This window comes from Argentina silus (genome assembly GCF_951799395.1).
Source record: "Argentina silus genome assembly, chromosome: 12".
In the NCBI taxonomy this organism is placed as follows: Eukaryota; Metazoa; Chordata; class Actinopteri; order Argentiniformes; family Argentinidae; genus Argentina; species Argentina silus.
In genome coordinates this window covers 5,082,611-5,154,699 of record NC_139666.1, presented here as the reverse complement: position 1 = coordinate 5,154,699, position 72,089 = coordinate 5,082,611, and the positions used below count along the sequence as shown (strand labels likewise).

At 43.4% G+C, this 72,089-nt stretch overlaps 2 protein-coding genes across 2 annotated transcripts; both read left to right on the top strand.

Annotated features, from left to right (window-relative positions):
* Window positions 1-18,889: 18,889 nt before the first annotated feature.
* On the top strand, window positions 18,890-45,534 carry ube2e3 (ubiquitin-conjugating enzyme E2E 3). Its single transcript, XM_083681744.1, has 6 exons — window positions 18,890-18,987; window positions 20,146-20,355; window positions 21,976-22,026; window positions 41,712-41,844; window positions 44,186-44,333; window positions 44,810-45,534. The coding sequence occupies exons 2-6, from the start codon at window positions 20,153-20,155 to the stop codon at window positions 44,905-44,907; spliced, it is 633 nt and encodes a 210-aa protein (XP_083537870.1). The 5' UTR covers window positions 18,890-18,987; window positions 20,146-20,152; the 3' UTR covers window positions 44,908-45,534.
* A 6,998-nt stretch (window positions 45,535-52,532) lies between these two features.
* On the top strand, window positions 52,533-55,936 carry LOC310813137 (uncharacterized protein). Its single transcript, XM_083681998.1, has 5 exons — window positions 52,533-52,840; window positions 53,319-53,477; window positions 54,245-54,362; window positions 54,489-54,636; window positions 55,038-55,936. Exons 1-5 carry the CDS (start codon window positions 52,682-52,684, stop codon window positions 55,228-55,230), a joined length of 777 nt encoding a protein of 258 aa, XP_083538124.1. The 5' UTR covers window positions 52,533-52,681; the 3' UTR covers window positions 55,231-55,936.
* Window positions 55,937-72,089: the final 16,153 nt, after the last annotated feature.

Genomic DNA, 72,089 nt, shown 5'->3' with positions numbered 1-72,089 from the left:
CAATTTCAGTGGTCGTCTGGCATTGTTGTTCTGATGTTTTGTTAATTTGTGTCTTGTCGGAGGAAGGTTATTTTCTTGTGGGTTTCCCAAACTCGCTTGCTTTGTTGTGCCTGGTGCCTTACTCCATGTTCTTTATTCCACGTTTTACACTGATTTGATCAGGTAGCCTAGTAAAGCACACTGTGGAATAAGGACAGGGTACTTCCATTTATTTTACCTAGAGAAGAAATATAAGAAGGCTATTTAAATAATACTCAATAAAATATGTGTTGATGATTGCGCGGTAGAGGAAGTCGACAACCAGTGGAACAGAAAAATGACTCACTACTAGACTTGCAGTGAATAGTGACGAGATGCCCACGCAGAACCTTGTCCTCCTGTTGCTTTAGGAATAGACAACCAACAAACATGCCAAACTACTATTGTGGGCCTATCTGGTCCCGTTATTTTAGGCTGCTATGACTCAGCCTTTGTCGAACTACAAACCCCTGCCTCAGTTGCTAGGCACATTAGACCAAGGCCCTGTTACTTTTGAATCTTCTCTTCCAATTCCAGTACTCCAGAATCCCAACTCCATATGCCAGTTACTTTTCTTCTTCAGTTCCAGTCCTTCTGACTCAAACTCTCTGTTATTTCAGAATCAACTTCTTCTTCTGGAAATTCCCTCACTGGGTGGCTCACCATTTATAAGACAATAAAGGACAGCAATAACTTCTGGATTTAAGGAATCCTTTACTTGCATATCAGGCAGCGGAGAAAGTCCATGCTCTGGGTCCAGCCGTGTGGTCTGAACCGAGAACTGAGTTTTCCAGCAGCTCTTTTAGTCTTTTAGGCATTTGATATATCACCCAGTCTAAAGCGGTGTACAAATCATGGACTATTATCTCCATGTCATTGAGTACCAACCTGTATGTTAATTGGTTTGATAGTTCAGGTGTGGTGAAAACCAGCTCTAAATGGTTGGCTGGTTTCTAAACTGTCTAAATCTTACAGCATTTAAAATTATTTCAAGTACTATTTGAACTAACCGTAACCCAGGTCTGCTGACACAGGTTCTGTGTGATAGTGATATCCAGTGCAGTAAACACTGAGACAAATTGGCTTGGTGTGCAAACTCTCCAGGCAGGTTTATGGGAACTCCCTGAAGGATGATGGGGAGTAATTGGGTGGCTGTGAAGGCTGAACAAAATGCTTACATTCATCTGGGTCCCACAGATGGATTCTATAAAAGGCTTTATAGGGGGAGACGGGGGTCCTACACACACACACACACACACACACACACACACACACACACATACACACACACACAGGCATTTGAACACGCACGCACGCACGCATACACACACACACACACACACACACACACACACACACACACACACACACACACACACACACACACACACACACACACACACACACACACACACACACACGCCCACACTTAAACATGACCCACATTTTTCAGCCCTGTAGTACCTCTACACTGCTCTGTTGTTCTCTGACATCAGGCAGCCACATTGAGGATGTAACAGCTCCAGCTGCCCAGCGACTAGAGGAAGCCATGTGAAGATGCACCAGGTATGCAAATACAGCCACGGTTGATGGGACCATTTCCGTACATTCAAAAACAATGAGGTACAGTTCAGTTTCCTTGAGGGTGGACAAATAATCATCACTAAATTGGCTACACTGCTACACACACACACACAGCCCACAGTCAGCCACACTAGTGCTACAACACTACAAAGCTGACACACTGTGAACACACACACACACACACACACACACACACACACACACACACACACACACACACACACACACACACAGCCCACAGTCAGCCACACTAGTGCTACAACACTACAAAGCTGACACACTGTGAACACACACACACACACACACACACACACACACACACACACACACACACACGCACCCGCATGCAGTATTGGATTTTAAATACAGCCTTGTATTGGTGTGGCTGACTGCACTAGACTGTTTAGATGTCAAGACCTAGTGGGTCATAGGCACCAACATCCTCATTACCTAAATCATCATAATTAAAAGAGAGAGGGAGAGAAAGAGGGAAAGAAAGAGAGAGAGAGAAAGAGAGAGGGAGGGAGAGAGGGAGAGAAAGAGGGAGAGAAAGAGAGGGAGAGAAAGAGAGAGGGAGGGAGAGAGAGAGAGAAAGAGAGAGGGAGGGAGAGAGGGAGAGAAAGAGGGAGAGAAAGAGAGAGAAAGAGAGAGGGAGGGAGAGAGGGAGAGAAAGAGAGAGAGAAAGAGAGGGAGAGAAAGAGAGAGGGAGGGAGAGAGGGAGAGAAAGAGAGAGAGAGAGAAAGAGAGAGGGAGGGAGAGAGGGAGAGAAAGAGAGAGGGAGAGAGAGAGGGAGAAAGAGAGGGAGAGAAAGGGAGGGAGAGAAAGAGAGAGGGAGAGAAAGAGAGAGAGAAAGAGAGGGAGAGAAAGAGAGAGAGAGACAGCGAGAGCGAGGGGAGTAGGACAGTCACTATTGGCTCAAAGCCAGTCTGCTCTCCACCCCATCCCTGCATCCCTCTCTAGATGCCTGCTGATGTTCACAATAACTTTCCCTCTCTTTGCTTTACTACAGTATGAGGGATTCCCTATTGGTCAGTTGACTGATTGATTTTTTATTTATTTATTGAAGTGTAATTGAAGCCTTTGATAGTGTCCAGCCAATACGGGCTTATAAGAGAGTAAAACAGTCTGTTCATCCTATTTTTCTTTTTCTTTTACATTGTTTTGATGATGAGGCCTTTATTTTTCTCCTGACAGCATTTCAGTTTGCAGCCTTTATTGGGGTGCAGTTTGTAGGCTGTGTGTGGAGATATATGTTTGGGCCAAGGGCACCTATCATCTGTGTCTCCTCCTGATAGATATTTCTGTCTGCAGAATCCTGACCAGTAATCCACCTCTTCACAGGGAAGCATTTTACTTCCATTATACACACTCACACGCACACACCACACCCACACCCACACCCACACCCACACCCACACCCACACACACACACACACACACACACACACACACACACACACACACACACACACACACGTATAATTTGCATGTGTCATTCACTGATTTACAAAATATGGAATATTTCATCTGCTACCGACTGTAGAGTAAGTAAGAAAATTCCTGTGGGGGGAAATCTTCTTTATTTGATTTCTTTACACTTAAGTAAAACAAATGCGTAGGAGGTACCTTCATACTAATAAATTACAAAGGATTGATGATAAATAACCCAATTCCTGAGCCTCGCTAGGAGAAAAACATCTCCATCAACGGTACTGGGCTAGTTTGTTTGCACCCCAGGAGAAATATCGGTTCTACACCATCTAATATCGCCACTGCTGGTGGTCACATTTGTTCCAGTTTGAGTTATCCCTTTATAATGGCTGATTGAGACGTTGAGCAGACGCCTGTGTGTGTGTGTGTGTGCGTGTGTGTGTGTGTGTGTGTGTGTGTGTGTGTGTGTGTGTGGCCGGGGATGTAGTCGTTGGCAACAGCTGGGTGACACACAGCCTGGAGAGTCTGGCAATCTTACATCATTATTACAACAGGTCAGTGAGAAGGCCCCCACAGCCAGATCCCATAGTCAGTAAATATAGCTCTCTCTCTCAGCCGTCTCTGGCCTGTATGCTGGTCTAAGTTATCTCTGTGGGTGATAAGGGTAATTCATTCAGGTAATTAGCTGTAATTAGCTGCATCTTTCAGGTCTTCTTTTATGCGGAGCGTATCTTGAGCCACAATCAAAGGTTATTCATTCAATATTCCTACAATTCACAACCTCATACTCCATGGCCTGGTGCAATGTGCAATGGTAGGAAGTGCAATGCTGTTCTTGCGCTTATCATGTGAACGCCGCTTAAGAAGTGCAGGCCAGGGCTTAACACCTACCCCCCCCACCACCCATCCCCCCCCCCACCCCAGGGGGCAGGAAGAGTTGTCCCTGAGTGCAATCTGAGAAGCGCCCGGGCTCTGTCAGTTTTCCTGTGCCGTGTATTTTTAGAGTGCATTTAGGTCCAGCAAGCTCAATCATGTATGTGGGAGTGCAGTGAGACAGGCATCATTTCCTGCCCTCTCATGTCTCTCTGCCCGCTAGCAGCCAGCTAGCGCTGTTCAGCCACCTTTCAGACCTCGACAGCTAAATTGCTGTTTCTAAAGCTCCATTTTTATTTTTTTTATGTTACTCCACAGATCTAAATTTCAAAGCTGCACACCGGAGATGACTGGTTGATTTAGAGGTTCCAGGTGTTGTGTTCTGCCGAAACATTACTTTTAATAGAGAGAGATGTAAATTCAGTGGGTTATAAAAGGTCAATCTGCAGGTTATGCACTCTAATAAAATAAAAGGGTTTTGTTGGTAGAAAGTCGTTGAGAACCGTCGTTGAGAACACCCCACAATTGTAGTAGAAAACAGATGCTTACGGGGAATCCACATTGAGGTGAGTGACACAGCTACATTTTAACATTTTCCAAATACTTTGAGCGTCGAGTCTGCCTAGAGTGCCAGACGATCAGGGTTTGCACTTTTGGGACTTTTCTATTGGTCCAACTGTGCCAGGTGTCTCCCGGCAATAAGCCCTGTACAGGAGCCCCGGACCAGCCCTCCGACTGACGGGTTGGATCCTCAGCCTAAAGGGTCTTACCCTAATAGGATTCCTAAAGATATATGTTTTAGGCTAGTGGCGAATAGATTCACCCTGCTGTTAACCGTCTACTTCCTACAGTTTCCCCTGCTTCAGCTTTCAACTATCCTCCATAAGTGACCCTCAACGGAACAAGGCTCAGGAAAGCCCCTATAGTTAACGACAGCGCTATTCTAATATGAGTGCCAGTTGGTGTGGTTACAGGATTTAGTTTATAAATGAGTACAATTCATCCAATGGAGATATTCAGAATGAGGCTAGAATAACCATTTAGATCCTATGATGTTATACGGGCAGTAAATCTATCATTTTACCATTAATAAGGAGAATAATACAACTTTTGGTGACTGATTACTGGTGACTAAAATTACTGGTGACTAAAATTCTAGCAAGAACTAAAAAGGTTATTTGTCTTTAAATACAGGTTTGTACTTTATTTAAGCTTTAAGTGTTACAGCATAGCAAGGCAATAATGCATTAGAAGTAATTTAAGAATTATAAGAGAACAAGAGAAATTAAAAGTTCTAAATTAAATAAAAGAAATCAAAAACTTACCCTGTCTGTCCCTATATTAGGGCCTGTATTAGTCTAAATTTAGAGAGGCTCTGTCCAGCAACAGCATTTGCAACCATCGAATACTCTCGGTTCCTCCATCAACCCAGCTGATCTCTCTGGAGCAGCACCGAGCCCTCAGCCGAGGGACTTCAACGACCCACAATTCCCAATACAAGTAAAGCAGTCACTCAAGCTCTAGCAAGCCTTTTAACAAAGACCCAACAACTAACAGTTATGGACCATGCGGGGTCACCTCTCTCTTACGCTGGTGTGTGGGGGTGACCTTATCCTGATATTGCCCTGGCGGGGTCACCTCACCTTCCTCACCTTCCTCATGCTGGTATTGCCTGGCGGGGTCACCTCACCTTCCTCATGCTGGTATTGCCTGGCGGGGTCACCTCACCTTCCTCACGCTGGTATTGCCTGGCGGGGTCACCTCACCTTCCTCATGCTGGTATTGCCTGGCGGGGTCACCTCACCTTCCTCACGCTGGTATTGCCTGGCGGGGTCACCTCACCTTCCTCATGCTGGTATTGCCTGGCGGGGTCACCTCACCTTCCTCATGCTGGTATTGCCTGGCGGGGTCACCTCACCTTCCTCACGCTGGTGTTGCCTGGGATCCGTCCAAAGACGTCTCCTCCGTACTGGTGTAGTTTTCCCCTGGGGTGGTGTTGTCTCCCCCCTGTCATCATCTCTCCTATATCCTATCCCACTCCGGGACGACGATGAGGACCACCCAGGTGGTAGAGCAGGTCGAGGGAGGTCCAGATTTTCAACACAGGCTAGCTCAATCAAGCACGGCCAGCCTATTTGAGAGGATTCCAAATGACTGGATTACCCAGATCTGCATAACAGACATAATTCATCATTGTAGATACAGGATGTGACTCGACAGTACAACGACAGAAAGGGCACTGCTTGTCCAATGATAATCAATTTGCCCTGAGGGGCCCCACCTAGACTAGCTGTGTATCATTCTGTCATTGACTGACAATGACTTATGCACCATGACCCCGTCTCTCTATTTACACAGTGACTAATGTGTGAGTGGCTCATTACAAATGCGTTGCGGTGCCCTGAGGTACACACACTGTGTACGATATAATTAGATTGTAATAACAGAGGAGTGTCCCATTGACACACATTTAATTGTCACATAGTCAATGGACCAGAGGGTATTGGGTTGTCAGTTGGTATGTCCTTCATCAGTCCTTCATTCTGCTGTCAATAAAACCAGCCATGTCTCCCTTGCGCTTGAGTCTGGTGAAGCAGTAATGGTCGCTTCTCACACAGAAAACGCCTTGTCAGTGGCATAGGATCAAATCCATCCCTCTCCACTTTCTGATCTTGCCATTTCGTAACTATCTGTTCCCTCTTCTCACTTCCTTCCTGTCAAATACATATTAATCTTCATTTATAAGTGCGTCCCCACTCTCCTTAAAAAAGCAAAACAAAAAGCTGTATTTATCTCCTTCAGACCCTGCAAGCCAGCCACACACGCAACAGTTTGCAAATGATGAAAAGTCTATATTACTTGTATTATGAATTACCTCGATTCGGTTCCTCTATCAACCCAGCTGATTTCTCTGGAGCAGCACCGAGCCCTCAGCCGAGGGACTTCAATGACCCACGCTTCCCAATACAAGTAAAGCAGTCACTCAACCTCTCGCAAGCCTTTTAACAAAGACCCAACAACTGACAGTCATGGACACTGCCAACTACTGATAGAGCGAGGACTAAGACTCAAGGTAGCTTAGGAGGGAATCTAATTCGATACCATCAGCCTTGAGTCTTCCTTACTGTCAAATACATATTAATCTTCATTTATAAGTGCGTTCCCACTCTCCTTAAAAAAAAGAACAAAAAGCCGTATTTATCTCCTTCAGACCCTGCAAGCCTAGCCACACCGTCAGTTTGCAAATGATGAAGAGTCTATATTACTGTATTATGAATCACCTCCATTTGTTCAACTCAGTTGGGTTTTCTGGGAAGGTTGTAATGGCTAAATCATGTATTCTCCATTTTGCACAATTCTACTTGATACTCTGAGATTCTATTTACATCTTGCATTAAAATGCATCCCCTATATCTGTCTTCTGTGTCTGCATTGTGATTTTCCTTAAATGTCTAAAGTACCTGGACAGTATCTGGATACAGTGCACATGTTTTTTTTCAGTTTTTTATTTTTTGTCCCTTCCCTCCCCTAATTGGAGGACATGAAAAGAAAATAACAACCACAATTCTACATACTGTACAGCTATTTACATGGTAAGGTACGTATAATGCTTACATACATACATATATACATGCATACAGACACTTATAATTTCCCATCACTGCCTGTATTAGGTTCCAAGTGAATCAGCCAATCAACTATCCATTCCATCTAATTCCAACCTTCTGATGTCCACAGGTCAACCCACCTTTCCCAATTGTACTATTTCCCCTCGCAATACATCCCTGTATTCTACTATGATATTTCACAAGCACGCATGTCAATGCAAGATGCAGATGGAGTCAGAGACAGGTTGTATCACATCGATTTACAGCTTTGGCTTCAATGATCTCCTGATTAACAGCTGATTAGTTAATCAAACATTGCAATACACAATGCAGTGCCATGATCATAAAAGCTTTAACCTAGTAAGGTTCTAGAATGTCCTCCCCCTGCACTGCATGTGCTGGCTCCCTAGGGAACTCCATAGACCCCCTTCTCCCTTTATCATACAGCGCATATGCAGACGCCCCAGGGGCTCCATCCATCAATGTATGAGGAACCAAGGTCAGCTCCTACACCAGTGTAACAAATTGGTGGTTAGATTGAACAGAATTTTGGTTGAAGTACATCATAGTATATACACATACATCATAGCCTGAGCCTGAGGGAGGAATACATACAAACCATTATACATGTTTTTGCAGGTATGAAGGTCTACTGAATTTGTGAATCTGTCAGTAGTCGCCCCGCTATTTTGCGGCTACGTCATATCACAGTCTACCTTTAAAAACAATGAGAAGAGTGAGAAAAATAAATCCAGAATTAACTGCTGTATTAACCATTTGTGGAAGGCAAATCATTTTGTATAACTATAATTGCATGTATTAATCATTTTTGCATAACTATAGTTTATAGTATATATCAAAGAACACAATGCAGAGTAATATGTATGTACAACAAAGGTTAGTCATTCATGTGTGGCTGGGTGCTGTGGGGAGAGATGCAGGGGACCCCCTGGGTACCCCCAGTTAAGTCATGGGATCGGAATGTTGAGAAACTGGAAGATAGTCCAAGAAAGAGGCTTATATGGCCTGGCCACACTATGGAATGGAATGTATAGGAAACTTTCTCTCCTATAAGGTACTGCGCCCATTACTCTGGTTATCTCTGAGAGAGAGAGAGAGACACTATTGTACTCCTGCAAGCTTGTATTAAAACTTACTATTAATCATTGTTATTGGATTTGTATGTGTCTTCATTCACTGAATTATAGAGTTCGATGCCCAACCCAAAATGTATTAGGAAGAAAAGTGTATTTTCATCCACATTACATTCTTCAGAGCATTTGAAGGCTATTCATAGATAACTTTTTAATGCGCTTGAATAAACTATCGCGGTGTTTCATTCCCAGCAGTATAATATTATACGTATTTGTCTTCATTGGCTGAGTCAGAGGGGATCCCCTGTAGAGCTGTAACTCACTGACTGACAGTGTGTATTGGGCCCCTCACTGCTGCTTTCCTTTATGAAACACTAGGCTACTTAGCCATTCCGCCTGATCTGTTTTATCTCAGCAGAGCTTTAATAGCTGGCAGAAATCACGGAATTAGAATGAGTAGAACGTCATTCTAATTCTATGGTAGAACTACATGCCAGGGCCAGGCTGTCTCAAGTGTGGAGCTATGAGTGTATTTTGATTTCTTTATTTGATAATCAAGAAACACATGAATCACACGACATTAACACTCTCATGATGAGGTAGCCCTGTCTGAGACATTTAAACTCAACTTATTCAGCCCAATCCACAACTGGGAGACTTGACTGGAGGAGATATGACCAGGAGACAGCCGACCAGCAACTAACCAAGATTTATGTTAATGCTTTATTTACAGTTTTTGTATGGACTTGAAGTACTTTTGAGCATTAAATCAGCTTTATTTAGGGCTGTCACATGATACAAAAATAATTAATTGAGTTAATTGCACGGTTTGCTGAGATCAATCACAAAGTAATTGCAATTTTGGTTGTGTCACATTTAGGCCTAATTAAAGGGAGAAAAAAAACTCTACATAATAGAAAAAAACCCTCTGCATTGGGTTATAGATCAGATAAAGGGGAGAAAACTCTGCATCAGATGTTTTATTATTATCTTCTTAATAATAATAAATAATAAATAAAACAATATCCATGGTATTCAACATGACAAGCTACAGTACTATATACAATGGGGATTGTATATAGCATGCATGGATCTTCTCAGCTGAGAATAAGTCGTGTTTCTGATTGAACTGCTGTACTACAGGCACTTGACTGTCAAATCTCTTCAGCCTATGACAAGAACTATAGGCCTACATTAAAATATAAAAAAGAAAAAGGGTGGCCGAGATGACAAGCTAACCACGCTGGGTACAGACAATTAAGGGCACGCAACACAAATGCTGCAGCAAGACTACTGCCCTTTGAGCATCTACTGCCCTTTGAGCATCTGCCCTGCCCTGCGGGTCTGTTTCCCTCTGAGGCAGCCTCACCGATTTAATGGTCGATTTGAACAAGGCCCTGTGCAGACCCTGCCCCATCTCTGCTTGTTCTGGGTGTTAGCTCGCCTACTTTTGGTGCTCTCACTGACCCCCACACATTTCCCACTCCTGGTGATGTTACAACATCATGAGTAGAATTGTGGAAAATTCAACCAGAAGATAAGCCAAACCAAGACTTGGCACACTTCTGACATTGTTGATTTGGATTTGGAGAAGCTGCAGAAGCAGAAGGTATGGATAACGGTGAGAAGTGCTCTGCCAGCACGCTATAGGCTACATCCATTCCTTCCATTGTCGGACCTACCACCTATATCACATCAGTAGAAATACAGCACTGTAAACTAATTGAGCATGCATAGATATATCCTCAATTCAAAAGTGAAAATCCTCAATACAATAGAACGAAAACGGATGCAGCAATGTCACCTAAAATCAGCTGCCTTTGTGTGCTCTGTAATCCCTCCTCTCAGTGCCCGAGGCTGCAGCACAAGGAACTGGAAGTAATAGCCCTAGACACTCCAAAGACAAACAGCACCCTCCGTTCTCAGCCACGGTCCTCTCTCTCTTTCGTTCTCTCTCTCTTTTCTTCACACACTCACACACTCACACACTCACACACACACACACACACACACACACACACACACACACACACACACACACACACACACACACACAATCTCTCTCCCTTTCTCTCTCATACTCAAAACCATTATGGCATAAATTAGAGAAACATGAAGATTTACTGCTATGATCATTGTCTCAAGCAGTCTTCTCATTAAGATGTGGTGTGTTATGAACAATCCCTGTAGGTACAGACTTCTGTATAAATCTGTGATCAAGGTGTCTCTGTTTCAGCCGAGAGCCAGCCAGACTGTAATCTGTCATAATCACCCTCTTCCAGAGTCTTTTGTTCAAGATGACTGGGAAGTCATTCCCTCACATGGTCATTCAGAGACAAAGCATGCAGCGACTTGTGTGTATTTTGGGATATTCACATTACACACCATAGTTAAACACCATTGACTGTGGCCCTCCTGTACGCTAAGGTTGTGGGTTCGATTCCTTCTTGCTCCATATACTGTATACTCACTGTGCTGGAAGGGCACCTTGGATAAAAAAAAGTGTCTGCTAAAAAGCATATAGGCCACATAGGCATAGCAATATATTCATCAACTTCCAAAAGAGGCACTATGATGCACTACTTGTATGAGGGACTATGTGGGACGTTCAGGGGCTGCTCCTATGAGGAACTGTGAAACCCCATTTAATCAATATAGGAACATAGCCTTTACCGTTGGTATAAATGGGTCTTCCTGGGTCGTTTGACCCTGGAATGCTACCAGCAGTGTTTGTATATAAAGGGGTATGGCTCCTCTGAGGGAGTGCTCATACAGGACAGAGTCTAATGGAATGTGAATGTGTCAGTTCTGGTCCTCCTGGAGCAGCCTGTGTCTGTGTGTGTGGTCTTGAATCACTTCTTTACACTTTACACCTCAGCTCCAGTCATGAAATGATTCTAAAGTGCCGGTTATCTTTTGTATAGTCACACATTTCACTGATCTCTGTAATGTAATATAATACATGCCATTTGGCCGACACTTTTATCCAAAGCGACTTACGTTGCAGTGAGTGCATTACATTTCAGTATATACGGTCCCAGCAGGAATCAAACCCACAACCTAAGCGTTGTTACCGCCATGCTCTACCAACTGAGCCACAGAGGACCACCTCTGTGCTCAAGCACGAGCAAATCACATGACACCATCCGATGTTAACTTAAACATACATTGTTTTTCTTTTGCTCAAGTTGATCACAACACCATAATAATGACTGTAACGTGCTGTGGAATGTGTATCAGAAGTGGTTAAAAAAAAGGTTCAGGATGTCCACTTGATTCACTTCAATAATGTTTAAATGCTAGCGCATCAAGTTGCCATCCTAAACCTTTTTTTCCACCACTTCTGATACACATACTATAGTCATTTTGATGTTAGCTCATATTTGCTTGATAAAAAGAAGCAGTTCCTGAGTGGATGGTATAAGATGAATATACTGAATTTGCATTGAGATTGGCGATGATTGTTAAAAATTGCTTCTCTCCAGGGCCTGGAATCCCACTCATTTCAGCAGCAATAATTAATGAGCAGTATTAATGCAGCACATTTCAATTTCAACACTATGCAAACTGCACCATGGTAATCATACTTGCAGAGGACAGTGGAGCACATTGAGGGAAGGAGGGAAGGAGAGAAGTCGGGGGACAGAGAAATACAGAGAGAAGAGGAGGGAAGGGAAGGGGGGGGGGGGGCAGAGAAAGACAGAGTGAGAATAGGAGAGAAGGTAAGGACAGAGAGAGAGAAAGAGAGAGAGAGAGAGAGAGAGAGAGAGAGAGAAATAGGAGGGAAGGCCCTTTACTGTATATTAATCTAGGTCAGCAGAGAGCAGACTGGAGCAAAAACAAAATCCTGTTCAATAAATCAACAGCGGTCAAGACAGAGATGGTAGAGGCTGTGAACCTCTCCAAGACCCCCATCTACAGTTTGTACCTCTTTGGCTGGCTGTTTCATCTCCGCTCAAGAGCATTTGGACACAATTCTTTGTTTTTGTTATGTTTTGTTATAATACTTTCCTACCTGTGAGATGTGGCACATATACAGGTTTCATTAATTAATTGATGGTATCAGTTAACAGGTTCTCACCCTCAGAGTACCTTCTTTTCACTGCCAATTGAATTACATTGTTGTACAGCATCATGAGCAGTTATCAACCTCGAAGAGATATCTAGTTTCCAGAGGCAAATCAGTAGCCAAAAGGTTGCTGGTTCAAATACCAGCTACTGGAAGGTTGGAACTAAAAACTGGAAGGCTGCTGATTCAACAGTCTAGATATCATTTCCTACAGTTGTTCCCTTGAGCAAGGCACCCCCAAAACAATGCAACTGACACTGTGCTCCTCTTAAATGTATGTGTTTGTATGTTGTGGGTGTGTGTGTGTGTGTGGGGGGGGGGGGGGCTGATAAATGAGCAGAAGACACATTTCCATTGCAACAGGTGGACAAATAAAGTACTATTCTATTCTAGGTTCATCTGACATGCCAGGTGGGAACCATGATGGACAGTGTGATCCATGATGGGCAGGCACACGAACACATGCATGCACGCACGGACACACACACGGACACACACACACACACACACACACACACACAGAAGGATGTCTGATTAAAGACGGCTTATTTCACTAGAATATTCTAATTAGAGGGCTTATTCTCGCTGCAAGGGCTTTGGCACATTGCCACTTATGCAAAATCTACACAAGTAATCAGTAAACATGCCCAGGAAGAGCTATTCACACAATACCTCCCGTACAAATGATATAACTGAGAGCTTATTATGGGTTGTTTTACTCCACCTTTGTGGTATTGGATTACACAAAAAGAAAATGTTTTCTCTGTTTACGACCGTAGAAAAAAAACGAAAAAAAAAAACGTTGAATAGTGCAACATGCATACATAAGAAACATTACGATCAGCAAGTCATATGAAGCCTCATTTAATTCTGCAAGACTGAGCTACAGGTAGGATTACTTAAATGTTGTATGACATTTATGATTATAAAGGTCAAAGATAAGAATGAAAGACATCAGATCAGTTGTCAAATCGCTAGAAGGAAGCAAAAAGGTTATGTTAGCACACTGCTCCGGGTGCTTGAGGAGAATAACTCAAAGTATGAAAAATAAAACTTCAGCACAGCGGCACTGTTGATTGCTCCACAATACTTCAATATGCCTTATAGCAATACATACACATGCCAAGGCCCAAAGCAACAAGCAGAGGTTGTCGGCATTGCGCCGCACTCAATTAAACCCCACCCGTATGGCAAACACCTAACAAGACATTGGGGAGAAGACAGAATGAAATATGAAATATTCAACCATACTCTTAAGCCAATGCTATCATCTCCAGTCCACCAACTGTTATTCTCCCACAGAGTGAATCTGATGAAATCTCTGCAGGAGTGAAAACAAACAGCTCTGGTCTTGCAGATATCAGACCACAGGGTGGGAATCCTTAACAGAAATAGAGAGAGAGAGAGAGAGAGAGAGAGAGAGAGAGAGAGAGAGAGAAAGGGAAGGTGGAGAAGGGGATAGAGAGAGAGAAACTTGGGAATGACAGACATGACAGGCAGACTTGTGAGACATAAGTGGGAAGCTTCCAACAGGGCTGCCTTCCATGTTTGAGAGAGAGAGAAAGAGAGAGAGAGAGAGAGCGAGAGAGAGAGAGAGACTTGGGTCATCAACAGCACATATTGAAGGGAGGGAAAACATGACTTCATCTAACACCACAGTGGAGAAAGAACACGTCAGATGTGTTTGTTTGGCTCTGAGTGTTTTCTTTGGCAACACGCGTTGTATGAATGACTCATTGTTAATGACAGCAGCAGTGTGTCCTGTCAGGATGTCCTACTGGTCATCTGAAGGTGCTGCTCCATCCTCTTCTGCCACACCAGGACAAGCAGCAGAACTGGTGTCAGTGTGGACTTTTGCTTCAGTTCACTTCCCTGACTATCAGACTGGAGCTGCCCTCAATGAAACCATTTTGTGTTTCAATGTGTATCAGAATGAATCTGTCGGCTACTGGGTCAACATTAGCACACTCAACTACAGGGCACCTTCAAAGAAATAGAGAAGGTCACTCTCTCCTTACTGACTCATATTATTTGTAAAACACAGACAAAATGCAGATCAAGCTTGTGTGCCAGCTGAGCAAAAGCCTAGGTAGGGGAGGGAGCTGATGCAAGCCCTCAGGTCTTGGGAAAGGTTAGTCATCTAGCATCTAACCATCCTTTCCATAACCGAGTCCAAGGTAAACAACAAATAAAAGATTCCATGACTCAATCGACAAACTTTCAAAATAGACATGCTTCTCTCTCTCTCTCCCTCCACATACACAAATACTTGTAAATATCCAGAATAAAAAGCAAACAACACCAGGTCCCTACCTTCAGACAAACGAGCACCACTCAACACATACACACACTGCAGGAGGGGAAGTTGCCTTTGGTTTTCAAAGCAATGTTCCAAAGGAAGGCTGCACTTGTGAAAGGCTGTCGTGAATCTCTGCACTCTGTCTGTCTAGGACGGAGAGAGAGCGGCCAGCAGCCAGCTGTGTCATGAAATATTTATGTCCATCTCTGCCGCTGTGTGCTGACGGGCTAATTAGGAACTCATTCATATTCAATTGTGCAATCATTTCAGGTCTAGGCAATTCCAAAATGTACTTTCATTTAACCTTTACAACACACACCTTTTTATTTTTTCCTGTTGTGGTTTTGGTAACTGGGCACTTCGTCTCTGGCAAAGCCATTGTCTTTAGAAAAGCCTCTCAGTGGTTTTGCTCGAGTATCACCAAAAGCACTTTAGCACAAGCTCTGGAACATGCAATAGGCTGATTGTTATCAACAACATTTTCTGAGGTAGAACCAATGGAGCGGTTTATCACTGTTATCCTAAAGGCCTTAAATACATATACAGTACCAGTCAAAAGTTTGGACACACCATCTCATTCAATGGTTTTTCTTTATTTTTTAATTATTTTCTACATTGTAGATTAATATTGAAGACATCAAAACTATGAAGGAACACATATGGAATTATGTAGTAAACAAAAAAGTGTTAAGCAAACCAGAATATGTTTTATATTTTAGATTCTTCAAAGTAGCCACCTTTTGCTTTGATGACAGCTTTGCACACTCTTGGCAAGTTTGTGTCCAAACTTTTGACTGGTACTATATATATATATATATATATATATATATATATATATATATATATATATATATATATATATATATATATATATATATATATATATATATATATGTATAACAATGACAGATAGGTTTAAGTTCACTACAGTCATATCATGTATATGTTAGAATAGCCCACCTGCAGCTATGATTCCCTTGATATTGCCTATGATATTCCCTTGATATTGCCTATGAAATTCCCTTGATTTGCCCACTGTTCCATTGAAAGAGTCTTAACATTGTCCTAAAAGAGTGCTCCTTAGAATCCTTAAAAGTGACCTCTTTAAACTTGTCCTTAACAAACGCAAATATTTGTATGACGATGCTGGTATTCGTAAGCATGCAGGTAATTGCACACACTGACTGTAGTCCTTTCTCTCAGGATAGGGAGGAACATAGCACCCAGATAAGCCTATAGGCTATAGGATACCCACTGCTTACTTGAGCTTTCACACTGGACACAATAAGGGGATATCCTAATCTAATTCGAGCCAATATCCATCTCTCTGTCGATACGCGCCCTCCAAAGCCCACTTTATCTCTCCCTCGTTTATCTCTCCCTCCCTACATTTGATTCATATAACGGCTGAGTGAAGCCTTAGTATTACACTTTATGACATCCATTGGAGAGCACAAACCCACGCGGCTCTGTTTTCTTTTCCTTCCCCTGCCGTCAATGTGCTGTCACAGACGATAAGCCCCAGACGTTCCAAACTCTCTCTCTCCTCTCCTCTCCTCTCCCTCCTCTCTCTCAGTGAACAGCCATAGATGCTCTCCTCTCCTCTCCCTCCTCTCCTCTCCCTCCTCTCCTCTCCCTCCTCTCCTCTCCTCTCTCTCAGTGAACAGCCATAGATGCTCTCCTCTCCTCTCCTCTCCTCTCCCTCCTCTCCTCTCCTCTCTCTCCTCTCCCTCCTCTCCTCTCCTCTCCCTCCTCTCCTCTCCCTCCTCTCCTCTCCTCTCTCTCAGTGAACAGCCATAGATGCTCTCCTCTCCTCTCCTCTCCCTCCTCTCCTCTCCTCTCCTCTCCTCTCCTCTCTCTCAGTGAACAGCCATAGATGCTCTCCTCTCCTCTCCTCTCCCTCCTCTCCTCTCCTCTCTCTCAGTGAACAGCCATAGATGCTCTCCTCTCTCAATAGAAACACAGAGATAGATTGATAGATAGCGCAGCCAATTTACTGGTAAATGCACTCCATTCCGGAGTTAGTGAATATGGGTTGTTATGACCATTTAACGGTGAAAATATCATCATATAAACTATAAGGAACATTTTTCTGTACTTGGCTGTTGTCCCAAAGGAGTTAGCCACACAAATCCTTATGAGTGGTCAATGGAAGTTGTTATGAGCTGAGGAGAACTATGAAAGGAGATAAGATCTGGTTCATATTGTATCTGATACAGTAGATGGAGGTACTGTATGGGGTTGTTTGACCTATCGAGTACTTACAATGTACTTACTTAAGCATAACGTTATAATACACTTTTTCTAATGTAAGATACCCTCCATAGTGAGTATGTCTTGAACTTACACTAACATTTCAGCTACTAATGGTATAGACACACACAGGTCTAATTCAAAATGACAGAACACAACAGAGCATTAGATTAATTAAGTGCATGAAGTATAATATGACATTTCTAAGTGCAATGATTCATTTCATACCATCAGTTATTAAGCTAAATTCCCATTTATAATATTTTCAACAAAAGCTTTTGTATAGTGTTTGATTTGCACTGCATCTTACCAAATTGCTAATGAACACCTTTTCTTTTGAGTGAGTGGCTGACAACTGCACAATCCTACCTGTCACATATGACCGATTTCTTATTAATGTATTCTCCATCTTCACACCCATAATCTCCTGTTTAGTTCAAACTGTACAGGCATTCCTGAAATGTGCGCAGAGATATTCACGTGCTAACCTCATCGAGACTATTCAACGTGCCAATGCAACCAAAAAAAAGCCTCCACTCTGACAACGGTATCTCCTGCTATTGTTGAATTGCTGCTTTGAGCCAGAGCCTATTCAGCACCCAGCGATGATCTTCTGTCACATAGAAAACGTGGGCGCTTTATTTGACACTCATCTAAATATCGAAGGTCAACTTTGAAGCGACTGCTTTCTCCTTCTGAGAGTGAACTCAATATGCACGGATCACTGCTGTCATCACCAAAGATGAAGCCTGAACAGTAGTTGCATTGCAGTACGTCCATTGCTCATTCAGTACAATTATGACTTAGCTTAAGGTGGATGGAAGAATAAATGAAGTAAAAAGGGGTTGAAAACCCCCACATGAACTGCAGCTGAACTAATATCCATGATCCACCACCAGTCACTTGAAACATAATCCCACTGAATAGGCTACGCCTCCGGAATTCATGTCAAAAAGTCGTTGCATGTGAAACCGCCATAAACATGAGAGTAAACAAGGAGGTTTCCATTTGTACAGCCTGAGGTCAGATCAACAGTATGACATTCTCAAGTGGTTGTTGTAGCTCACTACAAACATAATTAAGACAACAAAGCAACAATGAACATGGATTCATCAGATTAGAATATCATTTCTAGTCGGTTACATTAAAAAAAAACTAACAAAAAACAAAGAGTAGATCTGATAGAGCGAGAGACTTTGCACAATGTATCCCCAATGTTATACATTACAGCGAACAAAATAATGTATACATTTCCTCCAAGGTAATAGAGTGAACAACTATATACAATGTCAACGTTTTCGCTCCGTGAGCAGGAGCAGTCAAGGCAATGATCATGTCAAACTTCCTCATGACAGGCAGCCAACGAAACAACAAAACTGGGTTCAAACCTGTGTATTCCCCCTCGCAGAATTCAACCCCCAATCAACACAACTCCTCATTCAACCATTATAATTCCACACGCGTTCCTTTACTTTAAGGACTATCATATCACACTAGTGACAGCCGGCTCAGTTGATATCGTGCTTCATGATCACCGTTTAAAAAAGTGAGTGAGAAAATCCCCTGGACTCAAAGCCATGAAGTCCTGTCCGCCATCCAGCGCCACCTGTCTAACCCAAGCCAGAACTGCATCGCCTCCTCTCCTTCCGATTCTCCAATGTTCACAGCTTGGCCGGAGACCGTCGTCTTCCCGGCCCCATTTCCACTGGATTTTTCACACTACTAACCACCCCAAATCAGGACAAGACCACACTTAAGGTAAAGAAGAAGCTTTAAGGAATAGATAGAGTCCAGGCCAGGGGGGTAAATATCGTCCTTTCTTGGTGTTTTCAGCGCTGTCGTCAAGGGGGAGCTCGAAACTGACTTCACGCATCAGTTGGTACACCATGCTGATACTGGAGTGCCTCCTACCATAACAAACCTCTTCGGTCTACAAAGGATTTAAAGATCGGGGGCTACTCTATTCACTATGCCTTCAAATGCGTCAAATGACTTTATGCACTGTGCTCTTATTCGTCGGTTTAAAATGATTATCTTCCAAAGTGAGGGAAACATGAAATGTTTTTATTTAGCTCGCTTGCGAACCCCCCTTGCTGCGAATAGGTGCAATTCTGCTTTCCTTGCAGCCCTTGATTCATTCTCCCAGCCAGTATTGTGCGCTGGTGCCTATAGCCGTGTGTTCTGTGTTCATTTTCTCACTATTGCGTGGCTTTTGACATCTACACAGCCTTCGGAAAACTCACCTAAATGTAGGTATTAGTCACAAGGTTTTATGTGAGTGCTTGCTGGCTGTGTCTCAAGCAGACAACCACTGTAGCCCGTCCAGTACTTCATTACTGACAAGGATACACATGAACTGCGACAATGTAACAACATTTGCACGCCTGTTATGCTTAAATTAAGGGATTATTCTAAGCCAATTTGGTCGACCTAATGGAATGATTTAGTGCCCTTATCTAGCCATCTAGCCTGATATATGCGTGTCATCAGTATTCGGAAATGTGAACATCGTTTGCCCTTCAAAATGGATTTAAATAGGATCATCTCTCTTTTTTTTTTAAACAGTTTATCTCGCGTTTCAAATAATATCGGTGTTCGCATCCAAACATTGAATAGATAGATAGCCAGGACACAGACTCGTAGAAATGAGTGGTCCACAGTACAAACCACAGACCAACCCCCCTACAAAGGGTCATTAACTAGCCTACTTGCATTGAAAGTTGAGGATACAGCCCACACAGATGTGCAACAGCTATCTCTGGATATCAATCATTGCAGATGTGAAACTGCAGGCGAGGAGCCAAGCACGTCGGTGTCGTCCAGTTATGGACGGCTGTTCTGTTCTGATCCTGTTCATCCGAAGTTATGACGTATTCGTGTGGTCAACTCCATAAGTTTTCTGCCATTTCTTTGCAGGGGAAAGATGTCAAGTGAAAGGCAACGGTCCGATGACGAGAGTCCGAGCACCAGCAGCGGGAGTTCTGATGCGGACCAGCGGGACCCGCCGGTACCAGAGCCAGAAGAGCAGGAGGAGAGAAAACAAGCCACCACGCCTCCTCAGCAACAGAAGAAACCCACCAAATTATCCAGCAAGACAACTGCTAAATTGTCCACTAGTGCTAAAAGGTAATTCCAGCTCCCTTACTGCCTTTGTGGAGATTTGTGAAAACAGAGCAATAAAAGAATAGAACAGAGTAGAACATGGGTATATGATAGAATGGAAGAGGCTATTATGGTCAAACAGGCTACTATAATGTGGAGTTGATCTATTGAGACGGGCATTGTCATCGCCGGAGGCATCTTTGAACAGTTATTCATTTTAGTTGAGTAAGATTACACTTTATCAAATAGGTCACACTTCAAACCAAGCATATTTGATTGGCTTATGCTTAATTAATCATTAGCACATTTCCTGTAATCATTAGCACATTTCCAGACATCTTGACTGTCTCCTAAAGACCTCTTCATCCCCACTACCCCCCTGTACAGTTTCTCTACTGTAAATACATTGGAAGAAAAAGTAATTCTGGCATTGTGACTGCCAATAGCCCCTGGTCCTAGCAGAGATTAGTTTTTCTTATGATGAGTGATGGATAGATGATTCACTTACTTAGACAAATGTATTTGTTGTAAGTCGCAAAACCTCTATTTAAAATGAGTTGGGAACTATGTCGGCCTTGTAAAGGATTTAATGAAAGTTTCATTGTAAAACTACAGCCAATGTTTTATCAAACTAGCCTATGGTTTAATATGCTTTCGCTTTATTGGAAGTTGATAAGCCTTTTTGATTAGAAACGTGTTTGATTTATCGTGATGGTTTGTTAGTCTTGATAGTTTCTCATGTTAAATGAGGAAGGTGGCAGGTCATTTCATGAATGTTCTATATGAAAAACGTGTTTGCGTTTAGTCCTGTGGGGGTTTAGGAATTGTTAAATGAGTTTATTTCTCTCAGTTCATGCCGTGACATTTGTTGGGCTGTTATGATGTATTTGCTATTGAACTACAGTAAATAAAGCAGAGGTGAACTTGGTGGAAAGGGAATGAGGAAAAATGGAACATGATGATGATGATGAAAATGTCCTATTCTCCCGAATAAGTCATTTTGTGTTTGGTAAGATGAGAATGGTCAATATTGAGATGTTCAGATGCAGTCTGATCTGAGGTTCTTATCAGAGGTACAAAAAAGGTTTACAGCTGTCTACAGTTGTTCTTTAAAATGTGTCCCTAATGCTGAAAAGATGGCTGGATTATACGAATCAAAATGTACTGAATGGCAAATGTCAAAATTACCCCCTCTTTCCAACGCACTGTTGATAATGCTTCAGTTACAGGATCTCGGCTCTGCTTTTAAAGCCCTTGTCAAATATACCAGAGGTCCTCCCCCCTCCCCCCTCCCTCTCTGACTCATTTGCATATAAGCTTTAAAAGAAAATCTTTGGTGCTAAAAGTGAGTGGAACGGTGGGCTGAGCGGGAGGATGGAAGCCCGGGGGGGTCAGCTTTGCGCTGGGGCGGAGAATGGCGCCTTACAGTGAAAGGACGGGCAGTAAGCAGAGCTGTAAAGTTTTGCTGTTGTGGGATTCGGGGTTCTGCCCGGGAGAACAAAGACAGAGCAGCCATGTTGCTGTGCTGAAGGGAGAACCAGCCAACCAGTAGTAAGAGAGCTTTACAGCCAGAGGGCGCTGTAACCTCCCAGTGTCTGGGACTGAGTCTCACAGCTCTAACTCCCAACTCATCTCTCCCCACAGAATCCAGAAGGAGCTTGCCGAGATCACCCTGGATCCACCACCTAACTGCAGGTATGGCAGTAAATCTCTCTTGATCTCCTTTTTATCCTTTTAAAACCCTCTTTTGCTGAGTTATGTGTTTTCTATTGCAGAAGACTATGCCTTAGTAATAACAAGTAATAGGGTGTCAAGAGGTGTTTTCCCATTTCTGGCTTCAATGTATAGGGGCAAAGCGGAAGGGGAAAAAGCCAGCAGTGGTTTTGATGTAGTGATTAACTGATGTTTGCCTATGGTCTTTGCAGTGTAATGGCTTTAATAATGCAACAGATGCTGCATTTATGCATGTGTCTTTGATTCCCTCCTCATGTTGAACTCTGTGCAGTTAGATTCCATCTGTTATAATGGCTTGACATAGATGTCTATATACAAACAGATGGGGGGCTTTTCAGATACAGTGTGATAATGTTTAATTAACAAACCTATGATGTTAGATTTTGGATGGAAGCTGGGGAATTTTCCAAATCTCTTCATCCTGATGAAGCTTTGGAAAAAATGGGCTTCTGAAAAAATAATACGGTATAGATTTCTAGATTTTTCAGGCTCCAGAATTGCAAGCGTAATTACTTATGCATTAAGATTGATATTAAATATATTGATATAAATGATGAACATTGGGTAAGCATACTGTTCTATTTCAGTACTCTTACTTAGTGGGTGGATTGACTGTTTAATTGTGAAGGTTTTCTTTATGTGGTGTAGAAAACCTACTCTAATCAAACCACTGCTGCACAGATAGTTGTTTTTTAATTCTTTGATCAAACGTGAATGCAACATTTTTGATAAGAGACATTTTCTTTCGAAAACCAAATCATTTGGTCCTTCTTCAATGTGGTTTCACACTTTGGCCCCTCCAGGATTTATTCACCAAACTCTGTGACATCTGGTCTTTGTTTGGTTCTCAGGACCCAGGGCTTAAGGGGGGTTTCTGGCATTCTTAGCCCTCCATGGGCAGCTTCCAGTAACCCCTTCCCTAACCCAAACTCACAGTGCCTACAGAGTGTAACAGGCTAGGAGACGCCTAGTATAGCAATTCACATTGGCTTATGATACACCAACATCCAACAGGAACTCCTCTCCCACTCCGCATCTGTGGTTTCTGAAGTTTCTCAGCCCAACACAAATATTTGTTAGAATTCAGTGCTGAGGTTTTTTTTTAAGCGTGGAAGCTGTATAGGATGTAGATGTAGGGGTTAGATGTTAACACTGAGCAGTCAGCAGTCAGTCATGCCTGCTGAAGAGCATTTGCCTGGAATGCCTTGGGTCACCGCAGAACACTCGGCTGTCTAAATGCTGATGTTGCATTTTGCATGCGTGTCGCAACCTTTGTCCTTTTTTTTCTTTTTCTTTTTTTCCTCCCTTTTCCATTTATGTATCTAGATGAGTCTCATTTAGATGGACAGAGAGCTGGTAGCCGGTGTGCCTATACCCTCCTCTTGGAGAGCTCGGTTTTCACGCTGGGAGTTAGGGGCTGGAGAGGAAACCAGCAGGACGGTGGAGGAGGGTTGGGAACCCCCTGTTAGACTGACTGCCCTAATATGCAGATCATCACTGTGTCTGTGTGAAGATTGTGTGTGTGTGTGTGTGTGTGTAAATATATGTGATGTATTCAGATGGATGTGTGTGATCCCGTATTTCTAAGTGTGTGTGTGTGTGTCTGTGAATATGTAATGTGTTTGTGTGTGTGTGTTTTATTCAGATCTGTGTGTGCGTGTGTGTGTGTGTGTGTGTGTGTGTGTGTGTGTGTGTGTGTGTGTGTGTGTGTTATTCAGATCGGTGTGTGTGTGTGTGTGTGTGTGTGTGTGTGTTTTATTCAGATCGGTGTGTGTGTGTGTGTGTGTGTGTGTGTGTGTGTGTGTGTGTGTGTGTGTGTGTGTGTGTGTGAGAGAATGTTCGCCGCTGCTGCTGTGCTGTTATGGTGAGGAGGCGCGCCACGTCTGCCTTGTGAAGACGGGATCGATCCTCCGCCCGACACTGAGACGGGGGATACTGAGATGTTGATAATGGCATTTGACAATGCAGGGGATTTCATGGTCTGATCGGCGCTGCCACGGCGATCAGCAGCCCGAGACCACATCCCATAATACCAGGCAGCCCGGCTCTCTCATTGGCTCATAGTCTCTTTCATTCAGAGTGTCTCTTTGGTGTCTTATTTACCTGAGGCTGGGATATCGATTGGTGGGTTAGTTATGCATCATATCTCAGTGCCTGGCAGGCCTGGGTCTTATACGTCCAATATGTTCAAATGCATAAACCATGCTGGTTTTAGCTGGACCGGCACAATGGAACAAATGGAGCTCCCTGGAGGAGCATGATTGGACTTACTTCTGTTTTGGTTAGTTCACTGGTGTTGCTACTGTATCCAATGTGCTGCCTTCTTTGTCCCCTTAGGCCCATGTAGTCCCCAGGTTTACACAGTCACAAACCGTACACAGGCTACACACACACACACACACACATACACACACGCACACACACGCACACACACACACACACACACACACACACACACACACACACACAGACTACACTAATCCGAGTAAACACAGCTCTTCTGCAGTTGAATGCTGAGAATTACAGACGCAATGAAGAACAATGTCTGTGTCTTTGTCTAACAATGGCTTTGTCTAAACAGATTCAAGCGTTACATCTGTGCTGTAACACAAGTGAATTAGGAACTGTGTTATAACAATAAACACATAATTACATTTCACAACATGCTATTACAATGTTACTAAACAAGCATAAGAGCAACCTAGTGTTTGTACTTACCGGACTGCCTAAGCAAACATTTACTCACCGGGTCTCTCTTGAAAAATAGATTTTATCTCAGTGAGACTAAACTGGATAAATAAAGGCTACTTAAAACACAAATACATAAAACCTGTGATGTGAGCTGTCCTACTTTATGCTCTAACTGTTTATTTCCTGATTTTATGTGCATGTCAGTAGACGTTAATGTGGACACTGATGCAGACATCCTGCACCCCGCTGAGAAAGACTGTTATTGATTGGACACCGTCGTGCTCAGCAGCTTACAGATAAACGTCCACCTTCACCTTCAAAGGCTGCTGTTTTAACATCCATGCAGATTTGCACCTTGAGAGCAGCAGAGAAAATAAAGGTATCTAAGTGATTCAGTGATATATTGAAACAAGCATAAGAGCCACACAGGACCACTGCTCTAAAGTACGTCTAAGTGGGTAGAGCCTGGCGCTACCCACGCTTAGACAGTTGGTACGATTACCGCTTGGACCATTATCCTATCCTATTCTATCCTATTAGCTTGCCGGTATACACTCACCGGCCACTTTATTAGGTACACCTGTTCAACTGCTCGGTAACGCAAATATCTAATCAGCCAATCACATGGCAGCAACTCAATGCATTTAGGCCTGGTCAAGACGACCTGCTGAAGTTCAAACCGAGCATCAGAATGGGGAAGAAAGCTGATTTAAGTTACTTTGAACGTGGCATGGTTGTTGGTGACAGATGGGCTGGTCTGAGTATTTCAGAAACTGCTGATCTACTGGGATTTTCATGAACAACCATCTCTAGAGTTTACAGAGAATGGTCCGAAAAAGAGAAAATATCCAGTGAGCGGCAGTTCTCTGGGCGAAAATGCCTTGTTGATGCCAGAGGTCAGAGGAGAATGGCCAAACCGGTTTGAGATGATAGAAAAGCAACAGTAACTCAAATAACCACTCGTTACAACCAAGGTATGCAGAAGACCATCTCTGAATGCACAACACGTCGAACCTTGAAGCAGATGGGCTACAAAAGGGGGTCCAACCCAGTACTAGCAAGGTGTACCTAATAAAGTGGCCGGTGAGTGTATATATATATAGGTGAGTGTATATATATAGGTGAGTGTATATATATAGGTGAGTGTACACTCAATGTACACCGGTAACCTGTGCTGGAAGTCGTCTGATAAACGGCATATATGAACTGCATGGTCTACGGTCTACAGTTTGTAACTCGATATCCAGTTCCTCTTGTGTCTGACTGGGTCTTACTGTGTGTTTGTGTGTTTGCGTGTGTGCCTACGCCGTGTGCGTGTGCGTGTGCGTGAGCTGGGTTGTTTGAATCAGTGTTTGAGTGTTATCTCCTCTCAGAGAGCACGTCGGATCCCCTTATTATGCATCATTATGAGATCCGTCTTCCTGGGAAGGGGAAGATCAGTGAGTGGCACAGTGGTGGTTTTATGACTGTGGTGTGTGGTGGGTGGTTTAGGCCTGCATAACTAATTAGAAGATAAAGGTGTGTCGATGGTGGAGGTGGAGGCTACAAGCTGTGTGCACTAGAATTCACCACAATAAAGACACCTGCTTTGGAAATTGTCGACAGCACTTGAAGAGATTTATGTGTGTACATGTTTAGTTTAAAATAACATTTTATGGATAAAATGCTTGACTGTAAATTAATTTCTTACCACAGAGCAATTCTCTTGTCTGCTTGTATTGTGTATTGATTTTTGAATTCCGCATGCCGGGCTAGATTTCACACTCTGTGCTTTCCTGTCTCACGTCTGATTAGCAAACCGCGGTTGGAATGAATCCTTTTCTTCATTTGGTTTCCAGAGGGATATTATTTAAGAACAATGGAGTTCAATTATTAAAAGAAGAGTATTTTATCTGGTTTATGCTCACATTCCATCTCATATGTTAGATGTATACAGCGATTGATTAAGTGGACTGTATTAACCTCTTTAATGTACATAACACGTTACCTATACACTGTAATGTAGTAAAAATTGTCTTTATTGTACGTGAATTTTTTACATCATAAAAGGTGCCATTCTCCTTCATTTGCTGAGTGTTATTCATGACTCAAGTATCAGTCAAATTCGTCCAGAATGCCTTGTGAAATTTCAAGCGGATATATAAATGAATTACAGCGCAGACCCATATTTCTTTTCTGAAAGGTTGTCTATTTGGAGATTGCCTCTACGTCCTGGAAAAAACTTGCAATGTTAGTCTTTGGGATGGAGCACGACCTGCCAGTACACTAACCCTCAGTGCATACAGACAGAAGAGCTTTCCAGTTAAGGTTAAACCTAGATGAAGCTTTGCATGTAGAATATAAACCTTGTTAATTTAGTTTAAAACCTCTCTGACATGGCGCTGTTATTATGCCTGCTCTCACAGTTGTTGTTGTTGTTGTTGTTGTTTGTGGTCCCACCAGTCATAGATAGTTGTGGGCTGCAGTTCGGCTGCGGTGACTTCGCTGAAACACGCAATTCTGGTTGTGCAGGACACCACGAAAAACAGCTCTGGCTGATTAATTCCAACCAATGAATAGTTTGTTTTGTTCGCAATTACGTCATTTTGTCCGTAAGAACCTGAAGAGGTTAGATTTCGGTGCAGGTATGCTCCAAGCTTTACAGTGTCCTTCCATACAGGTCACTGGGAGACCCCCCCCCCCGACCCTCTCTCTCCCCTTTTCAAAATGCACAAAGTGGTTTCCAGTTGTATTTGTTGTCTCTGATGGCATCAGGTGTGATTAATTCATCCCCTGTGTCATTAGTCATACCTAAAGGAGAAACTAGCGTGGAAATCTGTCACCTCTGGCCACAGCGGTGAAATATAGTTCAGAGTTCCAAACAAAACATCCTCCCTAATAACAATATAACCCCCCGAATTGGATTTGCAGTGTCGGACATCAGCTGTTGTGTTTCTGCATGTGTACATGATTAGAAAAAGTCAGCCAACAGAGACAAAGGTCCTCCCACTCCCCTAGAACACCCCTAGAACACCCCTAGAACACCCCTAGAACACCCATAGAACACCCCTAGAACACCCCTAGAACACCCCTAGAACATCCCTAGCCAGTAACAACATGTTTGTATAGAATTGTATAGTCGCACCCAACAATCTGGACTTTTCGGGACCAAAACAGTGTTGGTAAATGAAATATTTATTCTAAGGAATCTCATTTCCTGATCGCTACCGATTAAACATTGTCATAACAACCATAAGAAATGTTTCAGAAAGCTTGAATGTTACATATTGCACCTTTTTAATCAATTACCTAATTAGTAATATAGTAATATATCCCATTTAGCTGACGCTTTTATCCAAAGCGACTCACATTGCAGTGAGTGCATACATTTCAGTATATATGGTCCCAGTGGGAATCAAACCCACAACCTAAGCGTTGTTAGCGCCATGCTCTACCAACTGAGCCACAGAGGACCACTAATTTAGTCCTATGAGGCCAGTGATGAAGATAACATGTACAAATGAGACAGAGATGTGGTATCCTTTATTCTGGATTATATCTGGATTGATTTGAAACGACAGGCTGACATTATACTCATAGTTTGTCTAACTGCTCTAAAGAACCGAGATATGCCTCAGATACACAGCCTCTGCTGCGTCTCCCCTTGATACGGTAAATGTACTGTAGATAATGATGTTTTATTTCTATCGTGCTTGTCTTTCCCCCTCTGGAGTTAGTGGTAATTTGCAAGTAGACTAGCCCACAGACCCTTGTCCTGTATCCAGGGTCTCAGGAGAAAGAGGGTTTGCTGTTATTGGTCCCCCTGCTCCCCCCCCCTCCCCCCTCCCCCCTCCCCCCTCCCCCCTCCCCCCTTCCCTTCCCTTCCCCCCTCCCCCCTTCCCTTCCCTTCCCTCCCACCTCCTCTCCTTCTCTCTTTCCCTTTCCCTCTCCCTCTTCCTCCCTCCCCTGCACCCCTCTGCCGAGAGCCATCACTCAAGCCTGATAACACACACAGGCCTTGTCATGGCATGACCGTTTGGCCTAGTCCTCAGATAACACACACACACACACACACGTGCATGCATGCATGAACACACACACACACACGGCCTGCGATAAACATCCTGTCCTGTCTTGTCTTGTCACCATGCTGCTTAGTGTTGCTCTCTTCAATTTTTGCTGGCAGTTTTCTTACATTTCTAACATTAACCACTACATATATTGATATCCAAACACTTAAAATTCCCAGAAGACTTGACACCCCAATGGTGTTAAAAGTTGACATTTTACAGGTTGAGATAACGGATACGTAACATATACATGTACATAACACGTTACCTATACACTGTAACGTATTTACATGATGTTTAGTTGATATTTGATGTGAAAGTCCATCACTAGCGGAGCAATTGCAACCTGTTGAGTTACCCCTTTTTTTTCTGAGTGGCGCGTCCAGTCTATTTAGAATGTTTACCTGCTGGTTTTAGGAGTGGCGCGTCCAGTCTATTTAGAATGTTTACCTGCTGGTTTTAGGAGTGGCGCGTCCAGTCTATTTAGAATGTTTACCTGCTGGTTTTAGGAGTGGCACGTCCAGTCTATTTAGAATGTTTACCTGCTGTTTTAGGACTGGCGCGTCCAGTCTATTTAGAATGTTTACCTATTGTTTGTTTTTTTGTCACTGCTGGTGCTATTTAGTGGAATGAAAATGTAGCCCATGGACCAACCACACAAATGTCTTCCAATGCTGCAGCTGTAAGTCTGGCAAGTCAGATTAGTGTAATACTCTCGCTGAGCGCCCCGACACCCACTGTCACAGTCACAGCAGTGGCGGCCCGATGTCGGACGGCGACAATGGGAAGCCAAGGGTCCTAGAGGGAGTCTGGTCGACTACACGCTGAACAATGCAGCCCAGACCCTGAGGCCAGCTGGGCCTTCTCTCCTAATGTCCAGACAAAGGCAGGAGCAGCTTCCACAACACGTCGGCCAAGTGTCCTTAACCGTTTTAACTACCCCGCTCTTTAAAAACCAGACAAAAGACTCCTCCTCGTTGGCGTCAACGAGGGCTGTCAAGGAGCTGCTCTCCACATCCTTCACATCATGTCCCCTACATTAGCATCTCGATTCCTCCCCCCTCCCTCCCTCCCTCCCCGCCTGGGCTGGGCTGTGCTGAGCTGGCTGAAGCTATATCACGTAGCTACAAGCTAGCCAGTAGGAAGGGGAGAAAGCGTCTGTCTCATCAATCTAAACCTGTCGATAGTCTTCGGTGTGTCTTTTGTAATGGCTGGTATTTGGTCCTTTATGACAGATTTTGTTTCGCTATTGCTGTAGTTCTTCTTTGACACTACTTTGATGTTCAACTGTGTTAACATCTCCAAACCTCACCCCCTTCACCCTCAATCACAGCCGTATCTTCCTCCCTCACCCCCAACACTAGCCTTACCTCCCTCCCTCCCTAACCCACACCTTCACTCCTCCCTCACCTCTCTCCCTCATCCCCCCACCCCCACCTCACCATCTGCACCAATATGTCTATGTCTTGTTTGCCATTGTGCAGGTGTTCTGTTTGGAAAGCATGACTCAAGACAGTGTCCTTTCTAATATATCATGAGTCAGGAAAGACCAGATGTCTGGCGGAACAACCCAGATCCTTCTTTCTCCTTGTTCTTTTTTCCTGTCATTTTTTTCCTGCTCATTTGTTTTGTTTCTGGAATAGTCAGGTGTGAGTCATGATGAAGAGAAATTGATGGAGATTTCAACCATGTCTTTGAGTTTGTTATAAGATTAGGTCCACTGTCGTTAAATGACATTTGTCTGAAACATTAATGTCACACTTTGTGTATTGATTGAGTGTTTCTTGTTGTGAGGTATAGAAAAAGAAAAAGAAAAAGGAGTTGTTACATATTCATCTTGAATTTGAGGGCTGCAGACTGTGTGGTGTACAAGTACAGTATGGGCTGTTTGCAGTCTCTCTTGAAAGAGAGGTTTTAATTGAAAAAACAACAACTTTCATTTCATTTTTGTAAGCATCCAGGGTAGCCGTCTAAACAGAGTTTTGAAGTGGTCTCTGTATCATGAAGGAGGATGAAGATGAACCCCGTTTTCTGAGTGTCCGTCTCCTCATTATCCACCATTATCAGTCTTGGTAGATCCTTGGTCTTGGTAGATCCTTGGTCTTGGTAGATCCTTGGTCTTGGTAGATCCCTTGGCAACAAGTATTACCAGAGCAGTACCATAGCAGTGAAAGTGATTAGAGAGAACCCCTACTAACAATTTTACATTGAGGTAATTCACATTGAACTAAATCTTGACCTTGTAGCACAATGTTGTCACAATGGTTTTATGTGATAATGTCACAACCAACCTTCTCGCACAATTCAGTTTGCAATGTTGTAAAAATGTCATGTGTGTTAGCAGGGGCAGCTTTGTAGCCCAGCTCTGAGTAATTTGGCAGTAAACTCTGTGGTGATTCATCTCTCAGTTACACCTCCTCCCTCTCTCTCTCTCTCTCTCTCTCTCTCGTTATTATACAACTGCTCCTTTTTTCCTCCGTTTGAATGTGCTGGTCTTTATGGATGGCAGCGGTGTGGTGATTATTTAGGCTATGTACAGTATGTGGGAAAAAGTGAAGGGGTCTGAATACTTTCCGAAGGCGCTGTATATACACTGTTGTTGTTCTCCTGATGTACACAATACTCTCTGCAAATCGCTCTCTGCAAGACAGCCACCTCAGAAACCACTTCCTCCCAATGTGTGTTTCAGAATAGCACCCGTGTAGCTCACACACCTTGATGCTGGCTATGTTTGAAGGACCTGGATCATACACTACTCTACTGCTCTGTAATGTGCTGGTGGTAATAGCACCATGTTGTTAAACAGCACCAGTTAACTTGTACAAGCACTTGAAGTGGATGGATCCTCCTGGACTTCCTCATAGACATTAAATACGTTTTTTTTTTGTTTTGCAACTATATATCTAGTTGCTACCTAAACATCACAATGCTTAAATTCCCCCTTGAAGCGCCATTCTGCACAGTTTATTGGAGACAGTCCTTTTCATTTACAGTGCTTCTCTAACCCTCTGTCAGATCACGATGCCTCAGCAGACCTAACTGCAATATTTCAGTTGTTTAAACACACAAGACTATATATATCACATACTGTGTTGTCTAGTGGTATTCTTATGTTGTGATATTTGAATAAAACATTTAACAGATAAAGAAAAAAAGGATGCCCTCAAAATGCTTCCCATGTTTCAAGTTTTTGTTGGTTTTAATGATTGTTTACCTGGAAGTATAGTTCAGGCGTCTAGCTGTTTGTAAGCCCACTGTGTGTACAGGCAGCGTGACAGAAAATGAGGAAACTCCTCGGTTTTTGGTTTGCTGAAGAATAATTACAGCCATTTTACAAGTTGCTATGACATCCCTCCTTAGACCCTGTCATGTCCCATTTGTTTGCATTTAAAGATGATGGTGTTGTTACAGGCTGTCGGGTCATCTATCATGGTGGCTTGCGGCGGGAATCATTTCGCAATGGAGGACGAAATTATTCACCAATGTGTTTTATGAAGGGCCATATCTGACTGTGTGATTAATGTTATGTTGGTTTAGTTTATCTGGGTGGGAGCCGTTTAATCTCACTCTACCTCTGGTGTTGGCCAAATGGTTCATGATGATGGTTTATGTATCTTCTATAGCAGATTTGGGTCTATTGATTTGTTTGAGATGCAGTCTTGTCTAATAGTGATCCATGCATTTGTCAGTAAACCACTGCATACAAAGGTAAGTGATGTTTTGATTAGGAGATTCAAATTCAAAGCCAGTCTGCTCTGCTGCAGAAATGTTACATAAATATGTAGGAAACCATCAGTCCTGCAGCCAGGCAGGCAGGCAGGCAGGCAGGCTTCTACAGCTGATTACATTAGCTGTTCAACAAGACTGTAGATTACATTCTCTCTCTGAGGAACATCGGTGTGTATCATTTTTATTGAACAGTTTGGAAAGTGTAGCGCTGCATCTCAATCAAGGCTGGAAAACTCTGATGTGTGATACAGTAAAGAAATAGTGTGATAATGACATCATAGTTAATAACACATGAACAGATGTGTGGGTAACCATGTAAAATCACTAGTGAGATCTTCTTTATCTACCTCATAATTCAGGGGGTTTGTCTTTATAGTTTTCAATGGCATGGCTGTAAAACTAGGCCTTGCCTGTGGCTGGTTCTACCAATCGTACAACAGCTAAAAGTGAATATTCCTAATGTTTTCAACATAATTTGTCAATGTCCCATATGTAGTTGGATTTGTGTTTTGCTTATCAACACATTAAATTTCCAAATGTTGATGAGTTTTCATTGGCATGCTCCATAAATGTAATCAGTTGGGCCTGGCCCTTGCTGTTTCCAATCATACACAATAGGCCGAACTTTGATCACAGTCATGGGTGTACTATGAAATGCAAGTTTTAGTTTGTTGATTGTTTATCAACATTCCCAAAAATCACGTACAAGTATTTTGAGATTTGATAACGGGACCGCAGTGAAATAAATATGAGCAGAGGGCTGAGTCACCAGCTCTCATGGTGTCCTCTGGGGAAATGCAACTTTTATGAGCAGATATATAAGACGCAAACAATTGGCTTCACTCTCTAACAACACGGTGGGGATAGAATTGATATTGCAGAATTTGTCTACCATCTGATTCCCCTCTGTGGAGCAATAAAAAACACATGAACCACAAGCCATTCTGCATTCTCAATGTCCATCCACAATGTCCTTTTCCATTTTGGTGCAGGGCATCTAATGCCCATAGCGTCCTCTCTGCAAAACCCCCTGATCTAGGTGCCTCAGTGCTTGCTCTGGGCGGTGACAGCTTCTCATGTGAGGCAGGATGAGACCTTTCGCCACGTAGGAGTGGTGGAGGAGTGTGAGGCGGTTTGCTGCTGAGGCTGGAATAATGCTTTACTGGAATAATGCATTAGATATTGAACTTACAACACAGCACACAACATATGCACAGTAACATGGAAACAACATGTAATCTTCACAATGGCTGAAGTACAACAAACTCAGGTTGGTGACTATGCTTTGAGTGCGGAGATGTCATTGTTTGGCTGAGCTATAATTGCACCTGTCACACCTAAGACCTGTACAGTTACCAAAAGTGGGCTTTAAGTGACAAGTGTAGACATGGCCGAAGTTTATGGCGGCATGACTCCAGACCAGTATAGAAATGTAAACCAGTTTCCCAATGATAATGGTTCACTATACAGTAAACGGCTGCTCAGGCAGGCTGATGGCTGACCTATCAACAGAATGGAATATTCAGCCAGTCAGGACCGTGTATGTCATGACTGACAAGGACTCATATCCAACCCCTCCCTTGTCTGAGCCTGTCACGACAAGAGTTTGTACCCTTCTTTCGTAAGACACTCTTTGAACTTTACAATTCAGTAACTTTCGTACTGCTCCCTGTGTCTCAGTGCGTTTCCCCGTGTTCCGGGTCTCAGTGGTGTTGGCGTTATCCATCTCTGGAACTAAAGCTCCTCCAGCTTGTTGTGGGCCATTTGTGTGCATATGACACGACAGGCAGCTCTGTAAAAGACAATGAAACTCAATGTTTTTTTTTTTTTAAATCCCGTTGAAGAATAATGACTGTCGTTTTTAAAACCCGTCAACGACATCCCTCCTTACAATGTAATACTTGATTATCCATTAGGACATTTTTTGGGCACACACAAAGGCAAACTAGACACACACAATTAGAATCACAGGGAACAACGCACCACAAACACAGCAGGCAGATACACACAACGCAGGCCCTGTCATGTCCCATTCCTTCGCATTTAGAGATCTTGTTATCTTAGGCTGTCGGGTCATTCACAGCGACCGCTCCTGACGGGAGTGAATCCTAGTCATTTGGTAATGGAGGACGAAATGATTCACCAATGTGTTCTATGAAGGGCCATATCTGATTGTGTGTGATTCTTGTTATGTTTGTTTAGTTTATCTGGGTGGGAGTCGTTTAATCTTACTCTGCCTCTGTCGGTAATGGTTCATGATGACAGTTTATATATCGCCTATAAGAGATTACTGTCTAATTTTAAAACTTTAGATCTCGCTTTCCAGTGATCCATTGTGTGTAAGACGTTAAACCACTGCATGCAAAGGTAAATACTGCGGGTTGATTACAAATATGTTATAGGAAAATCCGACGGAAGCCCACAGTCCTCTCGGCAACAGATGCATGATATGTTAAATGATTGGGATGCAGAGAGGCATCAGTCCCGTGGGCGGGCAGGCTTCTACAGATGATTACATTAGCTGTTCAACAAGACTGTAAATTCTCACTCGGTGGGTCAGTGGTGAATATCATTAATTCTTATGGAACAGGCTGGGACGCACAGCACTGCATCTCAATAAAGGGCTGAGGAGAGCACAGCGTCATGAAATCAATATCACTGGGAACCGAGGCAGGCCATCAGACGGGCAGAGGTACACGCATTGTAGTGGATTATCACGAGGGGTAATGCTGAATGGGTAATTCTGTCAACATTACGACTGCCAGTTTTCCCCCATTATGGTTAAGTGAGTGCTGGGAAACTTTATTTTCATTTATTTCTTCTATTTGTTCAACTTTTTTTTTTTATTATTATTATTTTTTTATCCATCTGTCCATTGTCATTGTGCTGTTTTCTTTACCCATAAAGCCCTCAACCGTGTTGTGTTTTCGTTATCTGGATTCTTAAATCGCTCACAGACGTCTGCTCACTAGTCCAAAGATCATCGGCTTGGTTGCGCAGCTTAGAATTGGTATTGGCACAGAAGTCAATCAAATCCTTATGATGCCCAACCCTAATAGAAGCAGATGGATGAGTCACCAACTCATGTCATACACTGGGGGATATACAACTTCTATGAGCAGATATCAAAGACTTTATTAAAGACATGAGCTGAATGGCAAACAATGGACTTTGTAGCAACACAATGCTGATAGAATTGATGTTGGCAGAACTGTTGATTTTGCTCAGCACAAGTCTGCTACATAAGTCGCATCTGAGTGCAATGGAAATACACTACAACAAAAAGGCAGTCTACATCCTGAGAGCCTGTGTGGTGTATTTTTAGTAGTTGTATGTATGTAGTTTCCATTTTGGATGCAGGGCGTCTTGTGTCCACGGCGTCCTCCTTGTAGGGCTCCCTGATCTGTGTGTCCACGGCGTCCACCTTGTAGGGCTCCCTGATCTGTGTGTCCACGGCGTCCTCCTTGTAGGGCTCCCTGATCTGTGTGTTCACGGCATCCTCCTTGTAGGGCTCCCTGATCTGTGTGTTCACGGCTGGTTCTCTGGCGCTGGTTGCTGAGAGCCTCTCTCTGTCAGGCGTAGTGGCATGAGACCGTTCTCCAGGTAGGACTGAGGTAAAAGAGTGTGAGGCATTCCTCTTTCATGCAATAAAAACAAAAAGAGGTGACAGCAACCAAGTTCTAGTTCCAGTATCTCATTTTGACTGATTTAATCAAGTGGCTGGGGTGTAGTTGTGAAAAGAAAATAGGCGATGAAGTTATTGCTCTTATGTCATTTTAACCATGCTGTTGTAGACTGAGGAGCCCAGCGTGGTGAGAAGTCAACCCTGTGGAGTGTTGCCACGTGGTGGATGCGTTCAGGAGCGCTGGTGGATGCGTTCAGGAGCACTGGTGGATACATGGTGGGTGCGTTCAGGAGCGCTGGTGGATACGTGGTGGGTGCGTTCAGGAGCGCTGGCGGATACGTGGTGGGTGCGTTCAGGAGCGCTGGCGGATACGTGGTGGATGCGTTCAGGAGCGCTGGCGGATACGTGGTGGGTGCGTTCAGGAGCGCTGGGGGATACGTGGTGGGTGCGTTCAGGAGCACTGGTGGATACATGGTGGGTGCGTTCAGGAGCGCTGGTGGATACGTGGTGGGTGCGTTCAGGAGCGCTGGCGGATACGTGGTGGGTGCGTTCAGGAGCGCTGGCGGATACGTGGTGGATGCGTTCAGGAGCGCTGGCGGATACGTGGTGGGTGCGTTCAGGAGCGCTGGGGGATACGTGGTGGATGCGTTCAGGAGCGCTGGCGGATACGTGGTGGGTGCGTTCAGGAGCGCTGGTGGATACGTGGTGGGTGCGTTCAGGAGCGCTGGTGGATACGTGGTGGGTGCGTTCAGGAGCGCTGGTGGATACGTGGTGGGTGCGTTCAGGAGCGCTGGTGGATACGTGGTGGGTGCGTTCAGGAGCGCTGGTGGATACGTGGTGGGTGCGTTCAGGAGCGCTCCGGGTAGACGTGGCATTGTTCATGAGGACGGCTCCTCTTCACGTTGCAGCGCGTGTGTGTTTAGTCATAATAAAGTGTTCTGTATTTGACGCGTTGAGAGGTGAGATTACGCTGATTCATATAGTGTCATCGTAATTACTTATTCCGATTGTCAGATAGATAACAGTGGAGGTCATGGCCTGTCTTGTGATTACAGCTTCTCTAGCCGGCGGGAGACAAATGGGAGGAAGGAGGGGTGGGTTGCTGAAGAGAGTCTTTAGTCATGCTTTACAGCGTATTGCATTAATCTTGGCCCATTTTAGATTCTGTATCAGATCACATGACATGAGCACAAATGAGGAAAATAAGATAGAATAAAAGGCTTTAGTTTTGGTTGGAGATTTAAGCGATTTTCATGTCATGAGTGATTGAGCTATTTTTTCCCGGATTTCCCATTGTGGCCTTTTATCATGGGAACGATCCTGAAAAAGCTCCCATGTTCACTTTGTTAAACGTAAGTGCTTGGCCGAATAGTGTGATGGAACAGAAAAGCCTTGTTTAATAGCAGGAGTTTCTCTCTGGTCTGTTAAAGGATAACAAGTCCTAGCACGGTCATTAAACTTCTTTCTGCAGAGCAAACTGACATGGAACAGGAAGTGAATTCTCTGCAAACCCATCTGAGGTGATTACAGGGTGTGTGTGTGTCTGTGTGTGTGTGTGTGTGTGTCTGTGTGTGTGGTGGACCCTGAGGAAACCTTAGATTACACTACACTAGCCAAGAGCTGCTTTGAGCTGGAACTCACAACAAACCCCAAGACCCCAGGGGTTTCTAGATTATAGAGGTTAGGCTGTTTTAAAGGGGGATTATTGCCAGAAATGTACCACTTAATAGACCTTGTATCCCTTTCATACCAGGTCCAGCACACTGAGTGTGATTTAGTCACAGATGTGGTTGTATTTTCTGAAATAGTTATTATGGCTTTGTGTGCAGAGAGAGACAGCAGAATGTTCTCATGAGGGATAATAAAGTTGCATTGTACCGGAGAGCTGTGCTTGATGTCCAATGATATCATTCTTGTGTGAGGCATGTGTGTGTGTGTGTGTGTGTGTGTGTGTGTCCTGTGTGTGTGTGTCCTGTGCGTGCGTGCGTGCGTGCTTGTGTGAGGCATGTGTGTGTGTGTCTGTGTGAATACATGTATGTACAGTGAAGAGGTAGTACACTATGTACATTCTTCAGTGCGATATGTAAACGTAGAGTACTCTCTTCTATTCAAGAACACACTTCATGATAAAAGGTTGTTTCACATCTGAAATATAGTAGTTGGTTTAGGCCCAGTGACCAAGGGGCTTGCTATATGCTAAGTATGGGGATAAGTGCTAGGCAAGCAGTATTAATGGCCCATTCTTGGGATAGGAAGGCCAACTATTGTAATTCAAGGTCATTGACTGCAATAGTAACTGAGTCACCTTGCATTCAGGTAGGTTCCGTAGTTGTAATAACAAAGGGGCCTCTAATCATATGTGCGAACATTTGTAATTACACCCCTTGATGAATCAATAGTTGTCTGAACGGTTCACATGTTACTTCCTGGCAAGCAGGCTAAGTTTTACATAAATCTGTCAGTCTTTTGTTTCCCTAAGGAATATTTGATGAGCAGAGTGAGAAGGATGGTACCTCACAGATGTTCTAAATCTTTATTTGAAAGATTTCCATAAAGCCGAAAATGATATAGCCCACATCATATCTCAACTCATCATGTCTTTCCAACATTATTATTATCATCATCTCAAAATTGCTTTTTTCACCACCTGAGGGTCTCTTTGAGAAAGAGTTGTAAATAGCTTATGTTCCATTATGAAAATGAATGCTTTGGCATCACCTCAGTGTAGTTTGTAGATGGCAGATGTTGTTGTATTGAGTGGAATTCTAGGAACAGCACAAGAGGCTTTCACGTTCCAGGAAGGGGGGGGGGAGTTTTCTTTGGTTCTCTACCGCAGACATCCACTCCTCCTGCTGTCTCCTCTGCAGTAACACTGAGACCTGTTGACAAGGTGAAGTAATGGCCTTCAGCCTGCCTGACGCTTTATAAAAAGCTTTATCAGCCACCATTGCCACTCGTCACATTGATGTGTCGAGGTGATGGTTTCTCTACCATCACCACAGTGTCTATCCATTGAGGGACTGCTTAGCGATAGATCAGTGGAGGTAGACATTGGAGGCTGGGCTCATTGTAATGCATGGACTGGAGTAAGGAATGACATCAAATATTTTTTTTTACCTCTACCAGCCTCCCCTGCGATAGATTCAGCACCTGCTTTGAACTCTTTCTTTCTTCTGTAGCTCAGAGTTGCAGGCAGTATTGTAGCAGATGTCGTGGGGGAAAGTTCAAGTTAAGACACTTTTCTACAGTTCATCTTTTGACAGTGACAGAATCTCTTGGTTGTTTCTGACTGCAGAGTCGGACCATGTATTTACAATGATCTGTGTGACACACAGGCAGGACACCGGATGACTTAGATTCATCCAGAGTGACTCACAGTGAAGCACATTTGCATAAAGTATGCTAAGTGAAACAGCCATACATCACAACCATCGCAAGTCAGGGGCCTCATACCTCTCCCTCCCCTCCCAGCACGACAACTAAATTACACGATGGATTACGTGGTTTCTGTTGAATGGAGGGACAGCACTTGGTACTGTAATAGTCCTGCTGAATGGGGTTGAGGCCACAGTGCTGCTGCGCTGCAGGAGGAATACAGCGTGTGTCATTACTGGGTGACGGTGCTAAGGACACCGTTAGATAGGAGACTACTCAAGGCAGTGTCAGCCTCATTCACCTGGCTGATACATAAGCACATACACCCTACTGTATCTCTGCTGGAAATACTGGCTTTCATCTGTGTGTGTGTGTGTGTGTGTGTGAGACCATACTCTATCCCTGCTGGAAAGATTGTCTTTCATCTATTCAGGGAGAGGCCTTGATTCTCCTCTGCGGAAGCTTGCTCATTTGGATTCATTTAGTGTGGGCCTCTGGTGTTGCTGAGGTCTTAATGAGGTTTAGTGTGTGAGGTGTTTCACTGAGGTACGCTGTACTTGAGCTAGCAGACATCCCTGAGCTAGGAGCATTGGCGTCTGGTCTCTCACTGATGTATAGTACAATAGTAGTATTGATATAGTATTGATATAGTATATGAGAGTAGTGGACATCTCATATCTCTCTCTCTAACATGTCTCCCTGAGATGGTACAGTAGTAGTAGTAGTAGTCATAGTAGTAGTATAGCAGTAGTGTAGTAGTAGTATATGAGTAGTATATGAGTAGTATAGCAGCAGTATAGTAGCAGTATAGCTGTAGTATAGCAGTAGTATAATAGTAGTATACTGTATATAATAGTACAGCAGTACTAGTACATTAGTGGACATCTCCGAGCTCCTAGTGTCGTCTCTCATTGACCCTGTCTCAAGGAGGCAGCCACCGTGCACCACAGTCACTTCCCCTATCTCCCGTTATAGGACCTGTCTGAACCAACCGCCTGCGCGCGGCACTCAGACCCACATTTCAGCTGTGTGTTCGTACAGAGTCAACAAACCGCTCCGAAGGCTGGCGGACGCCAAGGTCAAGTTGTGACTGACTGAAGAGCTCAGACGCGACACAGTGACCTCTCATTCCCCTCCACTGTCGGTCGCCTTGGAGAGGGTGACGACAGTCTCATCTGTTTATGAGTGAATGATTTGAAGAGATTTATTTATGTCATTGAAAACGCAGGTACTACCAAAACGTCAATGGAATGGGGATGTTCATGTGCACTCATTTAAAATCTACTCAGGATAACACATTAGTTAGTCACGGACTGATTTCTGTTGTGGTCCTTTTAGTTTCACTTTACATTTCAGTGGCACTGTGAGGATCAGTTGCTAAAGCATTGCAAGGATTACGTGTTTTTTGTTGAATGGAGGGACAGCACTTGGTACTGTAATAGTCCTGCTGAATGGGGTCGAGGCCACAGTGCTGCTACGCTGCAGGAGGAATACAGCGTGTGTCATTACTGGGTGACGGTGCTAAGGACACCGTTAGATAGGAGACTACTCAAGGCAGTGTCAGCCTCATTCACCTGGCTGATACATAAGCACATACACCCTACTGTATCTCTGCTGGAAATACTGGCTTACGTCGTCGTGTGTGTGTGTGTGTGTGTGTGTGTGTCTGTGTGTGTGTGTCTGTGTGTGTGTGTGTGTGTGTGTGTGTGTGAGTGTGTGAGACCATACTCTATCCCTGCTGGAAAGATTGGCTTTCATCTATTCAGGGAGAGGCCTTGATTCTCCTCTGCGGAAGCTTATTCATTTGGATTCATTTAGTGTGGGCCTCTGGTGTTGCTGAGGTCTTAATGAGGTTTAGTGTGTGAGGTGTTTCACTGAGGTACGCTGTACTTGAGCTAGCAGACATCCCTGAGTAGTATAGTACAATAGTAGTATTGATATAATATTGATATAGCATATGACACCATAAAGCTATAGATGTATTTCCGTAGTGCTTTTGTAGTTTAACGATACACCTCAATTGATAAGCCACAGATCTACAATTTCCTGAAAGTTCATAGTGTTCCGTAATACATCTAGAAAAGAAGATGTTCATGAACAGATGTATTAAAATGGTCGAAAACAATATCTCACCTAAGGGGGTCTCACTTATCTCTGTCTGTGTGTCTTATCTACAGTGCGGGACCCAAGGGAGACAACATCTATGAGTGGAGGTCCACCATCCTCGGACCCCCAGGCTCTGTGTATGAGGGTGGGGTCTTCTTCCTCGACATCACCTTCTCATCCGACTACCCCTTTAAACCACCAAAGGTAGGCTATACACTTCATTCACACTCTTTTAGAGGTGGGGTTATGAGGACTGGGTTATATTATGTTTTTTTCTTTTTTTTTTTTAATATGCCTCCACAGACTTAAATACATGTCCAATACATTCATTGCAGACAGTAGCTTTTAACACACTTCTGAAACTTAGCATTTTGGAGTGAACTGTCTGTTTGCTGACATGAAGGCAACTGAATGAGGAACTGGTTCACGTCAGGAGAATAAAAAATAAAAAATGAATATACTCGCACCCTGTCGAGTGTCTGATGCCAGGCCAAGACCTGCTTTGTCGAAACATTGCAACAAACCACGTGGAAGTGTTCCACAGAATGCGGGCATTTTCTTTCCTTTTCATTGACTATTGTTGTACCCTAATAATACACCCAATTGAAATAGCTCTTTTCTGGGACTCAAAGACGCTTCACAAAAACAAGTGAACAGTACAATGGAGGAAAGAAAAATAAAAGGTGCAATGAAGTTGGATGTGCGTACGTTACATTACTTTTGAACTGATCCCCCCAGGAAAACTCATGTTAATTGATGAAGCGCTCTCATTAGAAGTCAGCAGATGAGAGAGGGAGAGAGGGAGAGAGGGAGAGAGAGAAGAGAGGCTTCTTTCCCTGGACAGGCCTTATTACAGTGAAAAACCAATTAAGAGGTCTGAACGGCCAATGGTCTTAATGATGCTAGTGGGTGTTTGTGGCTCTTGCGTCATAGGGAGACAGACACTAACCATCCCTGGGGAAGCAGCAGGTAACAGCTCTCAGCTAGTCTGTCTCTCTTGTCTCTGTCACTCTCTCTCCGTCTCTGTCTCTCCATGACTCTCTTTCTCCCTGTATCTCTCTCTCTCTCTCTCCATTTTAACAAGCACCATGAAAATGAACCTTCTGTCAAGTCCTGTTATTACCTTCACCATCAGCACCACCGCTGTAAAAGGTGCTGAAGGGTTTGCGCATGATGACAACTATTGGACAAGAGCAGTTTCATACCTCTGTGGCTGATGGCTGATTTATCCATTTATTTACATATGAATACATGATTAAACCATATCTGTTTATGTTCTTTCCTTTTATTTGTTTAATGATGATGATATTTATTCAATCCATTAAGTTTTTCTTTTCTGTGTCGTCCAGCATGCAGTGAGACGTATGACAAACATGAGACAGCTCAAACCCAGAAATGGTCTGTTTTCAATGAAAGAGCCATAACAACCCCTCCCTCCTGTCTGAGAAAGACATTTAGGTTTTCTTCAAGCCCAGTCATCTAACTGTTAGTGGAAATGGATGCTTCTGGCTAGAACACGATCCAAGAACAAGAACACAAAATCATGTTAAGACTCCCTACAGCACTCAGATCACACATGCCAGCCCCCCCCACCCCTCTCTCAGTCTCCACAATCAAGACTACTCACAGGCTCAACTCACTGCGACCACCGAGCGTTCTGCCCCCACTATAATAACAGCATTGTGCTGTGAGCGGCTCAGGGTTATTTTGGTCCCGGGTGTGAGTAGTCATGTGACAACAGACGGCTGGCTCTTACTGTTGTGTAGCCTCAAGGACAGCATGAGGGTGTCAGAAGGGGGTCCGCCTGAGCGAGGCGTACTACGCAGAATCACTGATCTACAAATCATCTACAGTGCACACCAAAACAACTCGCACTGAAGTGACTGTTGTGTGTGAAGATCAGCATATCTGGGGAGCACCTTGCATTGATCCTCTAGAACCACTATTGTCAAAGTGGGGTACGTGGATCGATCTAGGGGGTACGCGAAATAAATCTGTGATTTTACCTTCCCAAACAGTCCTGTTGAATAGCCGACTGCAGTCTCAGTACCAAAAATAAATGCATGCACCCTATCCAACAGAATAATATTATCACAATGTCTAATATGTAAGGGATAATGTTCATAGAATATCATTTAGGCTGCAAAATAACTGACAGGGGGTACATGACTGTTAAAAGTTTGGGAACCACTGCTCTAGAACGAGGTAGCATGGGTCCACACAGTCGGCAATCCCCTGACCATAGTAGACTTCTCTCTAGACCACTCTTTTGAATTGCTCCCACATTACTGAGAAGTGTGGTTTAGGAAGTAGTCTTGCAGAAATTTGATGAGTGTCTCTCTCTTCCAAATTTGCTCAACTCTCAAATTTCACAACTCCATTGAAGTTGAAATGTAAAACAAGGTTATGGTTACGGTTAGGGTTGGGGTAAGAATAAGAATAAGGGTTAAGGATAGGGATGTACCAAGGATCCTACTTAGCATCTAGCGTCTTCTAAGGCCTGCGTTGATGAGTCTTGATGGCCTCCCGCCTCTTCCTCCCTCAGGTCACCTTCCGGACCAGGATCTACCACTGTAACATTAACAGTCAGGGTGTGATCTGTCTGGACATCCTCAAGGACAACTGGAGCCCCGCCCTCACCATCTCCAAGGTCCTGCTGTCCATCTGCTCCCTGCTCACAGACTGCAACCCAGGTAAGCGCTCAGCTGCTCCTGGAGCATGACGTGGAGCCGCAATGGCTGTTTGACTGATATCGTAGTCGACGCTTGTTGATTGACACTGAGCCAAAATGGTTGCTTTACTGATTAATCAATTCTAGTGAATGGCAATGAGCCACAGTGGCTGCTGCTCTCTAATGCTTCAGTCAACCGTGGTGATTGACACTGAGCCACAATGGCTGCTTACTGATCATTTATCTGAAAATTCCGAGATTTACACAAAAACACAATGGCAGCTCACTGATCATCAGTCAACCAGTCAAACTTAGAACCGTTTTCATTTCATTGATAGAAAACTAATTCAGTATGTTAGACATATGATTATTACAAGGTCCCCTGCCACAGGTTTAAAGCTAAAGCATGTTATGGGTGCCTAGTCTAGGAGAGTTTGAGTAGTCCTCCTAATCATGTGCTCTCTCTCTCTCCATCTCTCTCCCTGGCCCTGTCCCCAGCGGACCCTCTGGTGGGCAGCATAGCCACCCAGTACTTGACCAACAGAGCGGAACATGACAGGATAGCCAGACAGTGGACCAAGAGATACGCCACATAAAGACCCGGACCCCGGACCCTCCCCCGACCTCCCCTCTCCCCACTACTCCCTCCCTCCCTCCCTCCTCCCTCCCTCCCGCCCGTCGCAGTGTAAAGATCCAGGAGGCGGCTTTACGACCTGCAACAAATCTTTATAGCCTTTACAATACGGACTTCTGTGTATATGTCATACTGATGATTCTACTCCTCCTTTTACCATCTGAGGACTGGGGAAAGAGCGCCCCCAACAGGTCAACAATGCTATGGGAGTAGAATTTTGTAGCTGTAGATTTTAGTTATGTTTAAATGCCTACTTGCAAGTCTTGCTTCTTTGGGATATAAAAAAAATGTATTTTGTGATGTAATAAGGAAACTATTCCTAAAGTCAACCAAATATTATGGTGCATTTTAGCCTACTCCATTATCTGTATGAAGTTGAGAAGAAAAAAAAAGAACTAGCAGTAGATTATTAGAGATGATGTCATTTCTATGAAAACACCCCTCAGACCCATTTCCAGTCATGTGGTACATGCTGTCGTGAACTCTGTTTGACCTTTGTCAGTTTGTAATGAAGAGATTTCATTGAACCTTTTTGTAGCTCAGCAACGAGCCACCACTGTAACATCCCCCCAAACACAATAAACTTGTCCCCAAGGGAGAGTTGTACAGTGTCACCTCAGTGTCAACTCCTGGATAGTCTTGCATATCCAACTCCTACACGTTTTATACTCCTACACTCTATACATTTTGGGTGTTTTGGGGCTATAGTGCATCCAAGTATGAGTGGGTGAAATCAAATCAAGTTCAAACTAGTTTAAAGGAGCAGGGAGTAAGTCTGTTGGAAATCTGCCACCATGGTGAAAATTCAGTTCGAAGTTCCCAACAACAACATCCTTCCTAATAATAATAATATAACCCCCTCCCCGAAATGACATTGCATGTACATGATTCGAAGAGGCAGCCACCAGACAAAATGGCGAAAATCTGTGAATCCTCTCTCCTAGAACACCCCATACCAAGAATGGCATGTTTTTTATACAAACACACTCGTTCACTTCGTAAATGAACTATTTATTTCAAGGGATCTTGTTCCCTGATCGCTACCAATTGAACGTAGTCATTACAACCGTTAGAACGCTTTTAGAAAGCTTGAATGTTGCATATTGCTTCAATATTGTCACAACACACTTTACAACAGCAGAAATAAAAAGAAACATTTAAAAAAAGCTAACATAAGGTTATAAAACAAATATATAAATCAGATCATCAATAACCCATACTGTGTATGCAAACTGTATAACAAAAACAGAGACATGACCTGCAGTAGCTTGCTACACACTAGATCCAAACAGAGTGCCTCTGACTGGAGGATAGAATGTTTGACGTGACTGACAGGAAGGTGATGATGACTCATTTGTATGAACATGGGAAAATGTGCAAGGCTTAGCTTGCACTGTTTCAGGAATACAGACTGAACTAACCACATGAGGGAGACAGAGTAACAGAAATGAGAGTTTCGGGAACAGTAGTTCACTCTAGAGACCATAGAGACAATCTATTTGCATGTGAGGTCTATATCTCTCTGCTTATAAACTGAATCTTACGGCTAGACCGACAATTACTGCAACAGCGGATGGGTGCTATTGCGAGGGTCCTACTGCAAGGAGGACAGAGTAGAGGACACGCACACACACACACACACAGCAGGAATCCCCGTGGCTGCTAACGAGCAGCCAGGCAGTCACTCCTGCGTCATTCAGTTCCACAGGGTTCCGTGACTGATGATGCTGGTCCGTCTGTCTGTCTCAGCGGAGCTCGGTAGAGTGAGGCCTTCCCCCACCTCTGGCCTCTAACAGACTCCCCCAGTTCTGAGCTCATAGACGGGGTTGTGATTAATGTTGACTGAGGAAATACTGTATTGTCTGTCAGAGTGATAGATGTGTTCTGGTCAAATGGTTCCAATCCAGCTGGAGGTCTGATACAGTTGTAAAGAGTAAGAATAGTATGTTATTGTCCATTACACAGATACACCGTATTTGATACCACTAACACTGAATTTGTAAGGGACACTCAGATTAATTTACATTTGCTAAGTTGTTTATATTAGAAGTAAATATAATGTTTATTTCCATCAGTCTTGCTTCTTACAGCTTTGCGTTGATTTCTCCAAATGTTATTCCCAAATTCGTTAGATAAGACAAAATATTTGCCCAGGCAAATTATTTGCATTGGCGGTTTTAGCATGGCATTTCTGGAGGGGCAGTTTTGTATGACGTGGAAAAAATAAAGGTAGTCTACGGTAAGTACATCCTATGGGCTGCGCTGTGAGTGCCAGGGAGCAGAAACATTTCAAAACTGAATACACTTCATACGCTAAGACGAGACAGACACGTGTCATTAATCACTTGCATGCTTTATACAGAGTTTGATGCAAGTGATCAGCCTCCCCAGAACATACTGATTTTCCTCGGTCTGTTTGTTGTGCTCCGCGGATGCTACGGCGATATGTGCCTGGACGTTGAGCTGGTCCAGTAAACCCAACTTCTTGGCACAATTCAGATGGGACGCAGAGCTTTCATGCTTCGCTGTTCTTTCTGACTGATGTTTAAATGTCTTTGAATCCAGCCGATGCCCTAACAGAGTATCCACCAAAACGGCATACATGGGGAAAAGAACAGCGCATGTTTCGAGGTGCTAGCGGTTAACCATCTCTCTTTGCCAAACCATTCCTGTCTGAACGTACGGGTCACTTTATCCCCAGCCTGAAGCAGGACCAAGTCTTCTGGTCCCTAAACGTTTTATCTCCAACTTCTCTTTCAAAGGCAATGTACTAAACCGCCACTGATTATTTGGTTACAAATGCGATTGGCTATACACCAAGGTTACACAACTCTGGTTTCCGTATTGATATAGGCCAAGTTTCTGGACTAAATTAGGCTGCATAACAGACTATTTCCCCCAAATTCGGCCAGATTGAAAGGTTCCCGGAACCTGTAGTGCTTATTTGATTCATTATCAGTCTTGATTCTTACAGCTTTGCGTTGATTTCTCAAAATATGATTCCCAAATGTGTTAAGCTATATGCCTACTAGAGGCCGTGTCCACAAAACAGGCCTTTTGGCTACAAAAAAAAAAAAGAAAAAAAGCGAAGCGCACCGTTTCTGTACGTGAAACTGGGGCCTAGTGGAAAAAGACGAATTAGAACCACGCTGTTGTTGCTAGACTACCTGATAGTGTTTTAGCTGGCAAAGTAGCTAGTGACGATTAGCGATTATGCTAACACAAACTTCATAGGCCTTTATATGCTAGTAACAGAGTAGCGAGAGAGGGGGGGGGGGGGGAGTAAACTACATTTTGAGAGTGTTTGTTTCGTACAAAAATAGTGTATTTATTTCAGAAACTGTAGTGGAAGACATCCTCATTTTCCACTGAAGTAGCCACCATCTTGTTGTGACGTTTTTGTTTCTCCTGCGCCTCCGTCTATTTTTATTGCCTAAGTTTAGGCTGTGTATACGGACAACAATGGCTCCGGTAAATGCCATAAACTTAAATGACAATGGAGGCTGTCTGATCACAGAGACCTGTTATGTTTCTCAAAGACAATGTTTACACAAGTGCATCCATTTTCTCTTTGGTCATATTAACATCACACGAACCTGCTGCGTTTAATTTTAATTTGATAGAAAAAAACTGTCTGAATTTTCTTCATTGAAGTTGCAGACAGGTGAAGACTTCCAGCTGGGGTCATAGGACTGGACAGGTCCGGAACAGCTGAAGCAGAAAATCTTAGGAGAAAAGACAGAATGTATTACAATCATATCAGGGATTGGTTGTATAGTTCCCATATGTGTTTGGCCATACTAGCCTGGAATTGGAATACTGGCTCCAGCATTTTGGTATTGTGGTCAAAAGACGAATATTTGGTAAACTGCTCTAATCATCTCAGGTCTCATATCCAATGCATGCAGCAATAAAAAGGTGACATTCTGCACTTCTCGAACTAAAAACGCTGGAATGTAAAGCTACTCCTGTGAGTCAATTGCATATGCTTATACAACAAAATGAATACCATTTTACCTGTCCGGAACGACTTTGTTGTCCGTGGTTACATCCTGATGTAAAGTGATACCCGACTGTCTGGAATCGACTGCTTAAATCGTTTTCTGTTCACGGCCTTTGACACAATCGGACTGGTTTGGCAGCCTAATTCAATTACATATAAACACATTTAATAAATGAGTTAGTAGCCTACCAGAATGGCCAATTTGACTAAAGTCACAAGGAACCGTTTTGCAACAATGCACGCGTCGGTCTCTCACCTCTGCTCCTTCGGCGCGAGCCTATGTTGCGGCCTATTTGAGTAGACTTGTTGCACGTCGTAGGGTCTGTTTGACACCCACAATTCCGTCTCAGGTACCACGGCGTTTCCAACTATGGACAAATAGGGGGGACAAATAAACGCCGACTCACATCACGTCTTTGACCCATCTACATGCAATTGCTTTTAGTTCAAATACGATTGTTTTTAGACGGGGATAAATGACAGTAAATCGCTGATGTTGGCTACCTCGATCTCCTGGATGGGCCGAGATGCCTCTTGGAGGACGCTGGAGCCAGACGCCACGGGGACCTCTCTGTCGGGTGAGACTTCAGGGTGCATTGATGGGATGGCATCTTTCCGCAGTAAACGACGTTTGCAAAAGCCCATCTCAAATAAACTGTCGGTGGTGAAATGAGCGTGGCACACGCGAGCGGTGGAAATCACAGAGTCGCCTTTGCCAACAAATGCAAACCATTGTCGGCGTAGAGCTGAGGTTTGAGGGAAAGCAAAATGAGTTGGGGCTGGCGCCTGACATCCGTGAACTATGCACTTCCACGGCATGTTCCCTTTGTTTTGTAAAGTAGCCAAGTGCGCAAGCAATGAACACAAGAGTGACTGGGTTGTTTTATCTGCGTTCCGTGAACGACAATAATGGAACTCCGCCCATTCAGTGCCTCGTGTATGTATTTTTTTTTTTTTAAATTTCTTATTTTATTTCTTCCAAATAAACGCGCCCACGTTAAACTTGTTTAAGCATTTAGAAATAGTACATATGGATAAAGGACAAATTAGATTAAAATTAGATTTGAAACTAAAAGTGCCCCATCGGGACTGCATTAGACACATAATGGACTGTACACAAATCATTTTACTACTCAGCAACACTTCGATTAGGATACACCATGTCTCTGATTACTATGCAATGAGGTGTGGCAGTCATCTTGACCTGTATGAACAGGCTGTTTAATAATCCATACAGATAAACTCCAGACATGGCATTCCGCATCGCAATTGCATTTCCGCTTCTTCCGTTTACAATTATGGCTTGGAGCCAATCGTCCTCTGGTTTACCTGCACACTATGCAGAAATGCGGAGGGGTAATGAGGGCTATACATTTCATCTGTATGGATTATTAAACAGATTTTTGGATATTTCGTGGGGCCGGGGAAAATCTCAGATGATGGCGAGTACGTGGATATTTTCAAAACTGAAAATAAGTGCTTCCGAAACAGGTAAAGGCACTCATGTTGAGTTAAGTCGCAAACACCACGACACTCCCATCTCATGACGTGAGATCGAGTGTCGCATCAGAGTCCTAACCCTCTTATATGTAGTCATCTGTTTTTCCATCTTTTATCTGGACTTGCTAGAAGAGTCCCTATTGATTATATAAGAGAAATGATTTCTGGACCTTGGACAGCACCTCAAAGAAATGTTGAAGATTACTTGACAGCAGTAAAAAAAAAAGTGCAAAGTGCAAAAAAACCATCAGCACTTTGTATGACACCGCTCATGGTTGAAACTCACTTGATTCATATTCTAGGCTAAGTGTTGCTGAGAAGATTGGTATTAAAAATCACGTTTAGTGTATGTTTGTGTACAGTCCGTTATACAGTGCCTTCCATAAGTATTCGAAAGAGGAAGCATGTTGTCTTCTTTCAGCTCGATACTCCAACAGTTTGGATTTGAAATCTTTCTCAGCTTTAATTCAATATTTTTTTTTTTCTTTCAGATTGGTTTCACCATTTAGAGAGTACAACATTTTTTAAACAAAAAACTTTGCATGCAGTAACTGCCTGAAGTCTGCGACCCATTGACCCCACCAGACGCTGGGTATCTTCACTGGTGATGCTCTGCAAAGCCTGTACTACAGCCATCTTCAGTTGTTTGTTTTGAGGTAATCCCCTCTTCAGCAAATGAAATGCATGTTCAATTGGATTTAAATCTGAAGATTGACTTGACCAGTCAAGAACCTTCCACTTTTTGACCCTGAAAAACGTCCTAGCAATGGCAATATGGTTTGGGTTATTGTCTTACTGTATGATGAAGCGCCATCCAATGAATTTTGAGGCATTTGCTTGTTCTTGAGCAGACAAGATGTTTCTGTACACTTCAGAATACATTCTGCTGCTGCCATCAGCAGTAACATCATCAAGACAAGTTAGCCAGTTCTAGTGGCAGCTATACATGCCCAAACCATAGCACCCCCTTCCACCATGCTTCACAGATGAGGTGGTATGCTTTAAATCTTGGACAGATCCTTCCAGAACTTTCCACTTGCAATCACATGATAATATTCAACTTATCTGTCCACAAGACCTGGATGGTGCATTCATGACAAACTCGGAAACTCAGAATTCCCACCTGTGATCTCGGACCTCTGAGTTCGGAGCATTCAAGTGATATGAGGTTGAAAACACCAAACAACATGAACGCCAGCAGGTGATGGCTGATGTTGACCAGTTATAACTCAATATTAGCTGAATTACACCTAATTTACGATCCAAATACAAATGCATATCAGCTAAATTGCACCTGAAAACATTGATTAAATACACATACTCATACTTCTGATTACTGTGCAATATAAACACCCTGAAATGACCTGGAAATAGGGGCAACCTAAGTAAATATTCACACAGACTCAGATTTCCGCTGACACCGTATTTGACAAAGATAACAACTTGTCAGATAATCATTTCCGTGGATCTATCTTCCAGACAAGTTTGTCTACTTGTAAAATAGGCTAAAAACGAAGTTTTGCATATGTTATATTTGCTATTGAAGATGCTGGGTATCTCTGTATTCTAAAATCTCTGATGTTGGGGTCCCTTCCATTCCAAATGGACACAACCCCTTTCCTTACTCCCTCCAAAACGAGCATATAGGGGCAAGTTGGTGACTAGGTAGTAGTTTGTGAATTGTTTTATTGTTCTATTTTGTAAATTTGCAAATTTGTTATTGCTATTTTGTTAATATTTTGCTATTTTGTAAATTTCTTATCAAGATTTTCTATTGTTTTTTATGTCCCATGCACCAACCTCACCAAGTAAATTTCCTGTATGTGCAAATAAAAGAATTCTGATTGTGATTCTGGTTTCCCATGTTATCTCAAAATGGGGCGTGGTCTTTTTGGTCTGTTTCTGGGGTTTCGTCACGTTTCAGGAAGTAACTCAGAGTTGGGACATTGGTCTCTATGTTCTATACCGAACTCATTCATGCGGCCGTTGCCTGCTTGCTTGCGTGTTTATCGGGAGTAAAACAAAAACAATGCCACCGCTGTATTCGCTGAAATGCGCCGTTCCTAGATGCCAGGGCTCAGAGCTAGCTTTCTACTCTTTCCCTCAAACCTTAACTTTACGTCGTCAGTGGTTGGCATTTGCTGGCAAGGACGAGTCAGCGCTTAACACACTTTCCCGCGTGTGCCACAATCATTTCACTGACGACTGTTTCAAAAACCTCCTGCAATTTCAGATGGGCTTCAGCAAACGTCTTTCACTGCAGGAAGACGCCGTTCCATCAATTTACCCTGAAGCCGAATGCTCACCAGAGAATACAGAGGTCCTCGATGCAGTATCATCTGGCTCTCCTAGCCTCCGCAAAGAGGCACGTCGGCTCATCCAGGAGACCAAGGTATTAACGTACTGATGACTGAAAACAATCTTGTTTTAACTAAAAGAGAATGCATGTAGCTGTCTCATCAAAGACTTGCGGACGGGAGCATTAAAGGGCCAATCTGGGATTGCTAGATACATTTTTTTGACTTTTAAATGAATAAAATATAACGATTGGTTCTTGAAGAATATCATTTATAAAGGTCTACTAAGCTAGTTCAACTGTCTTACACCTTCAGAACCAAAAAATATAAGCTTGTTTTGCTCCATTGTTGGTTAACAACCAGTGTCCAGCTTCAAAACATGTTAAAAGTGGTGGGTAGACACGTTTTGTTGTTTGAATCCCAGATTGCCCCTTTAAAGACCCCACCAATCTGTGCCATGGCATTAAAAGTGCATTCATGACAAGTCGGAAAATAGGGAAACTCTTATCATCCTCTAGCTCTGGTAGGATACTCAGACTGTCAGACTGTTTCAAAAACATCCTGCAATTTCAGATGGGCTCCAGCAAACGTCTTTCACTGCGGGAAGACGCCGTTCCATCAATTTACCCTGAAGCCGAATGCTCACCAGAGAATACAGAGGTCCTTGATGCAGTAGCATCTGACTCTCCTAGCCTCCGCAAAGAGGCACGTCGGCTCATCCAGGAGATCAAGGTATTAACGTACTGATGACTGAAAACAATCTTGTTTTAACTAAAAGAGAATGCATGTAGCTGTCTCATCAAAGACTTTTTTTGTTTCTTGAAGAATATAACTTATGAAGGTCTACTAAGCTAGTTCAACTGTCTTACACCTTCAGAACCAAAAAATATAAGCTTGTTTTGCTCCATTGTTGGTTAACAACCAGTGTCCAGCTTCAAAATATGTTAAAAGTGGTGGGTAGACACGTTTTGTTGTTTGAATCCCAGATTGCCCCTTTAAAGACCCCACCAATCTGTGCCATGGCATTAAAAGTGCATTCATGACAAGTCGGAAAATAGGGAAACTCTTATCATCCTCAAGCTCAGAGTTTCCAACTTCTAGTTCTCTGACGGCATGTCAACAAGAAAGTAAGAACAAACATGGCTGGATTTTCAGAAGCTTGTGCATATGTGAAGTGGAAATATAACAACAATGTTTTTCTAAGCCGTTAAATACACCCTGCAGTTTGTTTTTGTGCGTGAAATGTGTTTTGGAGTTGCAAAATTGAAAGTTAAAGCTGTTATAACCTGTGGGAGTTTCCTACCTCAAATCCCTTGAATGATCTGAACTCTGAGGTCTGAGATCCCAGGTGGGAATTCTGAGTTTCTGGGTGGTCATGAATGCACAATAACATTCAAATGTAAAAATAGAACCCTGTGACATGGGCTATGGGATGGTATGTAGCCTGAAAGCCTTTTGCCGGTGACTAAGCACAGTCTTTGTTTTGATTTTGTCTTTAGTTTCAAACGCCATATTATCTGACTCGCCGTTGGGATGTTGGGTGTCAAACAGTCCCTACAACGTGCAACAAATCTACTCAAATAAGCCACAAAATAAACCGACCACAAAGAAGCCGAGGTGAGAGACTGGCGCATGCGTTGTTGCAAAACTGTTATTTGTGAATTTAGTTTAATGACATTAAATTGGCCATTCTGGTCGGCTACTCAGTCATTTATCAAACGTGATTATATGTCATTGAATCAGGCTGCCAAACCAGTCGGATTCTGTCAAAGGCCGTGAACAGGAAACGATTGAAAGAGTCTGTCGTTTCCAGACAGTCGGTTATCACTTTTCACCCGGAAGTAACCATGGACAACAAAGTAACCATGGACAACAAAGTCGTACCGGGCAGGTAAAATGGCACTCATTTTGCTGTATGAAGCTGTATAGCTATCTACCAAATTGTGACTAATATTACACAACATCCTAGTCACTGATCAGATAGTGATTAGATCATAGCTCTACACTCCATTGCTTTGGGTTAGGGATCAAATGATGAATAAATGTTGCAAAAGTTCAGAATGTCACCTTTTTATTTTAGAGGATTTTTGTGTTTTTGTTCGGAAGTTGCTGCATGCATTGGATATGAGACGCATGGTGCGACTGCATGTTTACCATATCTTTTGATCACAATACCAAAATGCATGAGCTGGTATTCCTATTCCAGGCAGGTATGCCCAAACGCATATGGTAACTGTGCAACCAATCCCTGAAATGATTGGGATACATTCTCTGTCTTTTCTCTTATTTCAGCATATCATCTGTGCTACCGGCGTCAAAGTGCATTGTGTACGAAGATTGCCTGCTTCAGCTGTTCCAGACCTGTCCTGCCTGCAACCACTCGTGCAGCCATGAAAAATTTGTCCGGGGGGCCCAACTCATCATCAAGCAGCTCTGCGAACGCTGTAACTACACAAACCAATGGGAGAGTCAGCCCTATGACTAAGTCCTACGTCCAGCACCCCAGCTGGAATTCTTCACCTGTTTTTTCTTATCAGATCTAAATTTGACACAACACACGAGCAGGTTCATGTGATGTTAATATGACCATAGCGAAAAGGGTCTTCGGTGAATGGATGCACTTGTGTAAACTTTGTCTTTGAAAAACATAAGGGGTCTCTTGATCAGCCACAACCAGAAGACTGTGTGATGGCCTCCATTAACATTCAAGTTCGGCATTTACCGGCGCCATTGTTGTATAGAGACTAAGCCTCGACTCACTTCACTCTCTATTGACACATTGTATCAGCCGCTTGTGATGGCTGCGGAGGCCTGCCCAAACTGAACACACATGAACACTAAAAAATGTATTGAAAAAGGTTTACTGAACTGAACTAGAACACTACAGGCTTTAGACTCTCTCACTTACAGTCAAACTCACTATTGATACGCCTTATCTCTGTCTTTCTGTCAAACTCACTATAGATATACCTTATCTCTGTCTTTCTGTCAAACTCAACACACTTGAACACTAAGGAGGACTTGCAGTAGGAGTATCAATGATAAGATTTTGAAAGCAGACTAGCAAAATTCACTCTAATTGAATTAAATGAAATGCTGCATAAGTATTGCCTTTTATCTGACCCCCATTTACACAGACCTTGATTTACTGTGTTTTACCTGGGTAACTCTGTTTACACACATCAATGCAATGCAGGTAAAGAGGGAGGGGAGGGTTGGGGAGCTGAAGTGGAATTTGGGGAGGGTTAGGGAGCTGAAGTGGAATTTGGGGAGGGTTGAGGAGATGAAGTGGAATTTGGGGAGGGTTGAGGAGATGAAGTGGAATTTGGGGAGGGTTGAGGAGATGAAGTGGAATTTGGGGAGGGTTGAGGAGCAAAGTGGAAGTTAATGCAAATACATTAGACTATTACCTTAGACCCATTACCGGGTATTTACTGGTAACATGACGATCCGGAGCTGGACAAGATGAACCGATATGGCCCAGTTTACATAGACAACAGTACTAGTAAATTACAGGGACATGCCGATTTTCTAAGTGATCATGGTACTTGTCAACTTCACTTGTGAACTTTACAGGAGAAGTTTGTGTTGCGATGTGCTTAACCTAGGCTCCCAGACTTCTTCTCACCGTGTTCGGAAAGCCTGGGGAAATTCAAGGCAGAACTGCGCTAGGGAGGGGTAGAGACCTATAGGCAAAGAAATTCAATTACTTCCACTCCCCATTAGGAAGAATATAAAAGCAATGGCGCCCTCTGCTGCCGACATCCCAGGAGGGGAGGTACTAGAAAAAATGCACAAGATGCAAGTGGCATCATCCAAAATCCAAACCTTAAGCATTTGCTATTTTGACAAATGTGGATGTCATTTTCAAATGAAAAATTTACCTCAATACCTGGCTTTGCAATATGATTAATGTCAATCATTCCATGATATATTATGCTTTAGGTTTAATTTTGCCATTTTTTTTCATTTTGAAAATTGCTTATTCAGGCATAAATTGTTGTATATTATCATACTTATTTGCATGTAGGAATTTCACAGTGAATAGTTGTTTGCACATGAGCTACTGTTGGTTTATGAGCATGTAAAACAAGGAATGTGCCCATCCCCCATAAGGCATTGATTGGGTCTGAAACTATGCATGGAGTTTCAGATATGGTCCATAATCTTCTACTCTCCCTTCTTTAAGAATGTGCTTAGTATTCTATAATAATCCATATCACAACTTTACTGGTGTAATTTATTAAATTACTATGTATTTAAATTATTTTAGGTTCTTGAAGTTGTTTCATTGAGCAAATCAGGCACAATGGAATCATCTCAAAAGTGTAAAGTTTGCATGCAAGGCAAGTTAAATCAAGCACACCTCAAGTTTTTTTAAATATGTATTCTAACTAGGTCTACACTGAGCCATGCTAGGTCACACAGTCAAAGGGTTAAGAAGAACAATCATTTTTAAAAAATAACTCAAGCCAGAACTGTAATTGTCCCACTCTCTGAGGTGTATTCAGACAATTTACATTTACATTTTAGTCATTTAGCAGATGCTCTTATCCAGAGCAAATAAGTACAATAAGTACATTCTTTCAAAGTGAATCAACTATACATCACAGTCATTGCAAGTAAAACGTTTCATGAGAATAAATGCCTAATGCAGTCACATGGCTAGAGAAAGGGAGGAAACTATTTACAATACTCCATTGACATCCTTATTGCTCCCATTGTATGGGGTTAAGTAACCAAGTGTGCTCTCTGATGAATGATTTTGATTCAAATGTAATGTCGTTTCCCTCTCTAAAAATGTGTTTGTTAGAGGAAAATGATGGTGCTATGATACATGGCCAACAGATGGCGCTGTCGCCCCACTGTTTCTTGCTCTGTGACACATGCACACACACACACACACACTCTCTCTCTCTCTCTCTCTCAGTGGAGTTGCTTTGTCTTCCCCTTGGTATCAGATGAGTGTTTAAAAAGAAGGCTCCAGTGTAAAGATATATACCCCTATAGGCTCACATCTGGGTTCAGATTACCATCCTGAAATCCTAATCTTAGCCATTGTGGGGGACGGGTGGGATCTGCATGTAGAGACAACATCACCCTACTCTAGCTAAAGTAGGTGTGTGTGTGTGTGTGTGTGTGTGTGTGTGTGTGTGTGTGTGTGTGTGTGTGTGTGTGTGTGTGTGTGTGTGTTGTGATGGCAGGCTCCAACACAGGCCACAGATGCAGTCAGGGTTATGGCACAGATTGTTAACCTTTCACCATTGAAGAATGGAGATCGTAGTTGAGATCATAGAGTTTTCTGTTAGAGTGCCACTGGTTCTGCATGTTCACCTCTGGGTGCTGCTCAAGATTCAGCCTGCTTGCTTTCATTGTGTGTGTGTGTGTGTGTGTGTGTGTGTGTGTGTGTGTGTGTGTGTGTGTGTGTGCGTGTGCGTGTGTGTGTGTGTTCCATTTAATGGCCTGGTGTATGATTGACTCGACTCGACTAAGGGTATTTTGGGAGTTCTACCAGGTGATTGACTTTTCCGAATAGAGACATCTTAGTGCAGGTCAAATGATGCTTAATAATAATAAATGTAGGATTTTCATGCACGTGAACCTATATGTGTTGCAACCCACAATATGGTGCAATTTACAGATATGTTACTTTCCATCCTGTCACTCGAGAACATATTACCATGGATCACTCTCTTTGCAGCATCCTCCTTGACTTCACACTGCAAACCAAGCTTGTATGATGTATATTTTTTTTAATTGTATTATTATTTTATTTTTTTATTGTATGTTTAATATCAATGGACACTACAAGGTAAGAAATGGTTGCTGCAAATGAGATATGTTCTCAGTCAACTTATGTAGTAAAAAAAAAAAAAAAGAGACACTAGACACTGATCGTGGGTCAGTTTTGCGTCTCTCCCTTTAATGGTTAAATGTAGGATTTTGTGGAGGGTAAAATGATCCTAGTTTTGTTACTGAGGGAACATCTTCACCCTGGGGCCAAATCTATCAATCGAAACTCAACAGACACGACAGTCCAAGCTGGAGACAGTCTAACACAGACAGTGTAAAAGACAATATAGCCATTATATTATGAAAGCCCTTGTCCCTGTGAGCCTCAATCCTCTGCATCCTATGGTGAACTAAGTGTGTGTTTTGAATTAGTTCCACTGGATTTTGAGGTGAACTCAAACAATGCCTCCTTGTAAGAGTACTTGAAATGGCTCATCAGGACTTCAAACACACACAGAGCAGGCTGGCGGATGTGTATCCGTTTTTTTTAGATGGACTAGTGGTTATTGTCCCTCTTAACTATGGAAGGCCGTCAGGATCTTGTTTGTGTTTCAAACCATACACATGGGAATTACATGTTACATGGTTTAACTGACGTGTACGATTTTTGACCAATCAGGACTTACATCTGAATACATGTTACTTGGTAGGTAACTAACACATATAGTAACTTAACTGACCTCTAACACAAGACAGTGACTGGAGTCCGACAACACAACTCCATAATACAGAGTATATAGATGTGGATCATCAGATAAAAAAATAAATAAAACCACAACTGCGCAGGTGTGATCTGTCAGGTCCGAGGCTGGATTCGATACCATGTCGCGTGACACAAAGTATTCTTGAAGCTAGAGTACCAACCGTTACCCTACTGAAACCTGGGCGCTGGTTGGGTGAGGATGACACTGTTCAGGTCGGATGATGTCACAATGCTAACCTTAACCATCCACTAGACAGCCCAGACCGTTCCAAAGATGGCGTGGAGTGCAATCAGTGTGTTTATTCTCCTTGGTGATACTCTTGCACAAACACAAGGCCCTGAAACCACTATAGTAGAGACTGGAGCTCCTCTAGGGACTGTGTACTCAGCACTACCTACAAGCACCGTTGTCTGGATATTTTCCCCATAAACGTTGCGATTCTTTCTCTGTTTAGGATTTATTTGATTAATGTTGCCCTCCTGCCTGGCCTTGAGTAAATCCAGAATGCCTGTCAGTTTATAGAAAATGAGATTTGAACATGGGAATGTACCAGCGATACACAAGCAGGAGGACATGGAGACGTCATGGAGATCTTCATAACGTGTCATATTAGTAAACACCTCGTAACAGATGTTTCATACCAAGGCATTTTTCAGGGTTGTGAAGACAGTCCGGGTTTCCAAGAAAGTGTCAGATGGTTTAAAGAGAACAGGAGAATAATCGCTCAAAAGAACGGGTTTTTGAGGACGTCCGGCCAAGAATTAAATTTTTGTATAAGGAGAGAGAGAGAGATAAGGATTGCAGCCTATGGTTTTTCTACTGAACACCTCAGATTCTCCCACTGCATTCCAGCTCTGGCTGGATACACTCTTGCAAATCAAAAGTTCATATTATTAATATGAATAAGGTTGTAGAATCCCCCCCCCCCCCCCCCCCCCCCCCACACACACACACACACATCTTAGAGTGCCCTCCCTCTCCCCATATTGAACGATATTACACTTCATTCAAGATTGGATTACCAAACATTACAATGTGACGTTTAGGTACATACAGTACTGTACAATCCCGTTCCCAGTCACTCTGCCCTGGATGTGAGGGAAGGCTACCCACGCGTCTGGCAGCCACAGGTCACCAGAGAGAATCCATTTCATTCTGTGTGAAATCTGCTCTGTGACATTGCTGAGCTGCCCCCATAGTGAGCTCAGTGACGGAATGTAAGTAGGTTCAGTCTGTGTGTGTGTGTGTGTGTGTGTGTGTGTGTGTGTGTGTGTGTGTGTGTGTGTGTGTGTGTGTGTGTGTGTGTGTGTCTAAGAATGAGAGCAAAGTGGGAATTCTCAGTCAGTCAGTCAGTCAGTCAGGGAGCCACAGGAAGAAAGGATTGTCCACACGCCCATATAAGGTCAGAATGTGTGTGATTGTGGGAACTGAGGAGCAGAATGAGGTGTGGGTCGTAGACTCTGTCATATCTGCCTATTGTGTCCAATAACAGACATTTTTGATTCATGATGTGGCACTGGTGTGAGCAAGTTGGTCAGCCCACACTGTACATAGAACATCATGATGTAGCCTATCACAAGCATGTGTTTTCTGTTATAACTGACGGTAACATTGTTCAATGACATGAACCGTATTTGCTAGGAAAGCTGAGTTTGACAGGAAACAAAATCTTTTTTTTTTTTTACCTCCACCATCATAGTCTAGAGTTGCTAGGATTTTGTTGGGTCCACAGACTTCCAGTATGACTCATAGACTGACTCATTTGATAAAATGAGTATTTTAAAGTGTAAAATATGCCAGAACAGGGGGTTAGAGAGATATAAATGCTTTGAGATATGTTATTTTTTAACACAAGATTGATATACTCAGACAGGGAGATATTGCTAGAACACTCGAAAAGAAGGCGTGTTTTCTCCAAAGAAAATGAAACTGTCAAGAGCAAATATAGCGTGATGCCTAGCAGACTCTGCTATTTCCATGCGAGCACCCTTTAGATTTTGACAGTGCTGTTGCCTTAGAGGACATATTTCACTGTTTGTCCCACTGTTCCTATTTTTGAATGCCTGAGTGATGGATGCTCTTGGGTCACAGGTGGGAATCGAAGCCCGGTCTCTTGCTGAGAAACCCAAATGTCTACCGAGGTCCAAGAGCGGGCCTTAGAAGTCTTGAGATAGGGCTACCTCATCACCAGATAGTGATTCCAAATAACATCTGCTATACATCCCAAGCTCTGTCTGACCAGTATGTGCCTTAAATTCAAGGCGAGTTTGGCTAACCATGTTCACAGCAGCAACTAACTCAGGATGACGTTTAGGAAAGAATGTCTGTTTTTCTGGTTGTACATTCACTCATTTACTCTACAATTGTTCTCATTTCCTCCCCTTGTTAACATTCTTATCATTCTCTGGGCGTACAGTCTTTTCATTGTTTGGGAAACATTGTTTACCACACTGTGTTCATTTTGCTTGAGCTATCAGTGTCAATACTCTTCCCTTAATGGGGTTGAGGAGACTGGGTCAATGGGCAGGAAACCATCTGGGAGAATGCATTGGGGAGAGGGGTGAGGTTGCCCCTAGGCACTGGTCTTGGGCCAGTTTTAAATATTTCCGCCTGATGGTTCAGGTTAGGATTTGGTGAGGCTGAGCTGATCCTAGATCTGTGCCTATAGCGGTAACTTCACCCCGGAGCCTTCTCTGTTGACTGGCCACTCAGATGTGAAATGAGTTCGACTGCTGCTCACCTCAGTAACACGCCTTGCGGGAAGATTGGCCTGTGAAATGTACAGCTCCAAATCCAAACCAATGGAAGAACCATCTGATAAGTCTTATATCTGATAAGCAGAGACATTCAAGAAGAAGCTGCTACTGCAACACAAACACAGAAGGATTATGAAACGTTTCACTTTCTCTTCAGTACAACACTGATACGAATCTTGAGAGAACTCTGATTTTATGACCCATCATTAGGGATTAGTTGTTCTGTAATCTGTCACGCTGTCTAGCCCAGGCAGCCCCATCGCTAACAGAGAAAGGAGCGAGCAGAAGTCGGAGCCAGCTCACACTTCTTCTAATACATTCCTGTGTGTAATTAACAAAAGAACACTCGGCCATCGGAATCCATGTCTGGAGCTGAGACCTGCTGTTCCTCTCTGTCATAACGACCCTGACAGACCTAGCACGGTAATTGACTGATAGGAGCGATCATCTCCACGCATTACGATATATAAATAACTTCACTGGTCTATTAATTACCACCTTTGACTGGATTTCACCCCGGATCACATACATACACACGCACGCATACACACACACGCACGCACGCACGCACGCACGCACACACACACACACACACACACACACACACACACACACACACACACACACACACACACACACACACACACTACACAGCTAATGGCAAACCGTGTCAAAGCATCGGCGGGAACCGTGACACCTTCCTGTGAAAAGAAGGTGATGAGAACGGTAAGTATCACCACCGCTGTGGAACTGTCAAGACGAAACAAATGACAAGGAGAGGTGACGTGAGGCGCCAAACTTGGCACCTTCCCCGGTAGACGCGTCGTTGGCATTAATCTGTCATCGTTGCCGCCATTTATGAATCTAAAAAAAAAAAACACCTCTCCTCTCCTCTATATTATATTTAGTGTGTTAGCTCAGTGGGGTCACACCTCTTGATGTATGATCACGACTCAAACTCGAAAGAAATCCAAGTCGTATGTATATCATACAGGTGTTTTTATTGAAACTTCTTGTTGGCACGTGAATAGAGATTTCTCTGGTTATGCATGCTAGAGGGATGGTTTGATGAGTGGTAGTGGTTACAAACAGTAGGGGCTGAGAGAGGCCTCTTCATAGCCATATGGAGAACATTACTGGAAATGTAGCGGAGGGCGATACAGACTGTTGTCAGATCTCCAATTGTTTCCACATTACTGTACAAAAATAAAAATGGAAATAATTCCTGTGTGTGTGTATACATGTAAGTAGTTGAGCAACATAGTTATGGGTCATTGTAATGGAGAGTCACTCTTCATTCAGAAATCAATTCAATAGATTCGTACCCAGAGGGCAGTTTGTGTGCAGCAATTAAAGAGACACATAGAACAAGAATGAAATGGTTAATTCTGTGAAAAACAGCAATGATTGAGCTCACATTGTGAAGCGGTGGGACACAATGCCTGTGGTCGTCATTAAACTACAAATCCACTGTCTGAGGTTAGCTCAAACATTCCTGAGAACTACACAGACCATATGGACTTCCTCTTTACAAATGTACTAGTTGACATCTCCTCCTTCGAAGAGTTTTGAAGGAGCACACATGTATGCAAGAGCATCAACGGACACCATACAATAACTATTTGTCAAATTAAATATTTCACTGAAGGGGGTATTTTTAAATGTATTTACAGTAGAGAAACTGTACAGGGGGGTAGTGGGGATGAAAAGGTCTTTAGGAGGGAAAAGGAGGCCCAGACACCAGAGTTTGTGTAGAGGCGAGCGTACAGGACCCAGACCCAGCTCTGACGCCGAGCGTACAGGACCCAGACCCAGCTCTGACACAGAGCGTACAGGACCCAGACCCAGCTCTGACACAGAGCGTACAGGACCCAGACCCAGCTCTGACACAGTCCCAACTGTCTCCCACATTCTCCAGCCATGGGCCTGAGCCAAACAGGAAGCAGCAGGAGTCAGGGTTCATGGCGGCCCGTTGACCCACACTGTCCGCATCCCACGTCCCCAAACTCCCCAACCCATGAACCCCCCCCCCAGAAACACATGGCATCAACTAGCCCCACCCACCTCAACTCCCTCTTCACACTAGAGGCCATATAAAGAGCTAAACCAACAGGGGTTGAGGGCTAAGAAAACAGAGCTGAACACGCCTTTTTTTGACTCACCCGGTCTAGTGTAATACATCCTACTGTGACTAGCCTTGTCCTCTCCTCAGACTGCTTCCCTGTACCAGCTCAGTGGGTTAGACACACAGTAGTGAGAGAGCCTGGTCTCCAAAGGGAGTTTTTCCCTAAAAGAGAGTTTTTCCTTTGACACTGTCCCCTCTGCTTGGTATTTTAGGGGAAGCCAAAATCTACTAAAAGCCTACCAACAACACACTACGTGGCTTTACACACGACAAGGCTAACTGAACCAAGCTGTACTGGATATTTTCCATATCTGTAGTAAAAACTGTGACGCAGCTATCAGTCAAATCCTTATCACAGTCACCTCTGGCCAAAGCAATTCACAGAAAGAGTCTTATCTGACCGGACATTCCAAGGGTTGGATGAGCTTTTCGCTGTTTCATTTGTCGTAAATACGTCAGCGTTCCTGGGGTGTCTCTGACTTCCTGACTTTAGCGCACCCATAAATAAAGTCCCCATCACTGGTTCCACAAGCCTTCATTGTACATTAGAGGAACAGAAGGAGGATGCAGGCTATCAGAGAGGCTGAATTCCAACTCAGCCCCTGGAACCCCTGAAGATCTGAAACGATTGGGTAGGTGTTAGCAATTATGGTAGAAATTCCCCTAGCCTATCAGATGGGAGCAAGGTGGAGCTGTTACCATATTGATTACATCAATCCAATAATTTCAGACCTACAAGAGTGCCTATGAGGTTAGGGGCTAGGGGTTGGTTTGGAATTCAGCAAGAGACTTCTGGTCACTGGGCAGGCAGCACACATGGGTTGTCATCTCAATAGTCTTTCCTCCATTCCTTGCATTCCTTGCATGGATGCGAGGAGTAGAGACTATTGGGACACCCCAACGGCTGCTGTAATGACTGCCACCTGGTCGCAGTATTCACACAGTGTGACTCAAACACAGGAACCACGAGGGGGAGAGCACGAAGAGCCATTCACAGAACATTCTCTCTCACGGAAAATAAACAGACATGAAACATGGAGACCCTGGCGTTTCAATGACCAGACTGTCCCAAAGAAGTCTTGCGTATCATTGTTTGTTAACCCATGCGCTTACGATCCCCCAGGCACTTCGCTTAACCTGCTAACCTCCTTGATTGAATTAAGTGTCCAAAGGTCGCCTTGTGAAAACTTGGCTGGGCCGCTGAGGACCACTGGTAGCCAGTGAGAAAGTTGGTCTAGTGGGAGACCGTAGGAATTTGACAGGAAGTGCAGGCAGGGAGCCTGAAGTGATTCCACTGTACCAGACAGAGATTCCATTTGAGCTCAGTTGTGTGAAAGAGTTGTATGGTGAGTAACTGCCCTAAAAAAATTCCTTTGAGAACTTGTTATGACTTTACTATGATAATTATTTTACTATTAATTTACTATGATAATTAATTTATTATGCTAATAAATTTACCTTCAAAACACGACTAAAAAGTCAACAGGCCTTCCTGTAGTCTTCTTAGTTGTTTTTTTATAAAAAATTATTTAAAAAAATGCACTCAGTCCTATGTGCTTTGAGATTGGTCAAATGAAAAGCGCTTTACAAATAAAATGGATTATTATTATTATTGCTAAAACTACAGTATTGTATTGTATGAAAAGACAGTAACATTTTGTTTATTCAGGCTTTTGAATGTCGTGACCGAGTTCCCCAAAGGTCAAGGGTTAGAGGGTGGGGTTTAAGTCCACAGGATCTGTTCTAATAAATTCTAAATATGCCTCTAAAGTCTATACTTATGGTCATGGTAACCAGATGTGTTGATAGGTGATGTTATGTCAGTTGTCATGGAGAAATAACCAATAGAATCAGAATGTCAGAACATTGGTAGTAAGAAAAAGGCAAGAGACAGAGAGTTGGGTGACAGGATAGTGGTGAATAGACCTGCCTTTGTAGATACATTGAGCACAGACTACAGAATGGCCTGCTGCCAATCCTAGACCAGTCTGCCCCTGCCAACGTCTCCAAACAGGTAAGTAAGTGGCACTGTGTGCTCCCTGCTTGTATTGAGAGTGGCATGTAAAATGACAGAGGGCCAATGTAGCCCGTTGTTCTAAGGAGACCATTCTCCTTGTTTACTCTACCAACCCCCAAGCTCACACGGCACTCCTCTACAGGGTTATTTTTTGTTTACAAAAGTGATTGTTGAATTGCTGAGGCTAGTTTAGCCCCATGGGCAATTAGCGCTATTGATGTGTGGGGGCCAGTTTGAGGGTGTAAGTATACAGTAATTTACTGCTGTACTCAAATAAAAAGGGGAAGACAAACTGCAACGCTGACATATTCAGAATGATTTACAACTGTGAAGTGGGCCTGAGAACCAAGGTTGCTGAGATGTCTGCTTGTCATTGGCTCAAACTGGTTCTGAAGATCTTATGACCTAGACTTTATGTTATCACATGGCCTGCTGTGTGTGTGTGTGTGTGGTTGTGTGAGTGTGTGCTTGTGTGTGTGTGTGTGTGTGTGTGTGGTTGTGTGTGTGTGTGTGTGTGTGTGTGTGTGTGTGTGTGGTTGTGTGTGCGTGTGTGTGTGCGTGCGCGTGCGTGCGTGCGCGCACATGTCGACCATATGACTGCACTGTCGGAGACCCCCCTGGACTTTGTTTTTACTGAGAAACAGTAATATGGCTGGGAGATATCTTACTCTGTGTTAGCTCCCATGTCTCCTAAAGCCTAGGCCAGTGCTCAAGGAGCTAATGCTACTCTTCAGGTCTTGGTGATGATGAGTTGAATTACAAAGGGAAGAACCATGCATAGTAACCACTGAGTTCATATATATTGGGATTGTCTGCGTACTTCTGAATGGCTTCATTTTTGCTCTTAGTTGTTATATTCAAATGAATGCAGTGTCGGGATTAATCTTAACGCAGTTTAACTGTAAAGTAACACCTTACACTGTCACAAATCATAAATGTGAGATTAAGTGATGGTTTGTATGTGTAAGTGGGAGTAGTGGTAATATTGAGTCTTTTCTCTTTTGGCGGACACTGTGTGAAAAAGACAATTCAGCTGTAGCCATAGTCTTCCTATGCACCAAGAAAAAGCCTAAAGAACAAAAGGAGAATTTGGACATGATATCCAGGCGTGGACTAATCTCCAAAAGTAATTGGAATTTGTAAGGATCATGAGAATTTTCCCTAGACGTATCAAAAAGGCGGGATATAAAAGTCATCTTTATATCCTAGTACCATCCGTAAAGTTAAATGATCATAAATGTGCCCAATGTGTTTTAAAAAAAAATAAACTCCCTATTCTGTGTCTATGCTAGTTAGCTTTAGCCACCACAGCTTTGCAGAAAAGTCTGTAGCCATCGCCTTCGGCTCGTCATGCCAGACCGCCACAGGTTTTTCTTCAATTTCATGGTTCTAAACCGAGAATTAAAATGTATTATGTAGCTATTACTTTTTATAATTGTTTCACTTAGGCTACTTTAGGCAAATGTACTTATTGTCAGTTACTCTGGATAAGAGCGAACTGACTGAAATGTCAGTGTGAATGTATCTATTCTTTCCTCATCAAATGTTTGAACTGCATCCTCAAATCTGCTTTGATGTGTGTGTGTGTGTAAACCTAACCTACATTGTTTTCTAACCACAAAACCATAACCTATAACGCTGATCTTTCAAAAAGTAACCCACAAGCAAGTATAAACACGGGGTGTCCAAGTTTCTGTTAGATTATGATTATTAGATTATGATAGATTATAGATGATTAGACAGTTGATTTATGCTAGTGAGAGACATGGACCATGCTTGGTCCTAATTCCATCACCATCGTTGGTCCTAATTCCATCCCCAGCAGTACTATCATGTGTTATTACATGTTTACAAAGGAGTCTCTCATTAGGCTCGCGGTGGCACACATTAAAAGTAAGTGTACAGAAGACTTGTTTCAAGGAGCCCAAATCCCTTCTGCGGCTTTCGCACTGAGAGAGGAATACAAGAGACAGATTTAACATAGTCTCTGGGAACAAGCAGTTTGTCTCCGATGTACCAGTTTACGACATACATTGTTTTCAGGCCGAGGTACCCCAGCTGTGAGTCGTAGAGTACCCAATTAGCACAGGGGCTTCACTCCCCAACAAGCACAACCCCCCCCCCCCCCCCTCCGCCACCCCCCCACTCCAACCCCCTCTCCAACCACACTGCACCTCCTGCTCTCTCTCCCCCCCCCCCACCCACCCACTCATCTCCACACAGTTGATGAATTACACACCGCACGAACGCCATCCTCATACAACTGTTTTGAATTAGGACTTACTTTTATTTAAGCAGAGTTGGATGAAAAGCTTTACTCTTTTCAGCTTACTCATCTATCTCGCACCCTCTAACTCATTAATAAGGGGGTACAGTGTGCCCTCAATGCACGCCCTCGTTCAACTAAACAAACACATTATACCTGTCAAGAACACGCTAGCTCGTAGCTGAGAACAACAACGTTGATGACGATGGGAGGGTTGTTGCATTTGAGCAGTAATGATTAAAGAGGCTCAGAGACGAACCACACAGGGGTATTTCATTTGGATTATTGTTCTGTTAGCGCATTCGACAATGTGAGAGCACTGTTACGCGCTCGCATTGTTTTGTAATGTCCCCGCGGTACGCACTTACAAAGAACAGACAGGATAATGTAGGGTTGTTGTCAGATCTGCAGCTTTTAACATTTTTCTAGCACAGTTGAAATCAAGGGTCAGGGTTCCAAGGCCCCAGTGTCTCCCTTGGAGAGTTCCGGGCACCAATTGGTATCATCTTGAAGGTAGTTTAATCCTATTTTAGTACATCTGCAACGTGACGCAGTGAGGTACCCAGCCCTCACCATTGGCTTTATTAATGCCACTTCATATAGGTCTCAGGATGTAGCTACAATAGTTAGTGTGTTGTTTTTAAATGTGTGTGTGTTAACCCAGATGTGTGGTAACCCTGTGTGTGTGTGTGTGTGTGTGTGTGTGTGTGTATGTGTGTGTGTGTGTGTGTGTTAGTGCATGCATACGTGCGTGTGTGCGTGCATGCGTGCGTACATGTGTGCGAGTTAGTGTGTGCGTGCATGCGTGCGTGTGCGTGCGTGCCTGTGTGTATATGTGTGTATGTATGTGTGTGTTGTCCCAGGCTGTGGCTCATTGTATTGGGTGTAAATGTCAAGTGAATCAGTCCTACTGGGTCCACCTGTGGTGACACGATGAAACCCTAACCCAACCATGGATGCTCAACCTCACCCTGGTCCTGGTTTACCCCCCTGGGGTCCTGCATTAAAACCAAGCTCAGGGCAATAGAGGGTAATAAATTATGTCATTGACATAACATCAAGACGTTACCATTGATATTCAATGAATGATTCTTCAAGTGTATCATGCGAGTGTGAGTCAGTGTCCTCACATACTGGTTTAAAATGGAATCCACCATTGTAATCCCCATCCATGTTATCCAGCACACATGTGCAAAACCGCAGCTAACTATGTAACGTGTCTATGTGAATGACACAATGGGAGGGTCTCTTCAAAGAGGAAGGTCCACATGGTCACCGTTAGAGCTGCCCAGGGAGTCCCACCCACCCACCCACACACACACACACACACACACACACACACACACACACACACACACACACACACACACACACACACACACACACACACACATACACTCACACACTAGGTGTTGTTTCTACAGCCATGAATGGTGAAAGTCCCTCTTCAGATGTAGTCCTCCCCCATAGGGGGCTGGGGGTGTGTGTGGGGGGGGGGGTTTCCTCTGCCTCTGTGGCCCGGCCTGCTGACCTCTCAGCAACACCGGGGAGCTCAAAGGAGCAGAGCAGCCACTGGGGAAGGACGAGGATGGTTTGTATTTCCTAATTTTTAGAAAGCTGAGGGTTCTCAGTCGGTGTCATCCCCCACATGTCATCATTTGCCTTGTTTAGATTGTTCGGTCAAAAGTCTTCCTTTTAAGAGAAGTGGAGAAATCAATGATTCATGAAAATGTCACTCTGGAACGTTGCACACTGATAGTGTTTCATATGTGTAGGAGTTGAGATGTGGTGCAACAACTGTCTTCCAGTTAGATTTCATTTAATTATTGTGGTAAATACGACTGCCTCCTCCAGTAAGATTGTGCAAATACTGTAGTTATATGTTTACTAAATATGACTTAATTACTGATTACATATTGTTAAGGGATATATGATTAAATATAAAAAAGCACATCACTACTGCACTGCCTTTTCTTTTCCCAATGTGTTTTTTGAGACCATTCACAAGTGTTTGAAGACTGCTGAGGTGGGTAAATCTTAGGTCTTGGAAAGTCTTTCACCACCAAGACCCTCAGTATCTAATAAACATGGCACAAGGGTTTAGTTAGAACAATGTTGTCGCTGTAATAACACATCCAGTATATCCCTACTCCTACTGTTAACATGGCGCCAATGACAAAGACCCAAGTCATTGGTGGGTTGTCTACGTTCTAAATGTGTGTTTTCACAAATGTATAGGAAAACACGAGATAAATCCAATTACACCCTAAAATTGAAAAAGTATGCAAACTATTTAATACAGAGAGGCTGAGGGGGAAGTGGTTCCTAGGGGGGGTAACAGGACCAGTGGATACAGTATGAAATACGTCCTCTGTGTTTCGATACCGGGCTGTGGGGGAGACTGCTCAACTTCTGGCCCCTGCGGCTAACGACCTCCAGCTGTTAGTACAGTGGCTGCTCGCTGTTCGCTAGCAGGCTTTCTGTGGGCCACAGCGGTTGGCGGCAGATTCCATATGTTCCGTCCTCCGGCCCTCCCCTCATTGGCACAGCTGTTGCCGTCCGGGGCGATCGTCGTGGCGCTGGATTGGCCCCCCATCTCTCTGTTCGCCCCGCGGGCATCATTTGTTTGTGCGTTATCTCTGTTAGATGGTGAGAGACACACATCCGGCTCTGTCAATGGCAGACGACAGGGAGAGAGTGAACATATTGAAACCCACTGTCACTGTCTCGGAATTCACCTTCACTGAAGACAATGAAAAAATCTGATAGGTATGCTCTGTCATACCTACCTGTAATACCTATCATACCTACCTGTAATACCTATCATACCTACCTGTAATACCCATCAGCACTAAGCGGTGCTCTCAGGAGGGAGGAATGAAAAGGTTGCAGGCAAGGTTACTCTACCAAAACTCCTCCGGTACCGGAGGACACGTCCTAAAAAAAGAACTTCTCGCTCCTTTTGTGGACACAAGGTCTGGCATTTTTTCTTGACTCTACAGTGTATCGCCAGTGTTCAGTTCCTACAACAGCGAATTTTTCACACTTAGTGATTGAGTAGTGTCTCTTGAGACTTCTTTATTTGTTTTTATACACTTGAATATGGTTCGGGAGGACATGTCTGTTTTTACTGGGACTAAAGCAAACACTCCCTTTCACACATAAGTGCCCTGATAAATGTGTGTCTGTTGGTGGAGTAGCTGTAGTTATTAACGAGGTGGCGAGTGGGGTTCGGTGGCCTCTGTTTCCCCCTTGTAGCTCAACCTAAAGGTCTGTAGATAAGGTCCTTCCTGGCCTGGTTAGGACTGCCTGAACAGTGGGAGCAGTGAATAGTGGTTCTGGCCTGGGTCCACTCCTTGGTCTGCATGGGACCACTCCCTAGTCTTGGTGTACAGCCAGCCAGTTTTTTTTATCTTGGGGGATGCATGATGTGATAAAAGAGTGATGTTGTTCATACATTCAAGTACTTTGAGATATGCCTTGCCCAAACTTTGCCTATGCCTTAATGGTCCATTTCCAGACTGACCTTATTAGGGTCTGAAGGGCCAAGAAAGCAGAGAAAAAGGGGGAGGAATGGGCGAGGAGGGGAGAGGAAGGCGAGAAAGTGAGGAGGAAAGGGTGAGGAAGAGGATGGAAAGGGTGATGATGTGGGGATGGATGAGTAACGGGAGGCAAAGGTGAGA

Bases quoted from the DNA above. Each gene is read 5' to 3' on its own strand.
- LOC310813137 (XM_083681998.1), top strand. From the start codon at position 52,682: ATGGGCTTCAGCAAACGTCTTTCACTGCAGGAAGACGCCGTTCCATCA. The intron at 53,478-54,244 runs GTATTAACGTAC...TTTTGTCTTTAG, and splicing joins GGCTCATCCAGGAGATCAAG to TTTCAAACGCCATATTATCT. The intron at 54,363-54,488 runs GTGAGAGACTGG...TCATTGAATCAG, and splicing joins CCGACCACAAAGAAGCCGAG to GCTGCCAAACCAGTCGGATT.
- ube2e3 (XM_083681744.1), top strand. From the start codon at position 20,153: ATGTCAAGTGAAAGGCAACGGTCCGATGACGAGAGTCCGAGCACCAGC. The intron at 20,356-21,975 runs GTAATTCCAGCT...CTCTCCCCACAG, and splicing joins TTGTCCACTAGTGCTAAAAG to AATCCAGAAGGAGCTTGCCG. The intron at 44,334-44,809 runs GTAAGCGCTCAG...CCCTGTCCCCAG, and splicing joins GCTCACAGACTGCAACCCAG to CGGACCCTCTGGTGGGCAGC.